Source organism: Pan paniscus, chromosome 10 (genome assembly GCF_029289425.2).
Source record: "Pan paniscus chromosome 10, NHGRI_mPanPan1-v2.0_pri, whole genome shotgun sequence".
NCBI classification, from domain to species: Eukaryota; Metazoa; Chordata; class Mammalia; order Primates; family Hominidae; genus Pan; species Pan paniscus.
In genome coordinates, this window is record NC_073259.2 from 75996793 (window position 1) to 76068881 (window position 72089).

General features: G+C 38.8%; 1 long non-coding RNA gene and 1 pseudogene across 1 annotated transcript; both read left to right on the plus strand.

The window, feature by feature from the left end:
- Positions 1-4625: 4625 nt before the first annotated feature.
- Positions 4626-36543, plus strand: LOC134731267 (uncharacterized). The gene is made up of 3 exons (XR_010113509.1): positions 4626-4758; positions 21323-21379; positions 35094-36543. It is a non-coding gene; the product is annotated as an uncharacterized LOC134731267 (long non-coding RNA).
- A 9142-nt stretch (positions 36544-45685) lies between these two features.
- Positions 45686-52686, plus strand: LOC117974308 (heterogeneous nuclear ribonucleoprotein A1-like; annotated as a pseudogene).
- Positions 52687-72089: the final 19403 nt, after the last annotated feature.

Here is a 72089-nt window from a genome sequence, read left to right on the forward strand (position 1 = left end):
CAGTCCCTTAATAAATTGACACCACTTTTTCCACGAATATCTCTTTCTGTTTCTTCATAATTTAAAAGTTGGAAAATATTTATTTTTTACCAATTAATTCTATAATTGCAAATCTTTTTGAATGACTTGCAAGGTAGACAGTCTTCCTTCAGCTTTAGAGTTTTCTTTTTCTTCATACTAAACAAATATTCTTGAAGGCTTGAAGACTATTATCTCACCACTCAAGCCTTGTTTCTTTCAATTGATTAATTTCTACTTGTCCTGTCTTCCAGCTTGCTTTCTTTCCTATGCATATCATGTCCATTCTTGGAATCATTCAAAGATCCCTCTTACAACAAAAATAAAACTTACACTTCCTATTTGAGGGTCTTCACAGTCTAAATCAATCCATGTTTTTAGTCCCATTTCCCAATACAACCATAAGCACTTGCAGACGTACGGAACCACTGTCCCAAGAGAAAAGCTCTCTACCTTCATGTATATGTCTTCCATTCCTGGAATGTCCTTCCCTATCTCTTGGCTGTAATGCAGCTCCAAATCACACCACTTTAATGTTTCCCTATTTACCTCTAGTTGAAATAAACTCTCTCATCCTTCTGTACCACTGGAGAACATACCCGAATAATCATTACTTTTTTCTGTTATTTCCCCTACTTTCCAAGACAACTATTCCACACCTCTTTTATGTTCAGATAAAATACCCATCCAGAAAAATAAGAAATGTGGGCACTTGGTTCCTCATCTCTCAGAAAGGTTAAATTGTATCAAGTAGGCCGGGCGCGGTGACTCATGCCTGTAATCCCAGCACTTTGGGAGGCCAAGGCGGGCAGATCACCTGAGGTTGGGAGATCGAGACCAGCCTGACCAACACGGAGAAACCCCATTTCTGCCAAAAATACAAAATTAGCTGGGTGTGGTGGCGCATGCCTGTAATCTCAGCTACTCTGGAAGCTCAGGCAGGAGAATCACTTGAACCCAGGAGGCTGAGGTTGTGGTGAGCTGAAATCGCGCCATTGCACTCCAGCCTGGGCAACAAGAGCGAAACTCCTTCTCAAAAAAAAAAAAAAAAAAAATGTATCAAGTAAGTACAAAGTACCTAGAAAACTTGAGTATCAATTTAGCCTTGAATAAATACCACACTTTTTACTTCATTGTGGCATTTTAAGCCTTATTTAGAAGCGTTTAATATATTTTGCTCTGAACATATTATTTCTGAGTTCCAAATTATTGACATAAATAAATTTTGAGGACACAATATGTTTATAGACAGAGCCACAGGCATCTGTATGCAGCATTGCAACTCTTCCCTGAACAGAACAGGTCAGTTCTTCACAGTTTGATTGGGCTGAAGTAGAGGGCAGAATCTTACCAGCCTCTGCTTATTTCTGTTAAGCTTTTCATATTTAAGGGGTTATAGAAAACCAGTGCAGGCCAAGTGACCCAGTTTCTAGCATGTACCTATGGAACTGAGGAGGATAAAAGGGAAAACAGCATTTCCTAACTTCTTAGATTGTTGAGAGGAGAGACTTTCTGCATCCCCACCTTACTTTCACAATAAAAATAATTGTCTTATCAGGGAAGCCACCTTCCTGAATGGGTGAAGGGGACCATTATTTATTGAGCTGTTAATTCTTTCCAAGAGCTGTGCCTAGAAGACTTTTTTCTCTTATTTGAATGGAGATAAAAAAGTTATCTAGAAAATCTGTTTCCCCTCACCCTAAAACAAACTTGAGTTGAATGGAGGAAAGTGAGGTGATTAAGTGACTTTGAAACATATTTTCCACCCCTCCACCCACCCACTCCTACTTATCCAGTTAAAGTGAAATCAAAGAAATAGGGAGCCTGGTATAGTAATTCAAAACAGTTTATACAAATAATTATCTTATAGTATATTTTAAGAGAGTAACTAGAAGTCCATCCTTTCAGACTTCATGTTTCATTTGTTTAGAAAGCAATAGAAATAGGACTCCAAACTTTATTTTTCACTTTATAAAGGTATGATTTACTCTTATTTTTGAGTATATAAATCTGAGGCTCTTCTATTTCTAGAAGGGATATTTACAAAGCTTTAAGGGCTCAGAACACAAGTGTGGAGAAGACACAGAGCATTAAATCTGTAATATTTATCATAAGTACCAAAAACATTTTCACTGAAATTTGTTAAAATTTCTTACATAAAAGAAATGTTTTAATTAGACAACCTCGACGGTTCTTACCTGGACTTTGAATGCTACAGCAACTGCAACAAGTCCATCCTTTTTCTGATGTTAAAGTCTCACTTTAAATGGTTAGTTGGCTTTTTATTTGTTTGTTTTTATGAGTCCAATGATGATTAACCATCTTATTAGGTCATTGTCCTAGGCAAACAGAAAAAACATACCTAGCTAATTCTAGGAGTTCACCCCAGAAGCCTATCTTTTAAACATTTTATTAATAATTTCTCAGAATGTACACATTATGTTAACATTAGAAAATAAATTATTTCTGGGAATGATTTATTTCTTATTCAATTAAGTTGGTTGCATAAGATTTTCTTCTTTAGAAATACAAATACAACACATTATCCAAAGTGTTTAAAACTATTCCAAATAGAAAATATGTCAAGGCGATTTTTTAAAATGTCCCTACATGTTACATTAGCATTCAAAAAATAAAACATACCTTCTTTGCTTGTTACATGTATATGGATCTAATATGATGTACATGGACACTGGATATCTCACATGGAATACTAAATTGCCAATTAATTACAAGACTAGTCTTCTAAATGACAAAAATCAAGACTAGTCTGTATGATATATTCCTTACATCAATGTGTAAAGGAATAATGATCTCCTTCTATTGACTTGCTTTTTAGAGAATGGAAGACCTTCCATTCTCTAAAATGTGGGAAGAGAAAGTTCCATCTAAGAAGTGGAAGAGGAGTCAAGGCCCCTGGTCTGCCCGTGCCTGCCAGTGCTCTTGATAACACAATATGGAAAGTGCCCTTTAACAATGATTGGCAGTCAGTTAATTACTTTAGAATTTCATTCTAACCTTAGAAAATCTTCCCTCTCCTTTTCCAATAACAGATATAAAATAGAGGAACCTCATTTGTGTTGAGGACAGGAACCCGACATTTCTATCTGTGTCAATAGTCTCTGGCTCAGTGACTACCATATATGGGTGCTCAGTAAATCCGTAGGAGCCCAATACAGGACATGTTCAATCTTTATGCTAGAGGTGTCTTGGGCACAGAGGGCCAGGGTGACCTTTCCAAGATCAAACCCATGCCTCTTGGCTCAAACCCTAATCCATCTCTAGAACCTGGGGATGTATATTATATAATGTTCTATAAACTTTATATAATTTGTCCTCATGATACTTGCTTGGGTAAGTATGAGAATTATTTCCATTCACATGAAAAAAAGGTGGTCTTGGAGAAATGCTAAATGACTTGCCCAAGTTCACATAGCTAGTAAGTGGCAGAGCTAAACTTTAGACCCAGGTTTCTTTCTCCCCAGCCCCTCTGCATTTTCTCCAGCATGGTCTACCAACAAGTCAACACTGTTTACTTGGAGATTTTCAAACTGGCTGCAACGTGACTTGTTGAGGCCACACACATATAAAAGAGGGAGGGAGCTGTATTCTTTACTCTGTGCCAGAGTTTGCTCAGATACGAAAATAAAGCTACTGAAAACTGTAGAACAGAAGCTGTTGACACTTTTACCTCAAAGACTGGTAATAGGTCTTCAATAATCCAGACACATGTTGCAGTCCAGTTTATCTACAGCCAAGAGTGTATTTACAGGATAGCAATTAGCTGTGGTCTCTCCAGTCAAGGAACAGGATTAACCTAATTAGCCACTAATGTCACCAAATGCATGACCTGAAAAGGCAGGCAGGGGCTGCCCAAGCTGGAATAGCCAGCCACCAACAGTAGTTTAGAGTACCTCATACAGAGGAGGAGACTTATTTCAGTAGCATTTCAATTAAACACATCACTAAATCATACAGACACATGCAAATATAAAAATGCAAATTTGAAATACAACACTTTCTTGTAGGTGATTTTGGGACTGAAACAGGGGACTGAAACTTCACACAACCACTGTTTTGTCCCCGGTGGATTCCTAGGGAGTATCTCAGTGCCTTGCACTCAATACTGTTTACTGAGTAAAGGAATCAGTGAGTACAAACATGATCTTATGAAAGCAAAATCACTTATAAAGCTACATACATCTCTAATTCTCATTTGGTTTTAACTTCCCCATTGCAATTAAAAGTCTACCTTCATTTCCACGCATATCAACCAATATCCCCCAAAAAGAAAGTTGCATGAAAAAAGTTGCATGAAAAAAACAGAAAAGTCGCATGAAAAAAACAGAATTTCCACCGTGTCCCAGATTTTCCAAATAATCCTGCCATTCGGAAGCCTGTTCATAGCCCCAAAGTACTGAAAGGCCTTGCAAAATGCTCATAGGTGGAACAGCAGGAAGCATCTAGAGCCATCTCAGAGGGAGCCTTCTGCTTCCAGAAATAAATTCACACATTCACAGGTGCTTCCTGTTTTTTCAAACACCTTGCCCACCTTCTGCACACCAAGCGTGGATTCTGCAAAATGTGAGCCCAACAGGAAGCTGCCTGCAATTTCAGGTAGCTTTTCTGACTCTTAAAGAGATCTCAAGTATACTTTCAGAGAAATGCCAGCAAAAACTGTAGTCATTTGGGAAGGAATAAGCCTGGAAGAAAAAGATACAACGAACTAGCACAACGAGGGTGAGAACATTTTTCATGAAAATGCTGTTTGTAAATTACATTTTTAAACACATAAATGTGTTTTCTTTAGGTTTTTAGCTCCTGTGGGTGGAATTAGGAGAACCAACTGTAAGTGGGTGGTGTTTGTCATATCTCTGCTGTGAGGGAGGAAGAAGAAGGAGGAAGGCTGGGGTGGAGAGGAGGAAGGAGACCCGCATGGCTGGAATGTCTCCACTGAGCTCAGGGGGATGAATTCCTCTGAGACTTCTTCTATTTCAGGAAGCTCACAAACCCTTCCTGAGATCTCAGAATAACCTTGAAATGAACATGTAGAACATCGATTAAGTTGTGAGAGTGTTCACAGTAAGCTTTGATTGAACTATTCTAGGGAATTTCTTCTTAACATGGTCACAGGTGGATGAGTTGGGAAGAAAATGCCATGGGCGCCGTACTCAGTTTTAAAATGAATTCAGAGAAGTTGTTCAAGGTGATGAGTGCCATGTCACATATCATAGGTCTTGGATAATTTAGGGTGATTTTTTAATTGTAATTAAAACTACTAATTGCATAATTACTGCTAACACTACTGCTTCAGTTCCAAGTATGTATTCTTACATTTGCTTTTGTTTTCTTCTGTATTTTCCCAGCCATATTGCCAAATTAAGTTAAATCATGTAAATAATTTTGCTGATTAAATTGACATCTTAATGTTCTTTTTTTCTGAAATGAAACTAAAAACAATATCTACAAAGTTAAGCTTTTCAACTTAACTGGTAAAAGGGCTGCATGGGAGAATGTTTCTCAGCTGAAATTCAAAGAAATGTCTTTAACCTACAATGGTCAGAACTGGTCCATATAAATCCTCTCTGAGCTCTCCTTTGGCAGTGAATTAAGGGAACAAAGTTAAGAGCGATTAACTTTGTTTTGCTTGTAGTAACAAAAATAGAAACATCTGAACATCTTATATGACCAATAGAAGCTTTCTAATCCTTTTTTAAAGGAAACTTTATACACCTAAGGGTTTGAAATACATTAATACTTTTTTTTTTTGAGATGGAGTCTTGCACTGTCGACCGGGCTGGAGTGCAGTGGCGTGATCTCAGCTCACTGCAACCTCCGCCTCCTGACTTCAAGTGATTCTCCTGCCTCAGCCTCCCAATGGCTGGGATTACAGGTGCCTGTCACCCTGCCCAGCTAGTTTTTTGTATTTTTAGTGGAGATGGGGTTTCCCTATGTTGGCCAAGCTGGTCTCAAACTCCTGACCTCGTGATCCGCCCGCCTCGGCCTCTCAAAGTGCTGGGATTACAGGCATGAGCCACTGCTACATAAATAATTTTTTTTTATCTTTAAACTCTGTTCTACACAAGAAATTATTTATCTTCCACCTGCCCTATGTCGTTTGGTGAAGCACCATGTCACCATGTGCATATGGCTATTAAAGATCCAATATGCACATGCTGTAGTTTCAAACAAGTTGCTGTCCAGAAAGAACCTGACATCCTCTCAGGACACACACATATCACAGTAAAATGATACCAGATAATGGCAAAGGAGGGATGGAGTCTAGACTTGGTTCTATTATTTACCAAGTATCTCTAGGTTTCCATTTTCTCATTAGCAAAAAGAGGAAATTGGATTATGTGTTCTGTAAAACTGCTCCTAGCTTTAAAGTGTATTGATTATTAGGTTTTAAGAAGATCTGAAATAAAAGACGGCACATGCTAAGTGGCAGATGAGCTGCTATAATGGTTCTGAAAAGGAAACGACTGCATAGGGTTGGAGCATCTGGGAAAGCCCCCGTGGGGTTGAGAGGTGTAGTTGGCTCTAGAAAATGGGCAGAACCTAAGAAGGTAGAGATGAGGGGGAGCAGTTCACAGGGCACACTCAGGAGACCAGGGGATGCTCGACTGTGGCTAGATCCAGACAGACCCCCGATGCACATGTGAGTGCTAGAGAAAATCTTGTTCCTTGCCACCTTAATGAATGTGGCTAGATCCAGACAGACCCCCGATGCACATGTGAGTGCTAGAGAAAATCTTGTTCCTTGCCACCTTAATGAATGAGGATAATAACATCACTTGTGGGAAAGTTTTAGTAGCTAAGACTGCTGATCCAATGGGCAAAGCATCTTCAAAGGAAAGCCAGCAAGATGGGCCATGTTAAACCCAGAACTTTTGCCAAGGCTCTTTGGCTTCTCCGCACCAGGGAGGTCTCAGTCAGTACTTCGTACTGCAAGTATGCCCTCACATGACTCCTCTCTTTTAAATAGCTGGAAGTCTCTTAAACAGGTTCAAAAAACAAGACTTCCTAATACAAAACCAAACAAATTCTGCCATCTCTTAGCTCTGTGACCTTGAAAAGTTTGTTTTAAATGAAATAGCTCAAGGATAGAGAAAATTATCTAGAATGAAATAATAAGTGTCCATATGCTTGTCATCCAGCTTTGTTACATGTTATTGCTCTTAGTTATTTTCTAATAGTTATTTCAGATTTTTCACAAGGAAAGAAAGGTTAAAGTTGACGCTAATTATGTACTACCTTTCAAGCCAATTCTCTTCCTCTCTCTCTCTTTCTCTTTCTCTCTGTCTCTGTATCCAGGAGTAAACACATTTTGAATTTGATGTTTATCTTCCCGTGATGTTTCTGTATTTATGCTCCATAGACACCTACAAATAATATTGAGTATTGTTTTGTGTCCCTAGATGTTATATGAATGGTATCATACTTTGCATTTCTTTTAATATCTTGCTTTGGTAATTCACCATTAAATTGTTGAGGTTTATCCATGTTGATACACATTATTTTCACTGCTACATAGTATTCCACTGAATCATTATTCCAAAATTTATCAATCTATTTTCTTGTTAGTGGAATCTTGGGTTGTTTAAAAGATCTTTCTATCTCGAATAATGTTGCAACATAGCCCTCTCACACGTTTCCTCCACATAGGTCAAAGTTTACCTAGGAGCCATTGGAGGACACATATACTGTTAGTTTTGGAAGGTATTATATAACTGCTCTGTCCTTTTCTAACAGTGACAGCTTCCAATTCTCTACATCCTTGCCCACGTGCAACATTTTAATCCTTTTCAATTTGATAGGTATACTATTTTAATGTACGTTTACATGCTATAAAAGCCTTTTATGCTCCATTGTACAGAATACTGAAGTAAAATCTTTATTTCTCTTGCTGCATAGCCCAGTCTAGTTCCTTTTAGGACTAATCTAATTCCTTTCAGTTTATGGTATTTTGGTTACCAAATTAGACACTGTTTTTCTTTGAGTAAATATATCTCAAAGCAAGTGTTGACTTTGCACAGTAACAAAGAAAGGTAAATTGTTTGCAAAAGTAGAGATAATATCACTGTGCCAACTTTAAGGTTCAGAAAACATCCCTTGATTTTGTATCCCATTTTCTTTCTCTTTGGTCCTCCCACCAGTTGATAACCACCATGAACAGCCAAAATACTGCATGCAAAATTATATTTGTGATATTTGCAGCTTGACTTAAGAAAATGAAGTAGCCGAAAATCTGAGAAATATGTCCTCTTGTCACTTTCCTGTCCTTGTGCAGTGCTGAGGGATTTCAGACACAAACAGGTCCCCATTAGGCTCGAATCACTTTGATAAATCTCTGATAAGCATCAAGGTTCTGGGGCTTTTTACAGAAAAGAATTTCTTTTTCTTTATTTTTTAATTTCTGAATTTCATTGGGCAGATGAAAGTTCCTCTGTTTCTTTAGAAAATCACCCTCTGTTTTTTAGGCAGTTCATGATGTACTTTCTTCTTTCACTCGGACAGGATTTAGAAGAGCAATCTGGCATTCATCTCAGTGAAAGCATCAAAATATCTAACTCTGTCAGATCATTAAATAGAACACTATATAGTTATAAAATATACATCCTAAACCATTTATAAAAGGTCATTGAGGAATCTTAAGTGATCTGAAAAATGTTCATGAGATAAAGCTCAGGCAGTGGAAATAAACTATATGTATATGTGCATATCAAAAACAGTTCCATCTCTATCTTTCAATCTATTTATCATCAATCTATCTAGATAAAAGAAATATACCAAAATACTAACAGTGAATATCTTCCAGTGAAGAGATCATGAATTATTAAACACTTAAAAATATATTTCTGATTTTCCAATAGTTCTACCATGAACATATATTATTTTTATGACCTAAAATGATTAGAACAAAAGGCACTTATTAATAAAAAAGATAATGTAACAAAGTTCTAAGAAGACATAGTCTTATAGTATGGAGGCTTGATCAAGAAATTTAATATATTCAGTTACTTTTCTTTTGACTTTCCTTTTATTTTTCTTTTTGCAAACTCTTTCTGAGTTGAACATAGGTTTGGGAAAATAACAGAATTGTAACTTTCCACATATATTTCTTAAACATATGTTTAGTAAATTTAGACATGTACAAGCATGTCTAAATGGTAGCCTGCTGTGGTTTATTTGCATAAAGGGCAGAGGGTCTCAGTAATAACAAGTTATTATTTTCTTAAGGTTGATGGTTAGTACCATCATGTTCCCCCAAAAACCCCACTCATTGTGGCATGGGGAATAATTTAACCTTCCAAGCATTGGGAGGCATGTCAGTAGAGGAAGGCAGTCATCATCACAAGAGAGTTGTTGTACACAGGTTGAATTGGGGTTGTCCTTTGGCTAAAGAACTCAGTTGCACCTTCATACAGTGACAACAAGCTTCCTGCCCCTCCTTCAGAGAAGAGCCATGGCCCTCAGTAGAGGGAGCTATAACAGAGGATGAGTTAAATGAATGCTTTATTAACCAGTGTTGGTTCAAATCAATAAGTCACAGAATTCCCAGTTTCATTCATATCCATCAACGCATCGTTATATCCACATGGAGGTACAGAAAGGAAGGACAGTAGGCGGATGATGTTGTGGGGATCTCCTACCCCTCCTGAGTTCCTATTACATCTATTATAATCACAATCCTACACTTATTTCTTGAGTAAACAAATACGGAGATTTTTTAAATATGCTGCTTTATCCTAACTTGGTAAAACCCCTATATACAATTACCTAAAACTAGGGGGAGAATTTAAATACAGCTTTCAAAGCAATTTAGCAATTGTGTATGAAATGGACACACAATATGTCTGCCGCTATTCTAAACATTGTAAGGCTGAAGAAATAAGACACTCCTCCAAAAAGAACATCTAGGGATCTTATCTGGATGATGAAATAGATGTACATGAAGCACACAAACAACATTACATGTTCTAGGAGGTGCAGTAAGATGAAGCATCATAAGTGATGAAAGTGATCCACTGCAGATTTAAAGTATGGACCCTGGAATTGGCTTCCCTGAATTCCAATCTCAGTTCATTTTATTATTGGCTGTGTTTAAAGAAACTTAGGCAAGTTACCTAACCTCTTTATGCCTCAGTTTCCTCATCCAGAAAGTGGTGAAACTAATATGTTTCATAAATTGTATATAATATGCTTACAAGAGTGTCTTAATACACAGATGAAGCTCAAGAAACAATTACTTTTATTACTATCAAATGTCAAGAAAACTAGTTTAGAGACTACATATTGATACTTAGAAAATCTTTATTGCCAGGGTTGGACCAGGCTTTTGAGAGAAAGTGCCTTTTAGAAATGGCAGGGTGGGCTGAGAGTGGTGGCTCACGTCTGTAATCCCAGCACTTTGGGAGGCCAAGGTGGGAGATCATGAGGTCAAGAGATCGAGACCATCCTGGCCAACATGGTGAAACCCTGTCTCTAAAAAAATACAAAAACTAGCTGGGCATGGTGGCGCGTGCCTATAGTCCCAGCTACTCAGGAGGCTGAGGCAGGAGAATCGCTTGAACCCAGGAAGCGGAGGCTGCAGTGAGCTGAGATTGTGCCACTGCACTCCAGCCTGGTGACAGAGTGAGACTCCATTTCAAAAAAAAAAAAAAAAAAAGGGCCGCGCACTGTGGCTCACGCCTGTAATCTTAGAACTTTGGGAGGCCGAGGCAGGCAGATTACGAGGTCAGGCAATCGAGACCATCCTGAATAACATGGTGAAACCCTGTCTCTCCTAAAAATTCAAAAAATTAGCCAGGCATGGTGTCACGTGCCTGTATTCCCAGCTATTCGGAAGGCTGAGTCAGGAGAATCACTTGAACCTGGGAGTCAGAGGTTGCAGTGAGCCAAGATTGCGCCACTGCACTCCAGCCTGGGTGACAGAGTGAGACTCGGTCTCCAAAAAAAAAAAGAAAAGAAAAGAAATGGCAGGGTGAGATATTCAAATAAAACTTTCAGTTTGCCTTTTACAAAAGACTGAGGATTATTTATCCCAACAAATGCAAAATGATTTCCATAAAGAGTAGAAAATATAAGTGGTAGGAAGAAATATATCAGCTGATTATTTTCTTTAAAACAAGAATCTCAGATCACTCATTTGACATTTCTCTTCAGAGTTTGAAAAGTTCATGACAGCTCACAGCTGATGATGGTGGCAATCTTAAGGATACAGAAAGCTCATTCCTCATGCAGGGAAGAAGAAAATATTCTAAAGAACAGATAAGCATATTCCATGAAATCAAAAAAGGTAGGAAAACAATATTTATTCATTAACTCCTTCACTCACTCAACGAACATATATTTAGTGCCTACTATGTGTTAGGCATGGTACCAGAATCTGGAATCCAAAATTTAAAAAGTCTCTGTCCTGAAGAGTTTACAAGACAGGGCAGTAAGTAAGTGATCAAAATACCATATGATAGCAATTAGTACAAGGCATGGAGCTGAGCCTGGATAGTAAAGCAGAGGCCATGTGAATGAGTTTTGTCTTTATTCTGATACAAATGTGAATCCATTGAAAGATTTAAACAAAGAGAATGCCATCTAACTAGTTTCATTCTTAAAAGATCATACTTGTTGTATAGTGAGAACAAATTGAATGGTGAATCAGAGCTGAGATTTTGTTATTTTTATAACTACAAAATCTTGTATAGTTTTCTATGTCTATAAAGTACAATGAGTTCACACCCTCTTAAATCTATGTAGCTGTGGGTCCCCTCCATGCTATTATTCATCTAGCAGTCTGCCTTCTGCTCCCACTCATTTCCCTACAATGAATAACAGAACTGCAAGTAGACAAAGAAGGATGGAGAATGAACTTGGTTTCTCTCTTTCAAATGGAAGCTAGCAGAAAAGCTCAGGAACTCACACCTTGAGGAGAGGGTAATATGCAGTGGTTAATAACATAGGATATTGATTTAAAAACCAGTGTTGTCCATTGCTCATTCTATGACCTTAGGCAAACTTGTCAATATTTCTGCTCTTAATATCTTTACTTTATGATGGTAATAAAGTTATTTCTATCTTTTATTTGTCAGACTCAGCTAACTACTATAAGAAATAAATCAAATCTCAGAGGCTTAACACAATAAACATGTATTTCTGGTTCAAGTTAAGAAAAGGCATTAACTAAAACAATAAGATAAGTTATTATAATATAAAATAGCAGGATAAAAACATTACATAGATAACTTACTATTTTATATACATAAACAATGATTATTTAGGAGTTGTAATAACAGAAAAACCCTCATTTATAATAACAACAAAGAACATGAAACACTTAAATAAACTTAAAAGGAAATGTGCAAAAACTGTATGAGGAAAGCATTTCTGAAAGACATAAAACACTGAAGAAGAGCCAAGAAAACACTTAAAAAGAAAAACTAGGAGGAAGAACTAGCCCTATCACACATTAAAACATACTATAAAGTCTTCATAATTAAGAGTGTGGGATGCAGGTGCATGACTAGGCAAACGAACTGACAGAATAAATTAGAAAGCCCAGAAATCGACTCAAGTACATATGGAAATTTAGTATATGATAAGTGACATCACAAAATTGCTGGGGCAAGCAAATTTTAATAGATGGTTCTGGGACAACTGGATAGCTATTGGGAATGAAATAAGTTTAGATCCATATCTCACACCATATACAAGCATAAAGACCCAATGAAAAAGAGATATAATATAAATGTAAAACAAAAAAATTTTTTTTTAAATAGCAGAAGAAAACATGGGTGAATTTCTATTTAACGTTGGTATAGGGAAAGATTTTCTAACCATGACTCAAAATCCAGAGGCAATTAAAAAAAAAAGATTGACGAGTGGCCACATAAAAATAAAAATTTTAGTGCATGGCAAAAACACCATAAACAAAGTCAAACGACAAACAAACTTTAAAAAAATGCTTGCAACATTAATCTTTCTATAATAAAGTATATATTCTGCTAATATATTAAAAACTCCTAAAATTGAAAGAGAAGGGATTTTTTAAAAATATTGAACTAGATAAAGAAACAAGAGTAGACAATTCACAAAAAGATATATAAAAAACCTTGTAAGATAGCAAAAAATGTTTAATATCATTCATAACTAGTGAAATACAAATTAAAACTTTATAGGAATATTATTTTTCACCTATCAGATTGGCAAAAAAATTAAAAATATGGCAGTCGTCTGTAGGGAAAGAGATACCCTCACACATTGCTGGTGACAATGTCAAGTGGTACAAGCTTTTTAGAGGGAAATTTGGTAATGCCTAAGAAACTACATATACACTTATTTTTTAATTCAGCAATTCCACTTCTAGGAATTTACCCAGAAGATACACCTCCGATAAGGCAAAAATATATTTGCACAGGGTTATTAATTGTGACATTGTTGTTATTGCAAAATATTGGAAACAATGTAAATATCTGAACACAGGAGAGTAGTTAGACAAATTGTGTACCTCTACAGGCTCTAAGTGAAAATAAAATAGAAAAGGATTCCTGTGAACCTATTTGGATTGTTTTTCAGAACACAATCCAAATAGGTTTTTCTGAAGTGAAAAAGAAAAAAGACAAAGTGCAAAAGAATATCTATTATGTGTCAACTTTAATGAAAGAGAGACCAAAAAAAAAGAAAAAGAAAAAGAAAGAAAACCACAAAAAGGTTAACCCAGGAACTAAGATTGCTTATATACAGGGATAACAGGAAGGAGTCGGGGTGCAGGGGATGATGGGGGTGGGAAAGGAACACTTCTCTGAGTATAACTCTTTCTAAAGTTCTGACTTTTAGAAACCATGGTAATGTTTCATATACCAAAAATATAAATAAATGACTAAAATCAAGCAGGGTGAAGGGAGAACCCAAAATTCAATGCAAACAATAACAAATGAGCCTAACTCAATTACAAACCACACTGAAGGGGATGAGGAAGAAAAGAATGAACTGAAGACAACTTTGAAACCCAATGTATTATTATATACATGTATTATTAATACAATGTACCTATTATATACTCTAAGACCAAAGACCAACAGGAATGTACACAAACATTGTACACTAGTTTGCAAGCTCCCCAGCCCCAAAGAGGCATCCGTTAGTAATTATAAACCCAGTTAATGTTTATTTTAGGATTGTGCAAATAAGTAAATAATATTTGGATAACAAGAGGGAGATTTCTTGCTTTTAGAGAATTGAGTTACTAGTAAGGAAAGGAGGAAGGCTAGAATTAACACTGTAATACTGGACTGAAATCAAATGTATTGGTATGAACTGATGGTGATAGATAGATGATAGATAATAGATAATAGATTAGATAGATAGATAGATAGATAGATAGATAGATATAAATAGGAATCAAATGTATGAACTCGTGGTGGTAGATAAATGATAGATAGATAATAGACAGATGATACAGAGATAGAGACTTAGATTATGTGTATGTACACATGTTTATTATAAACAGATTTTCATCTAGCTTTTTCTGATGAGAGGGCCTAAAAGTAATGACACCAGTAGCAATGAACACAAAGAGCACCTAGATCTTGCTTTCTAGATGACATTATTTAATAAAAGAAACCAAGGATCCTTGAGAAATGACTGAGCTCATGGCTGGGGCAGGGAAAGTACTGTGTAAGATTATCCTGGAACATCTTGTGCCAGAAAGAAAAGAAGCAGTAAGAACAAAATGGTGGACACATGTTGAAAGGACACAGAAGCCAACTTGAAGGGGCCCCCAGTGGTCAACTGTGAGCCAATTTGAAGAACAAAGTAAATTATGGTAATAATGGAGTATAGCATTTAGAATAAAATAAGTATTCATGACTGCATACTGATATACTTCAATAATGAAATAACTAGCAAATGGGAGAGAAGGGAAAGCTCTTCTTTACAGTAGAATTATAATTAATGAGTGTCAAATAAATTATTAAAGTAAAAAAAATCACTAGTTGGCGATGAGTGGGGCAATATATAAGAAACAGGATATTTACATAGTCCTAAAGTCTCTCTCTACGAAGTCCTTATTAAATACAAAAGTAAAAACAGTTCCTTTACAGTGGAGCAGTCTGGCAGACACTACCTTAACCAAGTGTTGAAGGCTAACATCACCAATAATAAGAAGTATTCAACAAAAAGGACCCATGATATATGTACTGAGAAGCCCACAATATCGCTTCTGTGGTAGTCTTACTAAATATGTATAAGCTGAATTTAATCATTATTACCTTAATCATAATCTGGATCTTGGCTATAAAATAGGCATTAGTGTGATAATTGGCAAATGTTGAATAAGGTCTGGGGTTAGTTAATAGCATAATATCAATGTTAGTTTCTTGATTTTGAAAATTATACTGTGGTAAAGTAAAATATTAACACTGGGAGAAGTTTGGTAAAAGGTATATGGGAGTTCTGTGTACTGGCAACTTTTTTTAGTCTGAAATTATTTCAAAATAAAAAGGTAATAAAAATATTAAAAAGAAAGAAAAGGTATTTAAAAACATTTCTACCTATGATTATAAAACTTCATTTTAAAAGAGGACTTAACACCCTCTCAAAATATATTTTCTTCTCAAAATAAAAATGTTGGCCACATGCAGTGACTCATGCCTGTAATCTCGCATTTTGGGAGGCTAAGGTCAGAGGATGGAGAATAGCTTGAGGTCAGGAGTTCAAGACCAGCCTGGACAACATAGTGAGACCCTGTCTCTATAGAAATAAAAATAAAAAACTAACCAGGCATTGTGGTGCACACCTGTAAGTCCCAGATTTGAGAAGGCTGAGATGGGTGGATTGCTTGAGCCCAGGAGTTTCAGACTGCAGTGAGCTGTGATTGCACTAACGCGCTCCAGACTAGGCCACGGAACAAGGCCTTGTCTCTTAAAAAAAAAAGTTAAATACATTCTTAAAAAATACACATGGAAAAACATATTTATTCCATAAATTCTCCCCCAGATCAATATGTTCCTTTCCTCTGACCCATTGTTTTATTTTTTTCTGCTATTGTTCATATTTTCAGAGGATATGACCTGGGTAATGAAGTAATTTTTTTATAAATTAATCCTAGTTATAATTTTACCTCAGTGAATTTGAGCATCTTAGAGTCGAATTTTATGTACAGATATATGTTTTTCTAGGCAACAGATTTAGTGAACTTCATTTCTATTCAAAAAGCCTAGGTATAAAGGCCTGGCATCCTTACTCTATAAAGGATAGGCCTATTTTATAGACCACAAGACTCATCACTACTCAGTAGTTACCTCACACTCCTAGTGTCAAACCAGAGCACACACATACACACACATATATACTTGCACATACATACACACACACATATAATGTATATATATGTATGTGTATATATACATTTTCAATAACTTGCTAATCATGATGAATGCTGTCTTAACTTTTTTTTCAAACAAAAGTCCTCACATACTTGTTACTGAACCAACCTAGTGCAGGGCACAGAAACAAAGATAAAACATTTTTTCATTAAAACATGTCCCACAGTACAGACAGTGGCAACGTTTCCAAGTTGATATGGTAAGATGCCAGTGACCCCAGTACAGCATGAATCTGAGTGCCATCTCATGTGCAAGTCCTTACAGATCCAGCTGAGTCTTCTCCAATGTCTCCTCTTGGAGTCGTAGGTGCTCTTATTATCAGTTTTCATCTGATTCCACTAGGGAATGGGATGATTTTGCTTTTGTTTCTTGGCCAGAAATCGCTTGATACTGAAAACCTTGCGAGCAGACATAGTGAGGAATGGAGTCAACCGCATACACCACAATGGCAGAGAAAGGGAGAGACCCATCTTGTTTTATTTTAATGAAATATTTTGCTTTGGAGAATTCAAAGAAAAATATAGGAGGTCGCCTGATTTTACCACCAGAGGGCATAAGACATTAAGAAGTAGGGCAAACAATGTCCACTTGCTCGTGAGATTCTCTGATTTCATGGTTTGAAATCTCTAGGTGGCTATTTCAAAAAATGAACTCAAACCCTAACCTGAACCAGAACACAGACCTAAAAACAAAGGTTTAATATTCTGCTACTGAAACATACCAGGAGGGAAAGCAGTTCACAGCATGCACTGAGGGCCACAGACAAATAAGCTACCTGCAAATGAAGATAGGAAAAGGTTAGGAGGGAAAAGCTATCTTTTTAAAATCCTCAAGCATGTTCTCAAAAATGTAATTTATTTACATGTGTTAATTACGTTATTGATTTAGGTTAAACATTGAAATAAGTTGGCAGTGTTAAATTTGATGTTTCCTCTCCTGGTAATGTTTGAGAAAAATATTACCTGGTTAATGCAATCTTTATCTAGCAAAACAGGGGTGAGCTGGTCTAGAATCAATGAGACCAAGGTCTTGAGTTCAAATTGTGCGTGAGTCAGTGAACCTCTCTCTAAAACAGGGCCAAGCCCTCCTCCTAAACCAGCAAATGCACATGGTGGGTCATGGGGGGAGTGGTGAGAGAGCACACATGTGCATAGCACACACCCAGCACTGCCCTGGAGAACTCAAAATCAAACTGCACATTCTGTTGATGTTGTGTCAACGGACTCTCCCCATAAATAGTATTTGGCTCTCAGAGTCAGATAATTTAAATTTCTCCTATTCCTCTCACCACCCTCCCCTCAACTCCCACCTTTTACATTTCTATGTTCTTCCCCACGTAAGCCCCTTACCCTTTTAACAATCTTTGATAGGGTGCATACATGGAAAAGGGGGTGGATTACTTATTTTAATGATTTAAAAATTATTTTAATTCTGCCAATAGTTTTCCAAAGTAGAAGCAACTTGGATGGGCAGGAGATTTTAATCTTAGACATAGACCCAACTGGTCTATCTCTATTCTCTGCATGAGATGGCACCTTACCCATTACAAGGATATCATTTCCTGCCTGCTCCCTTGCTTAAAAATCTCTGGAGCTCATTCATAGATGAAGACTTTTGAGGAAAACTGCATCTTATTTGGAATTAACATGATATTACTATATCCAAAGGAGCCTTCCTGGGTTTGAGGATAATCATGACTGATGCTGCATTTGTGCAGCAGAAAGTAGCAGTGAGCCACATGCTGTCATGTGCTGCATTCAAGTCTCTCTAAGTAGGTAAAAGTAAACTGGAGAACTGAGATAATCATCTTGACAATTTAGTCAAAATACTCTATATTTATTCTAGATATAAGGACTAAGGGTGTGTGTTATTTAGTATGTTGCTTTACACTTCTAAAATACTTGAGATAATTGCAATGTTTCTTTTACTTTTTAATAATAGTACTAGATATAATTGCGTTACATAAATGTTCTGTTATCTTAAAATTGCTAGAGTCCATTTCTGACTAAAATATCTCATTATTTCATTTCTACTTCCTCACCTCTAGCTTTTTAATCAGTCTTTTATTGTAAGATTTCATTTTCCTCTTTAGAAATGGGTGAGGTGGAGCCCCAGTTGTGTTTAACGGGTATATGAAAACCATCTTTTGAATCTTCCTATCCAGGCTGTTCTTATTGTTGTGATACCTTTGGGAACACAAATGGAGTTGAGTGAGTCCCAGAGGAAAAGCCTACCTAGAACTTACTCAACCTGAGTTCATAGTTCATAGAAGCTAATCATATTCCCTTTTTTTTTTTTTTGCATTGAGCACCTGATTAACCTCCATGAGTCCACACTAGAAGTGACACTGAGAAAGGGCACATCTTCTCATCTCCCATGTGTCCCTCAAGGGTCCCTCATCACCTTCCCTTCCTGAACTCAGGTCAGATGGATTTCCTCCTTTCCCAAGCTTGAATGCCTCCCTTGCGCTAAAGCTTACAGAATCCGTATTAGGCCGGGCATGGTGGCTCACACCTGTAATCCCAGCACTTTGGGAGGCCGAGGCGGGCGGATCACGAGGTCAGGAGATCGAGACCATCCTGGCTAACACGGCAAAACCCCGTCTCTACTAAAAAAATTAGCCAGGCATGGTAGCGGGTGTCTGTAGTCCTAGCTACTCGGGAGGCTGAGGCAGGAGAATGCCGTGAACCTGGGAGGCGGAGCTTGCAGTGAACCGAGATCGCCCCACTGCACTCCAGCCTGGGCGAGAGTGAGACTCTGTCTCCAAAAAAAAGGAATCTGTATTAATTTGGCCACTATCCGAGGCTATGTTGGTTTGTATGTGGCAACAGTTTGTAAGCTTTGCTGACATTCAAAAACAGGACGCTTGGGTATACTGGAAAAAGCCCTGCCCTAGGGATCTGGATTGCAGTTGAAGCCATGCCCCCTCACACCTGAGTGGGCTTGGGTATGCACCTGGGGTAGTAGGGATAAAAACTTCAAATACTACTTCAAATATTTGAAGAAAATGCAGCTTCTCTGTTTTCTGTCATAGATCTACTCTTCCTCATAAACATCTACCTCACTGGGTACCAATGCATGGACAGCACTCTTTTATACTTGTCAATATTCAGTACTAAAGTCTCTTGTCTTTTAAATGGGCTCCCCCATGATGCATTTACTTTTGCATCTTCCCAGCTTCCTCTCTCTCCCCAGAGGATCTTCCAAGCTTCCTCTGGATCTTCCCAGATTCCTCTCTTGCCAATGCTGGATCTTCCCAGCTTGCTCTCTCTCCCCAGAGGCTGGGGCTGATATAATCGTGTGGTAGCAAGGGAAAGGCATGTCAGAGCCCTCTGGATCCTCCGTGCATGGCCTGGTCCCCTCCCAGCTGATGTGTCACTCAGTCCACATGGGTCTTTGGAACATTTTTCTGGCACACCCTCTGGTTCTGACCATTTGCCCCTGGTTGTGCCTTCCTTCTCTACAGCCTCTGTGCATCTTCAGGCCTCTGCCAATTCCCTGGGCTTCGTAACACCAATACGTCTGCTTGTCAAGGCTCAAAGAACTTTTCAGAACCCATAGGATCAAGACTGTCACTACCATCTCACCTCACACATTAACAAAGAGTCTTCCAATACGGTCTTTTTTCCCCAAGTGCTCCAAACAGTGATGGGGAAAAATTGGACTCTTCTCTGGACTTTTCTTAGCAGGATGCATATACTAAAAACTTGCCTCTCCAATTCTCTTTTCTGTCTCCTTTTTTGCAGTCCACTGGCACGGAAGGATAAACATCCCACTTCTTTCTAACACCTGTAAGGGACTTCTTTTTTATATCCTCTACATATCCTCTTTTCATATCCTTTCTGAGGTGACATTTATAGTCTCCTAAAGCAATCATGGTGGACAAGGTGCAAAGACAGAAATCTAGTTCACCCACAAAGCAAGATGTATCGAAATTCCAAAAATATTATCCCTCTTGCAACTAATTTTTCTAATTCTCAGTTTCCTCAGAAAAATTAAAGGGGGAGCGGGAAATAATGCCTGCACCTACTCTCCAGAGGGAAGATCTCTGTGTCCCTCTTGAAACCAATTTGAGTTAAAACTGCAGGACGTAGAATTTCTCCAGATGCATTTATTCCTTAGAGGGTTTGCACCCTCAGAAGGCCTATACTGACAGACAATCCTGTCTGCTGACTTAGCCACGATACAACATGTAGAAACGCGCACACACATGCATGCACACATGCATACACACCCACACACACAGAGCCATTCTCCCCTTACACCCTCCTCTTTGGAAATGTCCTCCAATCTGTGTTAGGCTCAAACAGCAAAAAAACCCAAAAACGAAACCAAACCAAAACAATGATCCTTAAAATCTCAATATAATTACAAATCCAATATGTTAACTTTTCTTAAATGATTCAAAAATCCTAAGAACAGACCACAGTTATTCATGTATTTATTCAATAACTTGTCCTGGATGCTTGAATACCTCAGTAATCAAAATAGATCATGACCCTTGCCCTTATACTTGACAGGATGGGAAAGAGTGGGAAGAAGGGAGGCAGATACTAAGCAATATGCTAAATAAATAAGTAAATAATAAATGTACATTAGAAGCAGAGGATGGAATAACAGGAATAGTAGAATACACAGGTTGAAAGCATTTATTATTATACCTTTGTTTCTCATATTTAAAGTAATTCATTTATTCATGTTTCTCTAGTTATTATACCTTCCCAGGGTTAAAATAACCTTTAACCTCCAAGAAATGGAATATTATCTCAAACCAGCTAAGACTGCAGATTACGGGTTACTGATCAATGAATTCTTAGGGCCTGGGGCCTGCTTGAAACTTTTGGAGGGATTCAAACTTAATCCAGTAACCATCTCTCTGCCTTTTTCCTTTCCTTCCCTTCTTCCTTTCCACTTTTTAGCATAAAACGCTGGAGGAGAAGTCAGTAGCAAGCAGCTAAGACAACATGGTACATTTGGTGAGTACATAAGAGATTTGGTTTGTCACACACTAAGGAATTTGATTTTTACCCAACAAGTGATCAAAGGACAAAAGTGACAAGGTGGTTTTAAGAAATGTCTCAGGAAACTAATCAGCAGAGTAAATTTACAAGATAATTTTCAAAAAAATTCTGAATTTATTTATGCTATCAACCTTGTATAAAGAATTCTAGAAAAAAGTTAAAGAAGGAAATTTTTATGTATAAAACATTGAAAAACAAATTCCAGATATTTTTTATAAGCTGAGATTAATGAGTCAAATTCTAATGAAACCATCAGTATTTAGCCATCTCCCTCACTCATGGAGGAAGGGATCAGACATACCCATTGCGCTATTGTCTGGGAAGAATTCTAAGACAGCCCCATGATCTCTGCCCGGGTGTTTCATCCATAATTAGGTTACATTATAGGTGAAAGTGAAGGGATTTGGCAAATATAATTAAGGCCTCAAATCAGTTGAAAAGTTCATCAAAAAGGAAGATTATACTTGCTGGATCTGACTTAATTAGCTGGAAGCCTTTTTAAAGAGGGTTTGGACTTCACTGAGTCAGAAAGAGATTCTCCTGCTGGCACTGAAAGAACAGGCTGCCATTGGTTCTGCAGCTGCAAGGAAATGAATTTTGCCATTAAGCACGTGTGCTTGGAAGAAGACTTTGAAACTCACATGAGACCCTAGTCCCAGATGATCCCTTGATGGCAGCTTTGTGAGACCATGACCTGAGGACCCAGTTAGGCCGAGCCTAGACTCCTGATCCATGGGAACTGTGAAATAATAAAAGCATGCTGTTTCAAGATTCTAAAATAGTGATAACTTGTTACAAAGCAATAGAAAAGGAATATACCCTTAGAATGATTTTTTAAAATCACATGGAAGCGTGCTTATCTATAAAAACAGTCAGTGTGTGTAGTAAAGGCACAGAGCCTAAAGCCAGACTACATGGGTTCATGTCCCAACACCACCCCTCCTTGTTGTGTGACCTTGGGCATGTTCCCCTGTGCTTCCGTGCCTCCATTTCCACATTATGAAATGAAGATAAACACAGGACTCCATTCATAGGATTATTTTGAGAATTAAAAGACTTAAGTTATGCAAAGTCCCTAGAAGGGCAACTGGCACACAGTAAGCACTCTATGAATCATTAACTATCCTTATATGCTGCAGCTCTACTAATTGTCAGTGGAGCTAGATATATCAAAGACTTTCTTCATATACCCCCTTGACAATTAAGAATGTCATCCTAATATAAACACTCAAGGCATTTGAAGAGATCAAATTTATCACTGTGTTGAGTTTCAATAATCTATTTTAGTCAGAAAAAATAAATAATGGATGAAATGATGCAAGAAATACAATCTCAATTTTAAACTGAAAAAATAGCTGGTGGAGACCTAATCATTCCTGAGAGTTTCTTAATGCCCTCTCTCCCCTAAGATTCAAATATCAGTCACAGTTTCAAAGTAATCACTATAATACATGAACAGCTGATGAAATCTCATGTCGTAATTGCCACATGTTATTTTCAAGGAATTGCACAATGCAAAACCTCTATATTTATACAATAAAATAGAAGGAAAATACTTTGGGGAAGGCTGCTTAGCCATGACAGATAGATAGAAAGACAGAAGAATAGGAGGCAGAGATAGAGAAAGACAGAGGAAGGGAGAGATGGAAGAAAGAAGGAAATAGATGACTTGGTGCCCTCGTGATGAGATGATACATCTTGAATCCCCTGGGTCAAATAGATTGAATCTTAAATAAATAAGTGAAGCTTCTTCTGAAGCAATATAAATTGTTGAGCTATAGCTTCTTTAAAAAATTAGGCAAACTAAAAATGGAAAACCATTGTCTTAAGATATCCAACTAGAATTTAGCTAGCAAAAGGAAAAAGTCAATTGTGATATGAAGTGCAATACTGCTAAAGACTAGCTACCTCAGAATTGCACGGGAGATCTTTTAAAAATTAGAGATACAGCCAGGCGCAGTGGCTCATGCCTGTAATCCCAGCACTTTGAGAGGCCGAGGCAGGCGGATCACGAGGTCAGGAGATCGAGACCATCCTGGCTAACACGGTGAAACCCCGTCTCTACTAAAAATACAAAAAATTAACCAGGCATGGTGGTGGGCGCCTGTAGTCCCAGCTACTTGGGAGGCTGAGGCAGGAGAATGGCGTGAACCCAGGAGGCAGAGGTTGCAGTGAGCCAAGACCACGCCACTGCACTCCAGTCTGGGTGACAGCACGAGACACCATCTCAAAAAAAAAAAAAAAAAAAATGTAGAGATACATAGTCTTTATCCCAGAGATTCTAATCTAGGAGTTCTGGAGTTCACAGCAGGAAACTGAATTTTTAAAAAGCTCTTTATTAGTTAAGGTAAGTTTTAGAAAGAATCAAATTCCAAGGTGTCAGTAGATTAGCACAATAGAAATTAACTTCTTGTTCATAGGATGGCTCATGGTGAGGTTGGTAGGAGGCTTGTCCACATGCAGTCATTCAGTGACCCAGACTATTTCCATCAGTGGCTCTCCCATATGCTAGGGTTTCATAGTCATCCGCATCCACCAAGTAGAAGGGGAAACAGCATGGAGGAGCACTATGGGAACTTGTAATGGACCAGACTGAAAGTAGCATGAATTTTCTTTTTTCCTCTCATTCTGTTAAGGAGATCTCAGTCACAGGGTGACAGCTACCTACAAGGGAGGAAGGGAAATACCATCCAGCTGGTGTTCCAATAAGAAGAGGCAGTAGATTTCAGTGAACAGGATGAGTCTCTGCTACAAGCACTCCATGTGATTTTATGTACAACTGGTGCATGATTGAAAGTTCACAGTTGAAAATACAACTTTTGAGTCCAAATAATCTAAATTCCAAACTTGGCCATTTGACAGCTATGTGATCTTAGGCAAAATATCTCCCCTCCTTGTGCCTTGGTTTCTTCAGTTATTCATCTTTTAAGTAAAGATTAAAAACATCCTACATTGTAAGGTTCTTGTGAGACTGAAATAAGACAATATGTTTAAAATAATTAGAACCATAACTGGCACTTAATAGTAACACATATTTTACTTAAACTGTATTGTCTAGGAATCAAGGTGTTCTGCTATTTGAGATAAGAACTCAGATGCATCAGTATCAGAATATATATTTTGTCCCAGCTGAATTATTACATTGGAACAGTTTTTTGTTTTTGTTTTGTTTTGTTTTTTGAGACAGAGTCTCGCTCTGTTGCCCAGGCTGGAGTGCAGTGACACAATCTTGGCTCACTGCAACTTCTGCATCCCAGTTCAAGCAATTCTCCTGCCTCAGCCTCCTGAGCAGCTGGGACTACAGGCGCCCGCCACCACGCCCAGCTAATTTTTTGTATTTTTAGTAGAGACGGGATTTCACTGTGTTAGCCAGGGTGGTCTCGATCTCTTGGCCTCGTGATCCACCCACCTCAGTCTCCCAAAGTGCTGGCATTATAGGCGTGAGTCATTGTGCCTGGCCTGGAACAATTTTTAAAGGTAGAATTTTAACACACCAGAAGTTGGTTTCTTGCTCTCATAAAAGTTCCTGGGCAAGTGGGCAGCTCTCCTCCATGCAGTCATTCCGAGATCTTGTCTTTTTCCATCTGGTGGCTCCCCAATCCCTAGGCTTTATCATCATCTCATCCAGTGTGTAGAGATACACCAGGGAAGCAGTACTCACTGTGGTCAGAGCTAAGAATTTGGTGCTGCAGTATTAAAATATTTGAAGCCCACTGAAAGAATAATTGATGAGTTTTAAAAATAAAATAAAAGCAACTTCCAAAATTAAGAAATTGAAAGTGTTGATAGTTGATATCTCAAGCTGATATTTACAATAATCTGATGATTTTAATTCAGAGTGTTTCAGATATTTTTGGATTTAACTTTTGCCACATATGAATGTTTACCACTACACCCAAGGGACTCCATGAACACTTCTGGAATAGGACCTAAGCTTTATGGTGCTAATCATTTGAAGCAAGTGAAACCATCATTGATAAGCTTGATGCTGTATCATTGAAAGGATTAATTTACAGAGTGGTTCTGAAGTCTGGACCACTATTAAGGCACTGTCCAATCAGTGAAGTTATCTATTTGAAGTAGAGATGACCTTTGTTCAGCATTTTTCAAAGCTGAGTAATGTATAGGCCTCTTTAAAGAAAAATAATTCTCACTAAGCCACATGAATATATCCATGGTTTTCTGGTCTTCAGACGCCAGTTTGCGGAGTACATCCCTAGTCAAAATAATTCAGAGCAAAATACGTCTCTGCATGCCTCATCTTCTTGCTTTCTCCATCATTTTCCCAGTTTCAAACCTTACTTCCCCTACCCCTTGCCACAATCACACACTTTTTGTGCTGTCCTCCCCGGTAAGCATCTCGTAACATGCTGCCTTCCATCTGACTTTCCTGATTCCATCCAAGTTTACCTTTTAGGTCTTGTTCTTGTTTAATGAACTCTTGCTGACCATAAAGCTGATCAGAGCCTGGCTCCCCATGTGCTCAATTTACAATGTGGTAGTCAATGTTCTGAACACAAGAATACAACCTCCTTCTGTGTTCTTGCCTTGGGCCGAACCACATATTAGGGAAGTGAGAGAAAAAAAATGTTTGGGATACCCTTCATGTGCCAGGCCTCATACAATCATTTCATTTTTTTACCCTCGTGCCCTTGGGAAATCACTCCAGCATTTCAGCTTCCTTTTACTCCTATGCAAAAGGAGGATGGTGACAATTTCCTAGGTTCAAATAATAGTTACTCTTTCTTTAGTTCCTTACTGCGTTCTTAGTTCTCTGTCAGGGGTTAGATGTATTATCTCGTTGAATCTTCAGACACTACTATGAGGTAGGTTTTTAGATGAGAAAACAGGCCAGAAAAGGTTTTGTAAATGGATCAGTCCATTTGGGCACAGTCCTCAGAGCTTTGGAGTTTTTCAGGTGATATTGGCTCAGCTGATAATATTTGCTTCCTAAGGCACAGTAACAACAGGAAACTGTATGACCAGAGGCATATATAAAATAAATAACCATCTCATCGTGCTCTCTGTTTAGCAGCACTTGTTTGGTGGTTCTTTGCCACATCAACCCACTTTACAAGTAGTCGAGTAAGATAAACTTAAATTTGACCTAGTTTAATCAAACTGTGGGTTGTGGTTCAATCATTCAACAATTTATTACTAAGAATTTAAACAGCTTTAACAACCACTATAAGTGCAGTCTTTCTTTTGTGGTCTCTCTCAGAAGCTAATGTTGCTATTTCTGACCACCCTGTATATACTGTAACTCCTCCAAAATAACCTGAAAATGCAAAAAGAGTTACATTTTCACAGACACCATACTTCAAAGAGCATGAATAGAAAGAAGGACCATGGAACTGATCTTGAGATGATGTTCCAGCAAATTCGAGCTCCCAATATCATCCTTGATTTTGCTCAATAATAACCTATATTGTTTACTTCCCACTTAATGAGAAAACTCAAATGCAGACTGAACTTGGGAGTGCTGGTGTCAAGAGAACCATCAGACCGCAGCATGCTGAGACCAATTGGTCTCCACTACTAGTACCAGGCAGCCAAAGCGAGAGGATCAGCAAGGGCCAAAATCAATGGTGTTGGGGCCTCACCGAGGCAGCCCAAGCTTACGAGAGCCAAAAGTCACCCCTGCTCAGCCTACAAGGCAAGAGGCACTTCTAATAGGGAAAGATTAGAGAGAATAGAGAAGCTTCTCCAGCAGATTCCAATGCTGTTGCCTTTCAGTTTCCTGTTTGGGTTTTGCAAGCCTCCTTCAGTTACCCTGGAATGTCAGAACAACCAATCTGCTTTGAGTTGGGGAAGGTTTGATGTTTTTTTCATGTGGGGGTGTTAATTTCATCAGAAAGAAAAATGGAAAAAGCCCGCCTCCTGAGCTCAGTAGTGTGGCATGGAAATGTAGCACATCCTACTCTGATGTTTCTTTCCTGCCTCCCTTAGCCCTAGTTACTAGATTGCGGTTTACAGGTTGTTTTGTTTTTTCTTTCCTTTTAATTGGTTTTACTCTTCATGCCAAGTTGCTTTAAGGATCTAAATTTTTTTAAGTACTAGGGAAAGCTTTTATCTGCCACCGGCCAGGACTGGAGAGATGAGTTTGCAAATGTTCCACCTTCATGCTTTGCCCCATATGAGGCTCTCTTCTATCCCATTTGCATTCAGGGGAGTTACTCTGAGTTTGGTCCATGACAGCCACTGGCCAGGAAAGGAAACAAGGACATGCAGCTTTGTTAGCCTCAACAAAGAAGGCAGGAATACACTATGCTCAACCAGGGGAATGCTGCCTTCACTTCTCCCTAAAATGAGGAGAGGAAAGGAGAGTAAAGGAATGAGAGGAGCACGTGCAACCAGCTTCCTTCTCCCAAACACTTTTCACAAGAATTCATGTCAAAGCCACAGACACAATCTGGGCCAGTGGTTTGAGGGGGTGAAGAATCTGGATTCCCTCAGTTGGTTTGACTTGTATGAACTCAATTCAATTCAACAAGCTTAAGTTTATATATCACTAATTATATCTATTACCATCACTTTATATCTATTATCATCACCTCACAGGCATACCATAGTTCCAGCCTGTGGGCATTTTAATTAAGGAAAGACGACTAGCGATGCATAGAGTTCAGGATGAGGAGGCCTTTGCTATCAAGTGCAGAAAGAGAACAGCATGCATTCTATAAAAACAACAACAGCTTTGCTCTTTCTGTGGTATACCTCCTTTTGCTTTTGTTTAGAGCTCCCTTGGGGATAGAGAGGAAGCATGAAGTGGCAAAAGAGGGAGGTTAAATAGCATGAAGCTGATAAATGAAGACAAAAGGGGAAAGAACTATCAAGAGAGCAAAGTGATAGAGCTGGAAAGACCAAGCCTTGTCCAGGGCATCTTAGCTCACTGCAATACAGAAGCTTTAACCATTTTGCCTGGGATTTATTCAAAAACCCGTGAACCACTGAATATATCATTATCCAATTTTATTGAATTAGTTTGCAGCACATATTTTTAGCACTTAGGCAAACATTTCTGTGCAATTTAGATCTGAAAGTCAGGGTTTAGGATTTGGGATTTATAGGGAAACAACCCTAGCCCCACTTCCTCTCAATGCATTGGTGGAGGTTGGGGCTGCAAGGTGAAGGACCACGTAATACAAGCTGCCCTGCCTTCCTCTGGCAGCAGTTACACAAAGCCAAGCAGTTGTCTTGACCTCAGAAATTCTCAAAGTCTTTAACAGATGAATGTGCAATATGGCACTCCAAGAGGGAGGTACAGTAGGTTACATGTCACAAATATATTTAATCTTTGAATTCCTCCCCTTTAATTTCACCTACTGATCTATTAATACCTTCTACAGGGTCCAATTTGAAAAACACTAAGTGGGATGGTTAATTGTATGTGTTCCCTTGGCTGGACCATGATGACAGATATTTGGTCAAACATTATTCTGGATGTTTCTGTAAAGGAGTTTTTGGGTAAGATTTGCAATTAAATTGGTGGACTTTGAGTAAAGTAGATAGCCCTCCATTTCATAGTTAGGCCTCATTCAATCGGTTGATGCCTTGATCAGAACCAAAGGTTGACTGTCTCCAAGTAAGAAGGAATTCTGCCAGCACATGGCTTTCTTTTTCCCATAGGATATTGGGGTACAGGTGGTGTTTGGTTACATGAGTAAGTTATTTAGTGGTGATTTGTGAGATTTTGGTGCACCCATCACCCGAGCAGTGTACACTGCACCCTATTTGTAGTCTTTTACCCCTCGCTCCCCTCCCACTCTTCCTCTCAAGTCCCCAAAGTCCATTGTATCATTCTTATGCCTTTGCACCCTCATAGCTTAGCTCCCACATATCAGGGAGAACATATGATGTTTAGTATTCCATTCCTCAGTTACCTCACTTAGAATAATAGTCTCCAATCTCATCCAGGTCTCTGAGAATGTCATTAATTCATTCCTTTTTATGGCTAAGTAGTTTTCCATCATAATGTATACCACAGTTTCTTTATCCATTTGTTAATGGATGGGCATTTGGGTTGGTTCCATGATTTTTGCAATTGCAAGTTGTGCTGCTATAAACGTGTGTGCAAGTATGTTTTTGTATAATGACATCTTGTCCTCTGGGTAGATACCCACTAGTGGGATTGCTGGATCAAATGGTAGTTCTACTTTTAGTTCTTCAAGGAACCTCTGTTTTCCACAGTGGCTGTACAAGTTTACATTCCCACCAGCAGTGTAGAAGTGTTCCCTGATCACTGCATCCACACCAACATCTACTGGTTTTGTTTTGTTTTTTATTATTATGGCTATTCTTGCAGGGGTAAGATGGTATCATATTGTGGATTTGATATTGCATTTCCCTGATCATTAGTGATGTTGAGCATTTTTTCATATGTTTGTTGGCCATTTGTATATCTTCTTTTGAGAATTGAGCAGACAGCTTTTGAACTTCATTTACAACATTAGCTCTTCCTGGTTTGCCAGCAGACTGCTTTTGGACTTGAACTGCAACTCTTTCCTGAGTCTTCAGTCTGCCAACCTTCTCCATCAGATTTTGAACTGGCCAAGCCTCCACAATCACATACACCAGTTCCTTAAAAGAAATGTCTTACACACACATGCACACACACACACAGACACCCTATTGGTTCTGTTTCTTTGGAGAACCCTAATACATTAAGTTAATGTAAATTTGGAAAATAGAGAGGCGTCTATTTTCAGATGGTCAGATTAATTGTAATTCTTGGTGAAAAGAGCAATGCACATTTCTAATGTACTATACAAACAGATTTTGAGATAAAGGGCAACTAAAAAACCCAGGCACCAAGATCAAATATAAAACATGTCAGAACAAACACAATTTTTGAGAAAAGCATTTTCCTAGCCCAGGGCATGGCCCAGGGCAGAGAAAAAGCACCCGGAGAAGAAGGAAGAGCTCAAAACACCAATCAAAAACACCGTAAGACCTCGTACTGAGGTCTTATCTAAAGCAAGCCAGATGGACACAAAGCTTTTAGCTGACAATGCAGGCAGGGGCTTCAACTCGGGGCTGGATTATGTGTTCACATTCTAAAAGTAAGGCCACAGAAGGAGGGATGTGGGGTCACATGCTTCTCCATAATAAAGACATAGCCAGAGGAAAGCTGCAAACAAGCCACCCCTAAAGGGTAGAGTCCACGTAAGGTTTGGAAGGGAAGGGCCGAGACAAGATCCCAGGACACTTGCTGATCTTTTCCCCTGAGGTGAGGTAAGGTGTCAGGAGCAAGCAATCCCACCCCTCTGGCAGAGGCTTCACCTTCTCATCTCCTCATATGTGCTACTTTGAAGCCTCTAAAGTTCTTGAAGCTTCTACTGGAGATTTCCCATTTCCAAGCATCCCAACCAGTGCAATTTTTCCTTAACTGTTCTTATGATCTACCCACTACCTCACATATTGACTACATTTATTTGATTTTAGTACTATATAGTCTCCTAAAAGACTTGATGTTTATAGTAAAAATAAAAGGACACATAGTAAAGAGGAGTCAAAGACCAAAGTCAACAAATAAAGGGGAAAGGAAAGGTCATAAGAACAAAGCAATAGAAAGATCAGCCAAGTTTGAAATTCAATTCAACAAGTATTGACTACAGATATCTTTCCAAATGTAACTTACCCACCAGTATAGCATGGAGGTTAAGAGGGTTGCCACTTACTAGCTGTGACCTGAGGCCAAGTTACTTCACGGTTTAGTGCCTCCATTTTCCTATCTGAAAACTAGAGACAGGGGGAAAAAAAAAAAAAACCTTTCCCAGAAATTGACACAACTTCAAATTATTGTCTATCTCTCTCATTCCTAATCTAGTAAAAGTTCTTGAAAGAGAAGTCTAGGAGAGGGGAAAGAAAGCAACATTTATTATGTACCTACTGTAGATTAACTCTATAAATTATGCATTTAGTCATCATAAACTTGTGAGAAAACATTTTTATCAATTATATAGACAAAATGGAGTCATGGAGGCTCCAAGGCTTAGATCAGAAGTTACAGGTGACCTCAGATCTCCTCTCTTGTGATGCATACCGTGGAGTCATGCTCCACATAGTGGAACTCCTAGGCTCCCTGCCTCAGAATCACTCAAAACCAATCACTTGTTAAAACCAATGATTCCCAGGCCCTCACCCAGACCTATTTAATTACAATTGCTTGATGGTAGTGGTTTTAATAAGTCACCCACCACCAAGATTCCCCTGTACACTCAAGAGCCATTGACTCAGTGGTTAGGAGAATGGACTCTGAAGTTGGGCCTGGTCCTGGTGTCGCTATGTTCGAGGTGTGTGACATTGGGCACATTACTCAACTTCTCTGAGACTCTTTACTTCATTCCAAACATGGAGATTACAGAACATCCTTCATATGGTTGCTGCAGTGATGAAATAATGAATGTCAGGTGCCAGGTTCAGAGTCTGGCACTTAGTAAGTATGATCATTTCCTTCACATGAGAATAACTTAATTTCCTCTTTGCTTTCTCATTCAACTTCACAATTCACTGTATTTGCTTTTAAGTGGAATCACTTAAATGATTCCACCATTTAAGTGAAATCAGCTGAGCAAATATGACCTCCTTGCTAAATCCAATCGCTTCTTTTCTGTTCTCATGCAGTTTTGTATCCACTCTGTCTATCACTTATTCATCAGAAATGTATTGTGGCTCTGCCCTGGGCCATGCCCTGGGCTAGGCATAAGGAATGCCATGGTGAATGCAGCAGGCATAATCCCTATCCTCATGGAACTTTCAAGCTTGTGTTGGGGACATGGATCTCTATAAGTAACCACATATAAGTGTAACAAGTTTTGATATGAAAGAAAAGAACAGAGTGCCCTACAAGCGAATGACAGAAGGGACATTTTGTCATAGAGGATCAGGGAAGGTCTGAGACCTGAGAAAGAGCCAAGTATGGAAACAGTCTTTCACACATAAGGAACAGCAGCAGGTAGGAAGACCCCTGAGGTGGAAAAGAGCTTGTCACACTGGAGGAAGCAAAAGAACATCCATATGGCAGGACAAGAGGAATGGTGGTATGAAATAAACCTGTAAATAAGCATGGGCTTAACCGTGCAGAGCCTCGTAAACCATGGTGAAGGTTTGGGTTGAATTCCAAGGGCAACTGGAGGCCATGGGAAGACTTTGAGCTGGAGTATGATCCCATCACTGTAGCAGTGATTTGGAGAAAAATTAGAAGGGGATTAGAAGGGAAGCTGAAAGATCATTTGGTTTGCAGAGGCTTGGATTTGAGTACTGGAAGCTGAGATGGGAACAAGTGAAGGGATTGGGGATGAATTTTTGGTGGAGAATTGAGAAAATTTGTAGATAAACTGGATGTGGAAGATAAAGAAGGAAGAGGTGTCAGGAATTACTCTCAGGGCTGTTTTGAACAATGAGCCATTTACCATTTTTGGTGGAGCCATTTACCAAGGGGAGGCACTAAATCCCTCTCTGGGGAATATAATATAATCTTTACATTTCTAAAATCTTCCAAATGACTCTGATGGCTGACCCTATTTAAGAAGGCTCAATCTAGAGAGGTGGCATAGAGAATAATGGTTACATTTAATGGCTAGTCATTATATCTTTCTTTGGAGGTAGCTTGTCTTGTTCAAACCTAGTCATGAACTGGCCATATCACTGGGAAAGTTAGTTTAATCATCTATAAAATGGAAATAACTGGTTCATATGGGTATTGTAAGATATTAATCTTATAAAACATTTGAAGTACTTCCCAGCTACTATTTTTAGATTATTCACTTGAATAAGCCAGGTGTTTTCACATCTGTAAGCTTTAGCTCATTCCCTGCCTTTTGCTTGATGTGTTCATCTCCCCTTGTGAAAATTTTCTATTTGTTATTCAGAGATAGCTTTCCTCTGACTGGTACCTCAAACCACCACCCATCCAAGCCAGTCATCTGGGCCATTTCTCCTGCTTGCATGGGCTCACTGTTCTCTATGGATTCTTCCACCATAGAATTTACCACATGGGTTAGAGTTATTTATTTATTTATTTTTGGTCTTCTGAACAAGACTTAGAACTTTTGGAGGTTGCTGATCTTGTCTTATACAAATTTATATCCACAGAACCTAGTCTGTTGTTGTAGCTTGAGGCACAGAATGAATTTGATGGATTTAATTGAATTTAACTAAATTAAAAGCATAATACTCTCAGGGAACTCACCTCACAATCTAAGCCTCTTGCTTAATTAAAGTAGCCTCTGAATGCAGTCATAGCAAGCTACAGCCAATGTATAGAAAACATTCACCCTACATGGCTATTTAGGCCCAAACTTAAGCCTAAACCAGTCATGCCAGGCATAACACCTTTCTTATCTGTCTCTCACCTCTGCTTTGCTCTTCCTGAGCAATGTGGGGCCCATGCCTTTCTGAGGAACAGAGGAAGGAGGAAGGTGGGGTGGGGAGGAAGAAATACTCCTACAACTTTACAAAACCTTCCTTCACCCCTCAATGCAGGAAGGAAGGTAGAGAGAGTGGCTGTATGTGCTGTATGAACAGGCATGCTCAGGCTGGTTTGAGTCCTTACTTTTTTTTTATTTTGTTTTGTTTTGTTTTTATATATATATATTTTTTATTATACTTTAAGTTCTAAGTCCTTTCTAACCACCTGACTTTGTGCGGAAGGTCCAAACACCATTAGGCAAACCCCAGTAATGTTACAATCACAGTGACCTATCCCAGAGCAACTTTTTTAAGAGGATCCGTGGTTTTTACCACGCCTTTGAGTGGAAGCAGAATTTGAACTCTCTCATACTAATTCTTGTGGAGCCTTCAACCTCCATAAAGTGTGCAGGAGGTACTCATCATACATTTGAAACTAAAATAATTTGATTAAGCGTTTGGGTCTCTGAGGGAAAAGTTGAAGAGGACTCTTCACTCTATTCTTTAATTTCGAGGCAAATGGACACAACAGGAGGTAGTCTGACATGTAAAAATAGAAACCTTTACAGCCAAGCAGATCTGGGTCTAAATCCTGACTCATTTACTCTTTAGTTCCGTGCTCATTAAAGTTAATAATGATGACAATGATGATAATCACTAACACTTACATGTGCTTACTACATGCCAGGCTCTGTTCTAAGTGCCTCGCATGTATCAACTTATTGAAGATACCACCACCATATTTTATAGTGAAGGAATCTGAGGCACAGAAAGGTTTTGTAATGGATACAAGTTACTAAAGAGCCGAGCCAGAATTCAAACCCAGGCAGCTGGGCTGCAGATATCCATGCTAATATCCACTGTGCTTCCCTGACTCCCACGTACCTCTGGAGCACAGCGTCTGGCTTTCAGAATCTGAGTTTCCTTCCCTGTAAAGTGCATATGATGAGGCCAACGTTGGTGAGGCCTGAAGGAGATAGTGTACATTGAACCCTAGACACCAGAGGGGCACCCACACTAGAGTAGGTGCCTCTAATGTCAACTTGTACACTCACAATGTCCTATCAGATTTCTAAGTAAACTCTAATAAAATTCTGAGATGTCTAGAGTGCCCAAGAACAGCAAATGTGTGGGTGGACTGAACAAATTGGGGTTTTAAAATTTACTGTTTAGAACCTTCCACTGATCCAGAAGGCAGTCATAGTCTGTGATGCCCACTATCTCAATATTTCTAAATTAACTATGTCTTTTGTTACAGGCTAGAAGCCCACCAACTGCTAACAACCAGCTGGAGGGTAAGTCAAAAGCTATGAGAGCCCAGAAGGAGAACAATTATTTAGACCTGGAGGGGCCAGTTGGGAAAGTCTTTGAAGGGTCTTCAGAAAATGGACCAAAAGAAAAGAGGAAAAGTCATTCTACTGAGAGGTGTTTGTGTAATCAAAGTAACCGAGGCCTAAGAACTCACAAAAGATTAGAAAAGGGTAAAGGATGCCTGGAAAGCCAGACTAGGAAAAGGCTGTGAAGGGCCCTGAAGGTCACATGTCACATGTTGCCTGCAGCATGCAGAATCAAAACATGATAAATCGTGTCTTGAATCATGACATATGAAGCATGACACATGAATCATGACATGTGACATGTTGAATGTCACATGTCACATGCCGTAGGCAGCCATCAAGAGTATTTGAAAGGAAAGTGTATAATCAGGCCTGTGCTTTAGTAAGACAATTTGTATAGTGTTCAGTGTGGATTAAAATGGAGAACACAGGTATCAGTTTGACATCGACAGTACAGGAAACCATTTGGGTTTCTTGTACACCAAAATATTAAAACATACACACAAACACACCAACACATTAAAATCTTGACAGAGAGGGCCAAAAGTTCTTTGTCGCTGGACTAAAAGTGGAAATAAATGTTTACAACCTCTAAGGTGGATTAAGCTAAGAATTTGGAGTTGTTGGCAAAACTGCCACATAAAATTTCAGACATGCAAAGAAATGCAATTGTAGACTTATGCACATACTTCCACCAGAGAAGGGAATCTGGGCAGAGTGTTCAAAGCTTAAGAAATTCCTTTGCTCTTCACCAAGAAGAGCCAACAGCGTTTTCTTTGAATCAACTCTTATATTCCCTTAAAAAGAAGTTGATAGTGTTGTGGAAAACTCACCCATTGAAGTGACAACAAAAACAGCAACCCAGTATGAGTTAACTGGTATTATGTTAAAGGGACAAGTAACCGCACTTTTGACACACATCCTCTAAAAGGTAGGGTGGGAGTGTTTCAAAGAATCAAGTCTGAGTAATAGAAAAGCATATACCACTTCCCCATATACACGTTCGAGCATGGGGGAGCAGGAGGCTGGGTAATTGAATGCAGTTGTGCACACTGGCAATTTTCCCGCCACATACCATTTCTTCGGTGTCTCTCCCAAAATTCTCCTCCTAAGTGGCACATCCCTTTATTGATCATCTTTCCCCATACTGATCATCCTCAGCAATCATGTGAGTTATTAGTCTAAGTATTTGTTTTTCTCAAATATGGTCTTTTAACTACTCCCTAAATATTTTATATATACATAGTTTGTTTTCCCAATTTAACTACAAGCATTTAAAAAAATGGGAATATTTGTCTATATTTCTGTAATTTTTCATCATGCCTTATATGGTATATAAAGATCAACAGCAATAAAACAACAGTAATAATAGCTAAGACCTTTTGAATACTAACTGTATGTTCAGCATTATTTCAACAGCTTTACAGGTATTAACTGACTTAATTATTACAACAACGGCATGAAGTAGATACTATTGTTGTCATCAGTTTATACTTGAGGAAACTGAGTTATGGGATGGTTAATTATCTTTTCCATGGTCACAGAGCCATTAAGTGTATGATCTCAGACAGTCTGACACCTGAGCTGTGCTTCAATGTACCTGTTAAGTTATTCTTTTTCTTGAATTCAAATTCTGAAAGGAAAACAGAGTTGAAAAATCAGAGGCCCTAGCTAATCAAGTAAAGTTTTGCTTTAAAAACAGCAAGAAACAATCTCCCTAAGGTCTCTGCAACATGTTGTGGCCCATCACAGAACAGGGTCATCTTTGACTTCTACACCAAGGAAAATGTGGCTTTTGGATTCTTGGACAGAATCTACTGCATGGCCTCTATCTTCATATGCCCTTGCTGGGATCCGAAGATAATATGAATAAAGTAGATATAGTGGCAGTGAGTAGAAGAAACATCCTGAACAAAAAACACTTGTTCCACTTGGCCAGCTACCTATATTCTCATCAAGGGAGAGTTGGCCACAGGTAATACCACATCAAAGTGCAAACTCTGGATCAACTTGCACTTTTACTTATTCCTACCTTTGACACACACATAGCATAACATGTATAATTCTTATTCTGGGCATAGTTGGTGGTAGGAAGGTTTTTATACATTTGAGATTCTATTTGGTGAGCATATGGTAACAACACAAGAAATGTGCCATCAGACTACTGTTCATCAGCTTACAAAGATGGCTACAACAATTCTTATGATTCTTGTGCACATGTTTCTTTGCCATGCAACTTTGTCACCCCTTCCCATCAAGACATAGAGTCCATTTCTTTTTCCCTTTAATTTGGCCCTGTGACTTGCCTAAAACCAACAGAAGGCTGCAGAAGGGACATCATATGACTTCAGGGTCTCAGCACCAAAAGGCCTTTCAGCTTCTGCTTTCAGGCTGTCATTGCTGTGAGATAGGAAGCCTGGGCCAGCCTCCATGAGAATGAGAGACCACACCTGGTCAACAAGGAGAGCCAACCTTCAGCCATGTGAGTGAGACCATCCAGCCCCAGTTAAGCTGCCAGATGACTGAAGCCAGATAAGTGGCCCCAGGCAAGACCAGCAAAACAGCCAACTGGCTGAGCCCAGCCCAAATTGCTAAGGCATAGCAATTTAGGACAAGATAAATTCTTGTGTTTTAAATCAGGATTTGTTATGGAGAAATGGATAACTGATAAAGCTCCAAATCCTAACTGAGACAAGAAATTCAACACCTTTTATATTACCATGATACAAACATTATTTTCTTAATAGTCATCATTAAAGCTTTGTATGTTTAACTGCCCTTCCACTACTACAACAGCTACTGTGCTGGTGCATTCACATTCATGCATACACATAAAGACACATTCTCCAGTTTCCCAACTAGTTACTCATATACTCTTTTGGGCTTTCATTTCTCAATATTGCTATATTTCCAGCTCAGTGCATTTAACTAGCTTCATTCCCATATATCCAGCTCTTCCTGTCTATGAAGAGTAGCTTACCATTACTTACTATGTGCTAGGAACTGTTTCTCACTATCACTTTATCAGGCAGATAGTTCTCTATCAATAACTACTGAACAGATGACTTCATCTAGTCAACCATGACATTAGAATCAATCGCAAGATAGAGATAGGAATCAAAGAGAAGAGATAAATATGTTACCCTTATAACTTATTTTTAAAATATTTATATTGGAAAATACGATCGCGACACCTACTAACCCACACAAACACAAGAACATTTGGGCAACCACAGGCCTCCTCCAATGCAGATTGGTGTGTGAAAAACTTACAGCATGGAGGATTAAAAAATGTATATTCTCTGAAGGCAGATATGCCCTTCCAGATACAAGAAAATGAATGAACCATTAATGCTGAGTTCTTTCTCCCAAGCTGACCAATCAGTTGTGACGATTCCTCTCCCCTAGGAATAGTCACTCTTGAGAAGTCACAATTGTAACATCGATGGAGGTTTCCTATAGAAACATAAAGACTGGGGATTATGTGTTTCCCCTATAACAAATTTTGTCCTTATCTTGTGACTTTCCATTATGTTTCCAGCCTCAACATCTTCCCTAAGCCTCAGAATTACATGTACACCTGTCTATTCAGTCTCTGCTTGGAAGCCTAATGGGTATTTTGAACTCAACATGTCGAAGAGGATACTCCTCATTTTTTTTTTTTTAACTATCTCTTCACTCCTCTTTAGTTTGCTAGGGTTGCCATAACAAAATAAGGCTGGGAAACTTAAACAGCAGAATTTTATCCTCTCACAGTTCTAGAGGCTGGAAGTCCAAGATCAAGGAGCCAGCAGTGGTTTCTCCTGGTATCTCTCTCCTTGGATACCTTCTCACTATGTCCTCACATGGCCTTTTCTTTGCACACACATATCTCTGGTGTCTCTTCCTTCTTATAAGGAATCAACCATATTGAATTAGAGACCCATTCTTATGATCTCATTTAACCTTAATTACCTCCTTAAAGGCCCTATCTCCAAATATAGTCACATTAGAGGTTAGGGCTTCAGTACAGGAATTTTAGGGGTAGGGCACAATTCAGTTCCTAACAACCCCTCTCACAATCTTTCCTATTTTAGGAAAGGCACCACCACTGATTAATTGCTTAGGCTAAATTTTAGGAATCATCTAAGATTCCTCTTCCCCTCATACCCCACACCCAATCCATTAGGAAGTTATGTGTGTTTTACCAATTTCATATCCCACCACCTCCACTATGGACTCCAGGTTTTGCCATCTTGTTCTGCCTGCTCTACTGTAATAGTCTCCTAAATGGTTATACTGGTTCCTTTCCTGCCCTGCTACAGTCCATTTCTCACACATCCACCAGAGTCAATCAGATACCATTGAAAGTAAATCAGATACCATTGCTTCCCTAATTTGCAATCTCTAGTGACTTCTCATTATGCTTAGAATAAAACTCAACTCCATTTTACAACCCACATTCATCTACCCTTGCCCACCTCACCATCCTTACTACATATCACTCTTCCCCATCATTCACTCAACTCCAGTCACTTTGGCTGCCTTGACTTTCTTCAAGCATCCAAAGCTCACTTTGGTGTCACAACCATTGCATGTGTTCATCCTTGTCCATCCACCTGGAACTCTCTGGATGCGTCTCCCCCCTTTTCATTTCACTGATATCTCTGCTCAAATGTAACTTTCTTAATAGAGCTTTCCTAACTCTATTTTAAACACACCTCATGACTTTCAACTCCTTTACCTTCCTTTATTTACTTTCAAAACGTTTACAACTGCTTGAAATTACATTGTATTTTTATTTGTTTATTGTCTAGTCTTCTCCACTAGGTTGTAAACTTCCTGAGGCTTTTTGTTTCTTGCTGTACCTGTAGCACTGAGAAGGGTCCTTGAAACAAAATAGACCCTCAACTCATATGCATTGAATGAAAATAATTTATGCAATCTAAATCATTCTGATTTGGAAATTTGATCATGCCACTTCCCATCTTAAGCTCTCCAATGGCTTCTCATTCCTCTGTGGATAGACTTGAAGCATCCAATATGGTGTATGAGACCTTCCTAATTTTCAGTTTTACCTCTAGCAACTCCCACCATGCAGCTTGAGCTCCAGTCCTCCCTAACCTTTATGAAGACTAGAACTGTGCTGCTTCATCTTGTAATCCCTGGAGTCTAGCACAATACCTGACACAAAATGGTTACAAAGCAGCTGGCATTAAGTGGCAGGAATTATGCTATAAAACAGAGAGTGTACAGAGTCTTGATTTTACATTTCACTAGCTAGTTACTTTATTGACAAAATGGTGATAATAAAATCAGCCCTAGCTATTTCTCACAGGTGATTTAAAAATCAAATTTATATGAAAATATTTAGAGAGCACCTACTATGTGCTGGGCACTGTCCTATGTGTTGAGGGTACATTAGTGAGTGAAATGGACAATGATTTCTGCCTTCATGGAATTTAAGTTCTAGTAGGTAAAAGACTACACACACACACACAGACACACACACACACACACACACACAGGTAATAAGTGCAATAGAACTAATTCAGGGAAGGAGAATGAGGAGGGCCTGGTGCAGTGCATATGCACATTTTGTACTTGGTGGTCAGGAAAGGCCTCATAGAGATGATGACATTTGAATAGAGACCCAAAGGGTTTGAGGAAATAAACCATGTAGACATAGACATTTGGGGAAAGAATATTCCAGTCAGAGGAAACAATAAATGCAAAAACCCTGAGGCAAGAACATGTCTATAGTGTTCAAGACCATATATTCTGGGCCATAAAATAAATCTCAATAAATTTAAAAGAATTCACACAATATAAAGTGTGCCCTCAGATCACAACAGAATTAAATGAAGCTCAATTTAATAAATAAAAACAAATAACAGAAAGCATCTCTGGATAATCCTCAAATATTTGGAAACTAAATAACACACCTCTGAATACCTCATGAATCACAGAATAAATCAAAAGAGAATGAATGGAATGAAATTGAAAACAGAAATTATTGAAATTTGTAAGATACATCTAAATTTATGAAACTCAAACACCCATATCAGAAAAGAAGAAAGGTTTGAAATTAACAACCTCAGCTTCTGCTTTAAGAAATTAGAAAAAGAAGAGAAAATAAAACCCGACCTAAGGAGTAGAAAGAAAATGATAAAGATCAGAGTGGGAAACAATGAAATAGAAAATAGAAAATGATAGAGAAAATCAATAAAATTAAAAACTTGTCCTTGAGAAAATCAAAACTGACAAACCTTTCATAAAACAGATCAGAAAAAGAGAAAGAGAAAACACAAGCTACCCATATTAGGAATGTGAGAAGTGACAGTCCAGATTTGACCAATAATAAAAGGAAAATAAAGAACTATTATGAACAACTTTATGCCAATAAACTTGACAACTTTGATGAAAATGTACACATATCTTTAGTAGTATAAGCTATCAATACGGTTTTGACCCACGTTCCCATCCAAATCTCAAGTTCAACTGTAATCTCCAATGTTGGAGGGAGGGCCTGGTGGGAGGTGACTGGATCATGGAGGTGGGTCCTTCATGAGTGGTTTAGCACCATCCTTTTAGTGCTGTTCTTGTGACAGTGAGTGAGTTTTCATGAGATCTCGTTGTTTAAAAGTGTGTAGCACCTCCCATTTCATCCTTTCTTGCTGCTCTGGCCATGTGATCTGCCTGCTCCCTCTTCGCCTTCCACCGTGATTCTGTTTCCTCAGGCCTCCCCGGAAGCTGAGCAGATGCCAGCACCATAATTCCAGTACAGCCTATCAAACTGTGAGCCAATTAAAACTTTTATTTATTTTATTTATTTAAAAAAATGTTTAATTTATTTATAAATTACCCAGTCTCAGGTATTTCTTTATAGCAATGGGAGAACTGACTAATACAGCTATCATAATGCATTCAAGAAGAAACAGAAGACACTAAATAGCCCTGCATCTATTAAGGAAATTAGGTTTATTTTTTAAAATTCAATTTATAAAGAAGTATATGAATGAAAATACTTTCCACGAAGTAAATCCTAGGCCTGAATTATTTCATCTGTGAATGCTAACAAACACTTAAGCATGATATAATACTCATTCTATGTGAACTCTTCTAAGAAGTTGAAGAGGAGTGAATACTTCCCAACTCATTCCACAAGGCTAGCATTACTCTGATACCAAAATCAAAGACATACGTAATGAAAACCATGGGCCAATTTCCCTTGTGAGCACAGATGAAAAATTCTTAGCAAAATTTTAGCAAGTTGAATGTGACAATACCTAAAAGAAGACCAAGTAGAGTTTATCCCAAGAGTGCAGTGTTAGAGGAAAAATGGGGACACTGTGGCTAGGCTGGAATGAGCCAGGGAAGTGAAATGAGATTTGAGAACTAAAGAGAACTAGATCATGTGGGCCAGAGGATTTGTTCCTGATCATCATGACGGTGAACTCAAACAATTAATACTAGCAGTGTGAATTTTAGGACTCTCTACTGGAGAACAGAGAAAATTGAGGGGTGGTGGAGACTGGTAAATACCACAGAGAGAATTGTCAGCCTCATTGCAAGGCCTTGATTTTTAATCTGAGTGAGATATAGGAAAACCATTGAAGAGTTTTGAGCAGAGGAGTGATATCATCATTTTACTGCATTTTAGTGATCTATTTTATTGAGAACATATTTTAGTGGAGTGAGACTGGAATCAGGAAGACCAAATAATAATATGTAAGTCAAAGTATTCAGTAAATTATAAACAACTCACATACCAATAATTACTCAAATATTGCAATAACTTCATCATTCTCTGTCATAGTTTAGTGCACCATTTCTGACAAGCAGCTTTATATATACTTACTTTTTCATTGATAACAGTCTTTTGATAAAATACATTTTGCTAGAGAGGACTCTCAGAAGAATGTGGGGAACTTTGCTTGGTTATAGGTTGATCATTGAAGCCCAGTGGAATTTTGCCCAACTCTTTTATTACACATCCCTCAGTTTTATTGTCAGAAATAAAATGTTATGCTGAATGGTAAGAGCCTAAAATAATACAACATTCCTTTATGCGATGTACTTGGTCCCAACTTGATTGTGATGCCAGAAATAAACAATATTTAATCTTTTTCCAAGGAGCTGGTCTCCCTTGAACCAGCCCCTTGCAGTCATTGTTCTCCTGACTGATGTTATCAGAGATCCTATGCAGGATCTAATTCCTACTCATGCCAGAGCAAGCCAGGAGAAGCTCTACCAACTCCTGGGAGCTACAAAGCGATAGGTTCCCAGAGTCTAAAACTATTGGAAATGATGTTTGTCTAAAATGGCCAGAGACAACTTTTATAAGCTTCCAGGAAGTGGAGAACCAGAAAAACTGAGAAAAAAAAAAAAAAGCCAAAACACACAAGGTCAAGGGAGCTGAGAATCAAAGACTGTGATGACAGGCAAGGCTGTGGATATGGAGTGCACCCGAGAGTTCTCTTTCATAAGGGATTGATGATGTGCTTGGGGCGGGGTGGCCATTTGCACTAAGTGGTTCAAAAAACGTACAAAGTCCAACCCATGCCTAAGTGAGTGTTGTAGCTCATAGCGATTTAATTTGTTTTGCCACACTTGAAAGTGCAATACGATAGTGAGAGTATTAAGTCCCTTTGAAGGCGGGCAGGGAAGATTTTTTTGAAGGAAGTAAACACCATGTAAAGAATTGTCAGCCTCATCCACATTTCAAGTCAATTCTGCTGACATGAAAATGTTTTTCACAGGTCGAGTGTGCGGTTTCCATTTAGCACACAGGCCTTCCACCCGGGAAAGTCCAGCTTGGCAGTGGCATTTCCATCCATCTCACCAAGTTACCTATCCACTGCTGTGTGCTTTCAGCGTGATGTTCCTACAGCTGAGCATTATTTAGAAAATTATGTATGTTCATCTGTACTGAAGCAATAGTGATAGATTAACTACCTGACACACGTCATCTTGAAATCTCAGGAGGAAATTACTGCCTACAACACACACACGCATGACCAGCTTTTAGAGTTTTGAGGTTTCAAAAAGTTCTATTAAATGGCTTCGGAATGTTTGAAATGTACAAAACATTTCCTAGGAACTTTTATATCAATGTTTTTCCTACAGAAATGTCTGTGAACTAGAATCGTTTTCTTCTATTCTCTATATATTCATTTGGTAAACATGTATTCAAGTCTATACTTGATACTCAGCATTCAGATATTTATAACAATGAAAAACTCAAGTCCCTGTGCTCAAGGACTTCGATTTAGCGAGGGATAGAAGTATATGCAAGTAGTTACAATTCAAAAAGGCAAGCTGATCAGAGAAATACAAATAAAGCACTAGGAGTTAAAGAGAAGGAGGTCACTAACTGCCAGGGTCATTAGAGACCAACAGAGAAAATTATATATGATCTGGATCTTGATGGACTAAAAGGAATTTATGATGGGGAGAAGCAGAAAGAGTAACATTTTAGGCAGAAAGAATAAAGCCTGGAAGTATATAATCATGCTAAGACTTATATGCTGTATTAGTCCGTTTTCATGCTGCTGATAAAGACATACCAGAGACTGGGAAGAAAAGGAGGTTTAATTGGACTTACAGTTCCACATGGCTGGGAAGACTTCAGAATCATGGCAGGAAGTGAAAGGCACTTCTTACATGGTGGCAGCAAGAGAAAATGAGGAGGCAGCAAAAGCGGAAACCCCTGATAAACTCATCAGATCTCATGAGACTTATTCACTATCACGAGAATAGCACAAGAAAGACCAGCTCCCATGATTCAGTTACCTCCCCCTAGGTCCACAACACATGAGAATTCTGGGAGATACGATTCAAGTTGAGATTTGGGTGGGGACACAGCCAAATCATATCACAGGCCATATTGAGGAAGTCTGCTTTTGATAGTCTCAATATCAAGCACCCAGCTAGTGATTAATTTTGGCCTGTTCTTTGTGGGTAAAAATGATGGGATCAGTTTATGTTCATGAAATTGATGGTGATAATAATGATTAAAAATAGGATCTTTCTATGGAACTTGGCCAATATGTCCATGTGGCTGTGCTAACCAATTATTTACTATTTTATCAACCTGCGTCCATTTTCCTATTTCTAAACCCTTTCAGTATACTTTGAGAAAGTACTATCATACATCATGACTGTTAGTAGAGCCTAGAAGATCAAAGATTTTCTCCTTTGACTATTCTAAATATAACAGTTCTTCTGAAATCAATTCATATATTCAACTTAATTCCTGCCAAAATTTCAGTGATACACACACACACACACACACACACACAGACACACACACGGCAAAATTGTTCTAAAGTAAATTCAGAAAATAATAGAGATGAGAAAATTACAAAAACTAGTGCAAATACTAAAATTTGCAGATATACTAACAGATCTAACATATTACAACATGTTATATAGCCTCTGAAATAAAAACAATTTGTTACTAGGCTAAAAATAAAATCTGCAGCCCAGAAGTAGAACATATTACATATAGCACTATAGTTTCATAAAGGAGATGGCATTGGTCAATCAGAAACCTGAAGGTTTAGTCAGTAAGTGCTCTATGAGGGATCAGTTAGCAATTTACAAAGAAAAATTAATTTAGAGCCTCATCTCATTTCATAGGCCAAAATATATTTTAGATAAAGAAGTAAACATTAAAAATTAAACAACAGAAACTAGTAAAAAAAAGTGAAATAAATATTTGTCAAATGTCTAGATTCAAAAGCACTTAGCTTAGAAATGATAAAAGGCTTAAGAGATAAAAATAAGATTGAGCCATATACAAATTTAAAACTTTAATATCTAAACTCTAAAAATCATAAGACAAGTATCAAATTGTGAAAATGGCTACAGAAAATACTAAAAGCATTAATAACTTTATTGTATTATGAGCTTGTATTAATGGACAAAAAATAAGAAAAAGGGGAAATACAAATAAATACAAAATTAACTACAAAGGGAAATTAAAAATAATTATGGTGTTTGATTATATAACTAATCAACAAACATACAAAACCTATATTCATTCTCATTTGTAATGGAAATCCAAAACAAAACAACATTAAGACACAATTTTTTTACTGGTATAAATAATATTTTTCTAATTGATAATATTCAATGTAAATGCAAAGATGGTACAGTGTAGAGTTTCTGTTTGGATAATTGGGTGGTCATTACTTTTATCTTCTTGATTTTATTTTTTTAAATGTCTTTAATGGTGATTTTTTTTACTTTTATAATTGAAAAAAATTAAAAGTGACAACATATATGTATAGTAATTAAGAAAAATATCTTCTCGAATTGGGGCGAATTTGTAATCCTATACACTGGGCCAACTGGCATCAGAACTTCCATGGACTGTTGTTAAAGAATCTGCTCAAAAACAGTGAGATTTTTCAGTGAAGAAGGGTTATTTCCATCTATCAGGATCTGCTGAGGCAGCAGAACAGAGAACTATCTGTTGTCAATCAGCTCAAAATACTTAATAACAAAATAGGTGTTATACAGCTATCATGAGTCAAAGGCAGAATTTTTTATAGAAAAGAACACACTATAATGATTGAAACATGCATATTCAGCAGAGATTTACTCCACAGAATTCTAGGCAGCAGGATTAAAAAAAAAAAAACAGCATTGCTAAATTACTAAAAGCCTAGAGGTGAGTCATGTGTGTGATAAGTGCTTCAGAAAATGTTATCATCTATTTTTCTTGTCTTTACAAAGAAACTCTCTGACTTATGATGGTTTGACTTATGATTTTTCAACTTTGCCATGAGTTTAACGGGACATAACCCCGTTGCAGATTGAGGAGCATCTGTACTTATAAAACACCTCCACCTCTACACAATTTGTTGTTGGTGGTAGTAGGGGTGGGGGCATGTTATGGGGGTGATTCTTGACAGCTCACTAATATCTATATGAAGGGGTGGATAGAATGATAAATGGTAGGTATGATGTGCTGATGGGACAAAGGGCCAAAAAGTTCAGTAGAGGAGTTGGGAAGAGAAGTGTCATGAAAGGTGACAGAAAGATCCACATGCTTATTCCTTGGGCTAAAAACCATTAATGACTTTCCCTCTGTCCTCTCAGCTTACGTAAAACACATAAGATAAAATCAAGGTCCCTCTTTTAAAATTATTTCGCTGAACTGTTGAGTCAGCAACACTGCGCGAATTTGCATCTCTACTTTTGCAAGAGCTATTTATTTACAGAGCACTGTCTTGTGAAGATGTTTTGTGGGATGTATGACCATCAAATCACTGTAATCCTGATAATAACTAGAGTCAGGAGTATGAAAGTGGGAAGGTTGGCCCCTGGGTGTATTCTGACTGCTCAAATCAGTCCTGTAAAATTGAAATAAACCTACCTGAGCCAGCTCCTATCCACCTGATAGGATACAAAGAAGACTCACTGGCCTGTGGATTCTTACGTACAAGCTGCTGTTTTTCCCCTCTACCGATCATGGGAGTTTCCAGTTCAGGAGTTTTGTTGGCATGCTGTCCTGGACAGAGTGAGAGCAGGAGGACCTGGCCACACACGTGCTTATATATCGCTTTCCTTTCTCCAGTTAGAGGTTGGAAAGGTGCTTACGGAATCACAAAAATAAAGAATAAGAATGAAACTAATTTGAACTTGGTTGTAAGAGGGTTTGTCATTTACTATATCCTTCCTGTGTCTAACTCAGAGTTAAAAGAAACCACAACATTTCCCCCCAAAACTGATGAAGACTAAATAAAACACTAAACAAGAAAAATAATCAGAAAAAATAAGAGTTGATTAAGTGGCTTGATACAAAATAAATAAAAATTGATAGTTTTCCTCTATACTAGCAATAACCAGTCAGAAAACAAATACAGAAATATTTGTTTCTATTCACCCACTCCTATTCACCCCAAAATAGGAGTAGGAGTATTGAAAACCTGTAAGAAGATTATACTGAAAGTAAGTAGAAAGACATTTTTATAAAATGATCACTCCTCCCCCAAATTAATCAATATTTAATTCAACTCAAGTCTGATACGAATGTTTTTGGTTTTTTCAAACAGACTGAAGTTGTAACATTAATGTAAAAATTGGTATGGGAGATTGCCTGGAAACTTTTACAAAAAATAAAATTGAGAAAGGTAGAATTGGGTACTTGCTATGCAGCTCTTAAAACTGTCTGTAAAGGTACTGTGTTCAGTTAATTATGATGTCACTAAAAGAAGAGTCAAATCAATAGCATTCAGAAAAAGATTCATTTAACTATGGAAACTGGATATATAGCAAAATTAACATGTTCAATTTCGTGGAGTGAATTCAGACTATTTCATAAATGATGTTAAGATTGTTGATCCATCTAGAAGAAAGCAAAATTTAATTTCTACCTCACAACTAAATAAAAAGTTTCAACTGGGCTTGTGTGTGTGTGTGTGTGTGTGTGTGTGTGTTAAAATTTGTTTTTTTCTTGTATCTTGGCTTTTTAAGTAAGTCTATATATATATCTAACTCCTTGTTTAATGGAATTTGTATATAACAATAAATTTTGAATGCAACAATTTAACTATTTTTTTGATGGACATCTGGCCTGATTCCAGTTTTTTAAGGATGCTTTCATAAAAGTACAATTACTGAAATAAAAAAAACTGAGCATTTAAAATATTACTAGTTGTTGCTATATTCCTGGCACAAAATTCTGGAAGAAATTTCTCATTTATTTATTAAGGGGTTATTCTCAGTTGATTCATGGATGTCTTAACTTGCTCACTACTGCGCTTGATCAGGATAACAAGCATTAACTGGGCACTTTCTTTGCTCCTGACAGTAAGCAAAGATCAGGAACAGGAGGCATAGGAATGGTGGAGGGGTACAGTAGAAACTACTTACCCTTATGCTATTTCAAAAAAAAGTAGGGAAAAGTGCAGATTTATAAGTACCAAGTTGGGTGATAGTACCTATTACATGTGCTTTAAAAGAACCAGAGATAAAAAAAGATAAAAGATTTTTACAAGATAAAATTTGGCTATTTTCTACAACTGTATTCCCCCAAAATGATTATGACTCCAAATCCACTTTGAATATAATATTTAGGGTGATTATTATGAATATTAATGTCCCTAATAATTAACTGGATAAAATAAATTCTTCTGCACCATAAGAAAATTCAAAATACATGAATGGTCCCAGGACAAAGCTAATGGAAGGGAAGGAAGAAATGTAACCAACACTTATTTATTATGTACTTGTACTATGTCCTAGGTGCTTTGATTACATTCTCTTCTATTTTGTCCACCTCTGGCATGACATGGAAGGACAATGTATTGCCAGGAATTCTCCAAAATGAAGGACAGTTTTAGGGGCAGGAGATTTTTTTTTTTAAAAGAGCCAGCATCTATAGAGTTCCTGCTATATGCCAAATACTGTGCCAGAACCTTGAATCACACTGCTTCTGTTTCATACATGCTCAATCCTCTAAAGTGAGTTCAAAGATGCCTTCTAACCACATGCCAAAGTAGGGAGTTCCAAGAAGAGGATGAAGTCCTCAGGCACACAGTCTTAAGGGTTGAAAGTTTTTAAGTGAGGAGTAGAAGTTAAAAGAATGTGAAAATGAACCTTGGCTGACAGAAGCCACCTCACCCAGATATGCCAAGGAGATTACCCTCCCACCGGCACAACCACCACCTGCCCCGCCACTTCCCAACAGCCAATGGCTGACTCATGAACACGGAAGTCCAGTCTGCTTCAAATCATGATAAGTCTGCTGTACTACTTATGCTCCAGAGTCCCCTATTGATCAGGCCAAGGCTAGACTTCATTAGAGGATATCCTCGTTTGGTAATTTGCACTTTCCTATGTCACTTCCCTTTTTCTGATATAGGTTTGGCCTGAAGAACACTTCCTCAATAAGTCCCTTGTCCTCAGTTTCTGACTTAGGCTCTGCTTCTGGATAACCCAACATAAAATGAAGAAAATTTGAGTTCCTGGCCATACTTCTGGTTATCACACCTAATGATTTCTGATCTTCACAATGACTCTTCGAGGTAGGGATTACTAATCCCATTTTATGAATTATTACCTTAATAATAATTCAGGTACACTGAGCCAGATTCAGCGAAAAAGGTAGGGTGCAGAAAGATAGTTCAGATAGATACTGAACTGCTTCAGTAGTTCCTAAGGAGGAACTGATCAAGGCTGCCTTTAGCAGGAAGGTATTTGGCGACCCAACTCCAGGGCCCTAGGCTCTAACTTCCCACAAACCAGTTCCTTCAGAGGGAAGGCAGAGGTGAGAGGACAGAAGCTGTAGCTTTTCTCAATCCATGTTACATGGTCACTCTTCTAAACCTTTGAAAATTAATCTTAGTCATTTCCGATGTCTGGCAGGTGGAATATGTTAAATATGTTTTCAAATTAACATATACCTAAGGAGTCCAGGGTCTAGATCGCAGTGCAATTTCTCTCGGTTTGGAGTCTTCATTATTTGTCTGTTTCCCTGGAGCTAGGATTCATCCCTGTAGTGAGCCTTCTGACTGCAGCTGATAGCATTTCTCTACCACACCTTCCGATGGGGTGGTTCAGGACCAAGAGTAGATTCATAAATACACAAGCCTGGACATCTGAATGAGTTGGGACTTTCTGGATCAATCATCCAGCCTTGAGGTAAGCTTTCAAGTGACTAACAAACATGGCAAGCATGTGCTGCATAGGAACCTACTGACCCGATGGAAGAAAACTTAATTGAATACAGAGTCCATTTTCAAAGTTTAGAATATGGTGTGTTGAGATACGTTTGTTAGTTTTCTCCTTTCTGCTAGGGGACGCTGTTGAGGAAGCATTGTTAAAGTCTCTCTTCCCACTGCTGTCGTGTCTAAGTTGGAGTCTCCTAAAGAGCCTAAATGGTTGTGGAAGCTCCTCATTGGAGGGTTGAGCTTTGAAACAACCGCTGAGAGCCTGAGGAGCCATTTTGAGTAATGGGGAAATGCTCACAAACTGTGTAGCAATGAGATCCAAACACCAAGTGCTCCAGAGCTTTTGGGATTGTCACAAATGCCACTGTGGAGGAGGCAGATGCCTCCACGCATGCATGGCCACACAAGGGGATGGAAGAGTTGTACAACCAAAGAGCTATCTCAGGAGAAGATTCTCAGAGACCAAGTGCCCACTTAGCTGTGAAAAAGATATTTGTTGGCGGCATTAAAGAAGACACTGAAGAACATCACCGAAGAGATATTTTGAACAGCATGGAAAAATTGAAGTGATTGAAACCATGACTGACCAAGGCAGTGGCAAGAAAAAGCGCTTTGCTTTTGTCACTTTTGATGGCCATGACTTCGTGGATAAGACTGTCATTCAGAAATAACACACTGGGAATGGCCACAACTGTGAAGTTAGGAAAGCCCTGTCAAAGCAAGAGGTGGCTAGTGCTTCATCCAGGCAAAGAGGCCAAAATTGTTCTGGAAACTTTGGTGGTGGTCATGGAGGCAGTTTTGGTGGGATAGACAACTTTGGTCATGGAGAAAACTTCAGTGGTCATGGTGGCTTTGGCGGCAGCTGTGATAGTAGTGGATATGGTGGCAGTGAGGATGACTATAATGGATTTGGTAATGACACTGGTTATGGAGGAGGTGGCCCTGGTTACTCTGAAGAAAGCCGAGGCTATGGAAGTGGTGGAGAGGGTTGTAGAAACAAGGGCGGTGGCTTCTGTGACAGCTATAACGACGGAAGCAGAGGGGGCTTTGGCAGTGGTAGTGGAAGCAATTGCAGAAGTGGTAGAAGATACAATGATTTTGGCAAGTACAACAATCAGTCTTCAGATTTTGAACCCATGAAGGCAGGAAACTTTGAAGGCAGAAGCTCTGACCCCTATGGTGGTGGAGGCCAATACTTTGCCAAACCACGAAACCAAGGTGGCTATGGTGGTTCCAGTAGCAACAGTAGCTACAGCAGTAGCTACTGTTTTTTGTTTTTTTTTTTTTTTTGTCATTGTTGTTTGGAGACGGAGTCTCACACTGTTGCCCCCGGGCTGGAGTGCAATGGCGTGATCTCGGCTCACTGCAACCTCTGCCTCCTGGGTTCACACAATTCTCCTGCCTCAGCCTCCCTAGTAGCTGGTGCCCACCACCACACCCAGCTAATTTTTTGTATTTTTAGTAGGGATGGGGTTTCACTATGTTGGCCAGACTGATCTCAAACTCCTGACTTCGTGATCCACCCGCCTTGGCCTCCCAAAGTGCTAGGATTATAGGCATAAGCCACTGTGCCCAGCCAGATTTTAATTACTGTCACGAGACAAAGCTTAGCAGGAGAGGACAGCTGGAAACATGACAAGGAAACTACAGGTTACAACAGATTTTTTAACTCAGCCAAGCACAGTCGTGGTAGGACCTAGCTGCTACAAAGAAGACATGTTTTTGACAATATTCATGTGTATGGGCAAAAATCTCAAGGACTGTAGTTGTGACCAACTGTACAACAGTTTATTTTAGTTTCTGTTCTGTAGAAAGTGTAAACCATGCCTATAAAGGGTTTTAATGTCAATTTTTCTTTGCACCCATGCTGTTGACTGCTCAATGTAATAGTCTGATCATGATGCTAATTAGATGTGTCCTTTAAAAAACAATATGATGTGTTGTAGTACGTTGGTTGGCTGACATTAATGAAAAGACCTACCTATTAACATTGATAACTAAATCTGGACTTCTCTCTATAAAGCTACCCAATTGGGTCCCACTGGCTGAACTTTATATGCTTCAGTGGTCTCTTAACAAAAGACTGCCTCTAAATTAGACTAAGTGTCTTAGAACCCTGTGGTCTAGAGAAATGAAGTGAAATGTAATAGCTGGGAGAAACAGGGCATTATACATCTTGAAAGAACTATCTTTCAAGATAAACTAGCACCCCACCCTAGCCCAGCTTCATGGCTGACTCTCAGAGCATCATATTTTCCACTGATGGGCTGAAGATTCATAAATGTAGTAAACCACTGAAAACAATTGCTTCATAAGACTTCTTTAGAAAATTCCTTATGGTACTACATCTACAATGTAGACGGCTTGTCTTCAGCTCCCTCAACATCTCAAATTTTTTGACACATTCAGTACATGCCTGTTATGCCTTTAATCCCGGAACACATGTATTTTCCCCTTCCAGATGATTTCTTTGCAGATTTCACAATGGAGAAGAGCTGTCAGAGGTGGAAGTAATCATGCTGTCACAAAGATATTACTTTTTTCTTCCAGTGCTGGAAGGCAGTCAGGAACAAGCCATGCATTAGTTTAAGAGCCATGAGATGTATAACTCCAGTTTTTTAAAGCTCATAGTAGAAAATGAAGAGGGGGCAATGGCAAAGCAGGTGAATGCATTTGGGGTGTGTTACAGACCAAGCAAGAATCAATCACTTATGTCTGTCAGACCAGATGGATCTGGAAACAGTTCAATCCTCAGGGCCAATGTGATATGTTGTGATATGTGATATGTCACAATAAAATGTTTTCCCCACAGGTTTCAAGCCTGTTAAAAAAATGTTTTTAAACTTGAAAGGAAGACAAGTGACCAATATTATAAGGTTAATGCAGAAAATAGTGGTCATAGTATTTAATAAACTTCAATTTATCAAATAAACCTGTATGTCAGTCTTTCTGGCTTTAGGCCTGTTTGCATCAGAATTATCCTGGAGGCTTCTTAAAACAACAAAAATGAGCACACAAACATCTATTTAATCATAAGGGAATTTTCACCTAAAATAATCTCCCCCTGTGATGTAGATTCACACTGGAGTTGAGTATAATAATTTTGCTCTCATCAAAAATAATCGGAAAGAGAGGAGCTTTGGGATATGTCATTTTGATCTAAGAAAACATATTGGCTTTCTTGCTGCTTCTTTGGATTCTTTTTTGCATATCATCTGGCAAGTGAGCAGGTGCACAGCTCTGATAAGCAGGAAGGAACCCCTGACCCCACCACCACTGCCTCAGAGCAAATACTCAATAAATGGTCACCTCATTTCCACCCCCCTCCCTACTCCCACCCACCAGGCAAGAAAGCTTAAACCTAGTAAAATCTCTGAGTGCTCAACATGGAATGGAAAACCCGGAAGAGCAAGGTTGGAAATTGTAGCTGGGAAGTCTCAAGTTCTCTGGTTCCTCCTGGAAGAGGGCATGAAGGTGGCTTTGTGTAAATATGGGCATATTAATTTTTATTTGATGAGCCATAGAAAACTAGATAGTCCAGAAATAAATAAAGGAACTGGGAATGTTGGAATCCACAAATATTGACCATCAGTTTGGGATTGGCAGCTTCTCTCCTTCCCATCTTTATTACGAGTTATAGCGCCGTTACCTTAGATGCACACATGCTTTACAATAATGTTTTTGAAGCCAAGCCCTAGAGATTTCTCAAATATGCTTCCTATGTCTTTCTAGAGGCCCAAGCACACACCTCCCTCATTTATTGCCTCCTATTCAACTTGCGCAGCTTTTATGTGGTTTACATATAAAGCTTCTGTTTAAGATTGTGTTGTCTGGGCGCGGTGGCTCCTGCCTGTAATCCCAGCACTTTGGAAGGCCGAGGCGGGCAGATCACGAGGTCAGGAGATCGAGACCATCCTGGCTAACACAGTGAAACCCCGTATCAACTAAAAACATAAAAAATTAGCCGGGCGCGGTGGCGGGCGCCTGTAGTCCCAGCTACTCCGGAGGCTAAGGCAGGAGAACGGCGTGAACCCGGGAGGCGGAGCTTGCAGTGAGCCGAGATAGCACCACTGCACTCCGGCCTGGGCGAAAGAGCGAGACTCCGTCTCAAAAAAAAAAAAAAAAAGATTGTGTTTACAGGGTTCCACTGCACATCTCATCCAGGTTTTGAAAAATATTTAGATTTTAGGAGTTGCATTCTACTCTAAGTAACAACTCCAAACCTGCACCATATTTATTGGGTGACTTTAGGCCACAGTACCATTTTGTACAGTAAGGTATCTTCTTATGAAACAGAGAAGATATGCTTACTTCCTTACAGGATAAATAATGTGATGCTGAATAAGATAAACCTAAAGTTACTAAGAGACAAACACTGTATATTAAGTGTTATAACCACACATCAGAAGACCATTTTAGATTGTGGTTTCAGGGTGCTAGAATATTTGAACCCTGTTTGCTTAGCTGACTAATCTAACTTTTTGGTAAGACTGGTTATATTTTTTTCTGTATAGAGAAGAGGTGATGAGAGAAAGTATTCTTTAGTTTTTTCATTCACAATTTTTTGAAAAGGTCACTCTGGTTACCGCATGGAGAGCAGAACTGGTGGGGAATCTGTTCATGCCTGGGGAGGCCATTTAGGCACCTGCTGCCATCATCAAGGCAAAAGATAAATACCTAAGTTTAAAAGCAAATTTATTTCTACAAGGTATAGATGTAAACAAGTCTCATATGCATGCCCAATAGATCTACTTTGTCCTACCAAAGGAGAAGGAGGATAATGCAGATATAAACTCTAGAACAAGACGGCCTTGGTTCAAATTCCAGCTTTGTCATTGTAGGACCTTGCTTAGACAAATTACTTAATTTTTTAATCTCTGTTGTCTCATCTTTAAAAGGAGGCTAATAGTAGTATCTGCCTTATAGGATTGTCAAGAATAAAGGAGTAAGTATATATGAAGTGTTTAGAATAGTTCCTTCCAGTCAATCAATGGTAACTTTTTTTTTTCCCCCAAGCATAAAGGATCTAAATGGGGCAATGTGGCTAATGGCCCCTAGAGGGCAGCAGAGGAATAAGAACAGAGTGGACGACAGGTTCAGAGAAAGATGTCCTGTCTGATGGAAAAACGGGGAGAAGGGCACTGTGAATCATACAAAATGGAGACTGAGCTCAGGGCCATTTATAGCCTGCTTTGGGGACGTTTTCTAATAGTTCAAATCACTTTGTAGACAAAAATCAAGGACTGGAATAAGTGTAGTAATGAGAAGGATCCAGTCATGCATCTGAGAGCATACGTCCAATAAACCTCACTCAAAAGCTAGCAAGAAAATCTTGACTGTTGGCAGGAAGCATAGCTGCTACCGAGGGCTGGGGCCTGGGTTCCTTTCCACTTGGCCCTTTCCATGCGACCTGGGCTTCCTCACAGCATGGTAGCTGGGTTACAGCATGAGTGTCCCAGTGAAATCAGGCTGAAGTGGGATCACGTTTTAATGACTCAGAAAAGACATGTATCACTTCTGCCATATTTTAATAGTTAAAAGTCTAACAAAAGCCCTCTTAGTTCCAAGGGGATAGGACACAGACTCCAACTCTTGATGAGGGAGTAGCAAGTTTCTGGGAAACTATATTAACAGGAAATACTGGAGTCATTTCCATAAAATACAATCGGTCACAAAGTGCTTTCCTAGAAGTTCATACTGGATTCTTTCTGCCTCATTTTCACATACAAAGCATCAGCAAATCCTAACAGACTGGGCTGCAAAATACATCCCAAACCTGATCTGATCTCACCATCTCCACTGCTCCCACCCTCGTCCAACCCAACGTGTTTCTCTACCTGGATCACAGCAAAGTCTACTGAGAGGTTCCTCATCTCCAATTTAAAACCCCATAATTTACTATTTATAGGGCAGCCAGTGAGAACTTTGAAAAAATGTAAGTCTAATCCTATCACCACTGCTCATCTTAGAACTATCCAATGGCTTTCAATTATGCTTAGAATAAAAGCCAAACTCCTAATGGTGGCCCACAAGAACCTCCATATTTTGGCCCTATTTATCTGTCTCATTTCATCTTCAGGCTTCTTTCCACCACACTCTGACCTTCTTCCTCTCACTTTAGCTCCTGGGTATGTTTTCAACTCAGGCACCTCTGATCCCAAATCTCTTCATATTACACTGTTCCATGATTCAAATCTGCTCGAACCTTCCCAGACCACTCAATATAAATGAGCATCGGTCCCATCACCATCTATTCCTTAACCCTCCTTTATTTTCCTTAATGTACTTATCACTGTCTGAGCTTACACTGTGTATGCATTTGAGTCCTTGTTCATAGTCTGCGTCTCCCTCTAGAATATTAACACTTTATGGGCAGGGCTTTGTTTACTGCTTTTTTAACAGTGCTTAGATCCACTCAAGAGTTAAGTTGAATATTGAATAAAGAATAAAAGAAGAAACAAAACAAACAGTATAGCCTTTCAAATCAGTGGTGGTGTAAACGAAGATCTATTATCACTGTCATGAAAACATGTTTGTGTTCTTTACTAGATCTGGGCTATCCTTTCTTAGTGTCCTGTGGTTTCATGGACTAGTTTAGGAATGGTTGGTTGTTTCTAATGTGTAGCACTTAAGAAACTTTCAGCTTGAGCCTAAGTGTTTCCAGTGCTGAGGTTCAGTCATGTCTGGGCATGTTTGGTGAGTTGGTGGTGACAGGCCTCAAATAATTCAATTCTAATGAAATATTTGGCTTTAAGTGGATGAGGAGGAAAGGTACTGTGGCTTTGGCGTGGGTGTAGTTGGGGGTAGGTATAGAGGAGAGGAAGAGAACCCGAGGACAGCGATGTTCAAGTGAACATGTTATCACTCGTCTGGGCTTCTCAACACAATTGAACACACTTCCTATATTTGGAGAATTCCCCACCTCCTCTGCAGCCAGTACACTGGTCTGTGACACAGACCCAGACAATCACGTGCACCTCAGCAAGTTTTCTAATCACAAGCATGTGTTGCAAAGAAACAAGTGCCACCTAGAGCCCACTCTGGTGAGAATGGCAGCTGGTGAATTCAGTTACTAGAGGGAGGGATGGCTAAGGTCACACCACGAGCTAGTACCAGCAGGAGTCTGTGCCTGGTGGAGTCAGCAGTTATTCCCACCTGGTCTGTTCTTTACTGTGACTCTGACAATTGGTGCTGGCTGGGAAGCCTCCCAGCCTGCTTTCCGGCCTCCTGGGAAATCTTATATTCTTTAATAAATTCCTTTTCTGCTACTACTAGATTTTAATTGGTGACAACTGAGAACTCTGACAGAAAAAGATGGGGTGTTTAATTCCAGTCTACTTCACTGATTAGGCCTGACACCTAGGGAGAAAAGATGTAGAAGCCAAAATGTCAGGAATTATTTTAATAAGCAATTTTGTAAGACTTGGAGTTTGAACAGCGGTACTTTGCTCCCCAGTCAACAAAGTTCTGCATCAAGCTGGAAAATGAACACTTGCCCACTTTTCCCTGAAATACAGCAGGGTCCTGGCTCCATGGAAGCTCTGGTGAAATCGTCTTCAAACATCTTTTAGAAGGCTGAATACTTTTCCATTGAGATACACAGGACCCTTTATAAAACAGATGAAAGTGGACTGCTTTGGTCAACGTGACACTTGGAGCCCCTAAACCCAGGATGGCCTCATAAACCCCTCAGTGGTGAGGCTCAGTGGCAATGCCTGGCTGCAGGCTCCCCAAGTCTGTGACACCCAGCAGGAGAGGGACAATCTCCTGAGATGACACCTGAGAGATGCATGCCAGGAAGGTAGTAGGTGCCATATGAGCAGATTTATCTCTGAGCATATGCCCTGATGGCTCCAAAAAGGCTGGTGGGGAGGCAACTTTGCAAGGACTTTGGGCTTTGTTTCAGGAATGAAGACAATTAACCACAGGATTTGAATATTCTGTAATTAATGTCTTTTCTAACATAATCTAGTGAAGCCTGGGGAATTTTTAGTTGTATACCTCTTTACTCAACTATGTCTTAGCAGTGGTACATTATGCATATTCAAGTCATTGAAGTTGCCTAAACTTTAGTAAACTTGCTTATTCATTCTGTTGCTCATTAATTTCTCCCAGCCTTGTGGGAGAGCAACTAAAGTTAATCATCACTACCTCTCCACCTGGCTCTCCAAGGGTTGTCAGTGCCTATCCCCCACCCTTCATTCATCTCTCAACACCTCCCAGAGAGCTCCGGACATCTCTGGCATAATGTTCTGATCCAATATTTGCCTATTGGACTTCATGTCCTCACATCATTTTAGCTGCCTTTGTTAACCAAATTCCCGTAGGTATTTTATATATAAAAGGCATGAGCTTCAGGAGATGAGTGAGAATCTAATGCTTGATGATCTGTCATTGTCTCCCATCACCCCCAGATGGGACCATCTAGTTGCAGGAAAACAAGCTCAGGAGGCTGGGCGCAGTGGCTCACGCCTGTAATCCCAGCACTTTGGGAGGCCGAGGCTGGCGGATCACTTGAGGTCAGGAGCTCGAGACCAGCCTGGCCAACATGGTGAAACCCCGTCTCTACCAAAAATACAAAAATTAGCCAAGTGTGGTGGCAGGCATCTGTAATCCCAGCTACTTGGGAGGCTGAGGCAGGAGAATTGCTTGAATCTGGGAGGCAGAGGTTGCAGTGAGCCGAGATCGTGCCACTGCACTCTGGCCTGAGTGACGGAGCGAGATTCCATCAAAAACAGAAAACAAAACAAAAAAAAAAAAACAAGCTCAGGGCTCCCACTGATTCTACATTATAAGTTGCATAATTATTTCATTATATATTACAATGTAGTACTAGAATAAAGTACACAATTAATGTAATGCACTTGAATCATCCTAAAACCATCCCTACTGCACAGTCCATGGAAAAATTGTCTTCCAGAAAACCAGTCCCTGGCGCCAAAAAGGTTGGGGACCACTGAGTTAAAGAAGGCTGTAACCTAGACAAAGGCTGGAAACTAGACAAAGATGTGAGATCAGGCCAGGGCATACTATACTCTAAATGCAGACATTAAAAATGAAGCAGTTTGTACCTCGGCCAGGAAGACTTTTATATGATTCCTTCAGTAGTTGAAAGTGGTAAGCTGATGAGCCACATTTCAAAAGCAAATGGTCCGGGAGACACTTAAAGAAGTGAGTGTGAGGACAGCACTAGAACTCTTATGGCTCCCCACTGCCTTATCACCAAGTCCAAACTCTATATCAAGGCATGATCCAGCTCCTGCCTACTGCTTCAACATTCCTTTAAAAATAAAATATCCCAATTATCCTGATTTGATCATTATGCATGATATGAATCTATCAAAATAGCAAATGTACCCTTCCAAATATGTACATCTATTATGTATCAATAATAAAATGTTTCTTACACATAACCAGGCACTAGCCACAAAATAATAATAATAATAATAATGCGTTTTCTCGACTGCAGCAGGCTCATGACTCATCCTCGTGTTTCCATAATTTGTATTCTTAATTCGTAAAGACCTTTTCTACTATTTCTTCTCCTGGATAACTCCTGCTTTTCAAAATTGGGATGCTCAGACATCCCAATGTCTCTCCTCCCTAAGGTCTCCGTCAGACTGGATTAGGTGCTGCTGGTCTGCACCTCTAAGCACCCTTCCTGTGATTTCCCCATCATCATGTTGGTGAGACAGCACTGTAGCTATCAGTAGCTTGATTGTTTCTCCTTTAATTGTAAGATTCTTTTATTATTATTATTATTATTATTATACTTTAAGTTCCAGGGTACATGTGCACAAAGTGCAGGTTTGTTACATAGGTATACATGTGCCATGTTGGTTTGCTGCACCCATCAACTCATCATTTATATTAGGTGTTTCTCCTAATGCTATCCCTTCCCCAGCCCCCCACCCACCAACAGGCCCCGGTGTGTAATGTTCCCTGCCCTGTGTCCAAGTGATCTCATTGTTCAATTTCCACCTATGAGTGAGAACATGTGGCATTTGGTTTTCTGTCCTTGTGATAGTTTGCTTAGAATGATGGTTTCCAGCTTCATCCATGTCCCTGCAAAGGACACGAACTCATCCTTTTTTATGGTTGCATAGTATTCCATGGTATATTTGTGCCACATTTTCTTAATCCAGTCTATCATTGATGGACATTTGGGTTGGTTCCAAGTCTTTGCTATTGTGAATAGTGCCACAATAAACACGTGTGCATGTGTCTTTATAGCAGCATGATTTATAATCCTTAGGGTATATACCCAATAATGGGATGGCTGGGTCAAATGGTATTTCTAGTGCTATATCCCTGAGGAATCACCACACTGTCTTCCACAATGGTTGAGCTAGTTTACAGTCCCACCAAAAGTGTAAAAGTGTTCCTATTTCTCCACATCCTCTCCAGCATCTGTTGTTTCCTGACTTTTTAATGATCGCCATTCTAACTGGTGTGAGATGGCATCTCACTGGGGTTTTGATTTGCATTTCTCTGATGACCAGTGATGATGAGCATTTTTTCATGTGTCTGTTGGCTGCATAAACGTCTTCTTTGAGAAGTGTCTTTTCATATCCTTTGCCCACTTTTTGTTGGGGTTGTTTGTTTTTTTCTTGTAAATTTGTTTAAATTCTTTGTAGATTCTGGATATTAGCCCTTTGTCAGATGGGTAGATTGCAAAGATTTTCTCCCATTCTGTTGCCTGTTCACTCTGATGATAGTTTTTTTGTTTGTTTGTTTGTTTGTTTGTTTTTTCTGTGCAGAAGCTCTTTAGTTTAATTACATCCCATTTGTCTATTTTGGCTTTTGTTGCCATTGCTTTTGGTGTTTTAGTCATGAAGGCTTTGCCCATGCCTATATCCTGAATGGCATTGCCTAATTTTTCTTCTAGAATTTTTATGGTGTCAGGTCTAACATTTAAGTCTTTAATCCATCTTGAATTAATTTTTTTATAAGATGTAAGGAATATGGCTAGCCAGTTTTCCCAGCACCATTTATTAAATAGGGAATTGTTTCCCCATTGCTTCTTTTTGTCAGGTTTGTCAAAGATCAGATGGTTGTAGATGTGTGGTATTATTTCTGAGGGCTCTGTTCTGTTCCATTGGTCTATATCTCTGTTTTGGTACCAGTACCATGCTATTTTGGTTACTGTAGCCTTGTAGTAGAGTTTGAAGTCAGGTAGCATGATGCCTCCAGCTTTGTTCTTTTTGCTTAGGATTGTCTTGGCTATGCAGGCTGTTTTTTGTTTCCACATGTACTTTAAAGTAGTTTTTTCCAATTCCGTGAAGAAAGTCAATGATAGCTTGATGGGGATAGCATTGAATCTATAAATTACCTTGGGCAGTACGGCCATTTTCATGATATTGATTATTCCTATTCATGAGAATGGAATGTTCTTCCATTTGTTTGTGTCCTCTTTTATTTTGTTGAGCAGTGGTTTGTAGTTCTCCTTGAAGAGGTCCTTCACATCCCTTGTAAGTTGGACTCCTAGGTATTTTATTCTCTTTGTAGTAATTGTGAGTGGGAGTTCACTCATGATTTGGCTCTCTGTTTGTCTATTATTGTTGTATAGGAATGCTTGTGATTTTTGTACATAGATTTTGTATCCTGAGACTTTGCTGAAATTGCTTATCAGGTTAAGGAGATTTTGGGCTGAGACGATGGAGTTTTCTAAATATACAATCATGTCATCTGCAAACAGAGACAATTTGACTTCCTCTTTTCCTAGTTGGATACCCTTTATTTCTTTCTCTTGCCTGATTGCCCTGGCCAGAACTTCCAACACTATGTCGAATAGGAGTGGTGAGAGAAGGCATCCTTGTCTTGTGCTGGTTTTCAAAGGGAATGCTTCCAGTAGTTGCTCATTCAGCATGATATTGGCTGTGGGTTTGTCATAAATAGCTCTTATTATTTTGAGATACATTTCATCAATACCTAGTTTATTGAGAGTTTTTAGCATGAAGAGCTGTTGAATTTTGTCAAAGGCCTTTTCTGCATCTATTGAGATAATCAGGTGGTTTTTGTCATTGGTTCTGTTTGTGTGTTGGATTACTTCCGTTGATTTGCATATATTGAACCAGCCTTGCATCCCATGGATAAAGCTGACTTGATCATGGTGGATACGTTTTTTTGATGTGTTGCTGGATTTGGTTTGCCAGTATTTTATTGAGGATTTTTGCATAAATATTCATCAGGGATATTGGCCTAAAATTCTCTTTTTTTGTTGTGTCTCTGATAAAATGAGTTAGGGAGGATTCCCTCTTTTTCTATTGATTGAAATAGTTTCAGAAGGAATGGTAGTACCAGCTCCTCTTTGTACCTCTGGTAGAATTCAACTGTGAATCCGTCTGGTCCTGGACATTTTTGGTTGGTAGGCTATTAATTATTGCCTCAATTTCAGAACCTGTTATTGGTCTGTTCAGAGATTCAACTTCTTCCTGGTTTAGTCTTGGGAGGGTGTATGTCTCTTGAAGAAACTTCAGGTCACTCTGTGTTTCATCTTTATACTCTCATTGTTTAACATATGCTATGCTTGACATGTAGTCAGTTCTCAATATATTTTTATTATTTGAATACATGATTTTGGCTCAGGCTAAAGATTCTGGAGTGATTTCTAACTTTCCAGCCCACTTAATAACCAAATACAATGACCAAAATAATTGATCAACCAAGCTCACTCCTTATTCTCCAAATTCGGATTTTAATTCAAATCTGAACTACTCTAACAGACTCCTTAATGGCTTTCACAATGTAACTCTCTACTCCTTCAAATCTATCATGCATATAAATATCATATTTCTATTCCCCAAATGCCATTTTTTTCTCAGCCATTTCTCTGTTCACAACCCTTAAAGAAGACTCAAAGTCTTAAAAACTGTAGTGGGATAATAAAATTGTAACATTCACTTTGGAAAACTATCTTGTATTATTTCATAAAGGTGAATAGCCACATACCCTATGACCTAGCAATCCCACTCCTAGATGTATAACTTAGAGAAACCCTTACATAGGGCATGAAGAGGGAAACACAAGAAGGCATATAGGAACATTTTTGCAATGTGAAGAATCTCAACAAATTTGAATGTGCTTCAATAGAGCAGAAAATAAAAAGTGGTATAGTCACAAAAGGATATATCATACAATGGTGAAAATATACTTCAGTGACACAGACATAAATATATCTTATAAAAGTAATACAAAACAAGCAAGTTCCAAAAGCCTACAAACAGTATGACATCATTTTAGTAAAGCTCAAGACAAACAAAATTTTATGGTTATATATGCATGTGTGCTAAAGTTATCAAGTAAAAGATGGAGGGGAATAATAACCCCAACTTCCAGAATAATAGTTGCCTCTTAGAGAGAGGCAGAATTAGAAAAACACATGATACAAGCAATGCATAGCTAATATGTCATTTCCCATCATTCATCATTCATTGATCATGGTGCTTTTTTCCAAGGATTGTCTCATGATCCTTCTCAAAGCACTCCACACAGCCATTGTCCATTGGGTTGGCACAGGAACTAAAAGCTATTGTTTGTAATTCTGGACTAACAGGATTACAGTCCTGTCATAAAGGCCTTCTAAAATCTGACCAAAAATTACCCTAACTCTCTCAGCTCCATTTGGAGTAGTCTCCTCACTGCTCATGAAATTTTCCATACTATTCCCACATGCTCATCTCTCTGAGCTCATTAAAGCAGCCTCTACCCATGCACACACACTCACCTACACATACCAACCTGAAATGTCCTTTATTTGTTTCTCTCTCCTGCTTGGATCCAACCATTTTCATAAAGCTTCCCTGACTCTCCCTGCCAGAACTGCTACCTCCCTCTTCTGAAGGCCTGATATTGACATGTCCTTTGGCATTCACAGTCTTGCATGAGTAGATCTATTTTTAAGTATTTCTGTGTTATAATCTATGTGTTTTTTAAGCTTCTTGAGGACAGGGCTACACTTCTTTGGAGTCTCTACAAAATTAGCATGGTTTGTCACACTGTAGATGTCCACTGATTTTTCCTGTACTTAACACTCAGCCTAAAACATAAAAAAACTCTTTAATTATAAGAAAGTCCCATGTAGTTGTCTGCTATAAAAAGAACAGACAGGAGTAAGTGAATAAAGTAGAACAGTTCAGAGTATATATGTTCTAATCACATTTTTAATTGAATTATTCATTAGTAAATTAGTGTTGGTTTTGGGAGAGAGCATGGTGGGTACCAAGTTTATTAAAGCGAGCAAGAGGATTAATGGGTGAAGTCCCAGAAAATTTTTGCATAATTTCCCCATTGTCTCTCCTACCTATATTTTGAGTGAAAACATCAGGATAAATCATATAAGAGGAATTAATGCTTATTATTTTGTATTTACAAAGATTTATTATCTTTATAGTGCTCATTATAGAAAATTTTTAAAAACAGAAAAAAATAAAGGGAAAATAAACAGGAGTCCTTGAAAATCTTATTACACAAACATAACCACCGTTTGGCATATATCCTTCCATTCTTTTCTAAATGCATGTATGTATCCACAATACATGCTACTGATATTTTATATAACAGGGTCATGTTTATTTACAACTTGCTTTTCTTCCCAGGAAATCTATCATAGGGATTTTTCTATGTCGATGAATATTACTATGCAACATCCTCTCTGATACCTAGATTGTACTCTGTTGTATGTGCATTTGGTTTCAAGGGATAGAACCCCAATATGAATGGACTTTAACAAAAAAGGAGGCAAGTCAGATTGTGAAATCCAAAAAAAAGTTTGAATAATTGAGGAAAAGATAAGAATGCAGTGGAATTTCAGGAAAAACTAGAACCAGGGACTCAGACAACATTAAGACTCTGTTCTCCTCATCTATGTTTTTCCTTGGATCCATCTCAAGTTCTTTCACTATGGTGTGGCTCTCTCCACACAGCAGGAAAAGTTTCTCTGACTGCAATGACTGTAATTTTGGGGATACAATGTTCATAATTTCAGGACACAGGCTCATTAGTTAATTCCCACACTGTGCCAATTAGCTGTTAAAGTATGGCAACTATTGTAGTACAAGAGAACATAGCTACTGGGCAGATAAAACTGTAGATGTTCACCATGATTTGCTTAATTAATATCCTATTAATAGACATAAAGGAGGTTTAAAATTTTTATTACTGAGGAGGTTTTTTTCTACTATTAATGCTTAATAAATATTTTAAGGATGCTATGAACTTTTTATACATCTAATTGTTAGCACGTATCTGACAATATTCTTATTATATATTCCTAAAAGTTGGATTCATTTAATTAATGTATTCATTTAATCAGTTTTTTAAGTATCTACTATATACCAGGCTCTAATCTAGGCCCTAGGAATACAGCCACGAATAAAATAGAGAAACCTCTACCTTTTCAGAGTTTACATGCTAGTATGTGAAAACAGACAATAAACTAAAATACATTGGGGAGGGGCAAGGATTGCTGCTTTAAATAGATTCTAAGGGAGGGCAGCATTAAAAAGAGGCATCTAACCTGTGCACTGAGGGATGTAAGGGTGAGCCATGTGACTTTCTGAGGATAATGCATCCCAAGCAGAGGAAACTGCAAGTTCAAAGCTGTGGGGTGAGGAGATACTTGGCCTGTTCAGGGAAGGGGAGAAGCCAGAGAAGACCTCAACAAGGTGAGGGGAGACCAGGCCATGGAGAGCATTTCTGGCCCCTGCAAGGCCTTTGACTGCTACCGTGCAGGGTGGAAAAGCCACTGGGAAGTTTGAGAATGGAACTGACAAGATCAGATCCAAACTAGCACTACCCAAAATATGATATGTAAGTCTACGCCAGTCCATGAGCAGTTTGTTACAGGTTCCAGACAAAACAAGTAGAGAAACTATGAACAAGCATTTAGAACATAAGAAACTTAGGTTTCTTTTCATCATTTAAACGTAATTTTCTACCTGTTGAACCTGATAATAAAATGTCTTGTATTTTGCATGTCTTTCAAACTTTAATTTTTCTAGTAATTTGTTTTGTACCATATCTTTAAAAAGATTCAATCCATGAAGGAATGGAAATTATTAAAATTGGTCTTTATCACAGATAAGTTTGAGAAGTACTGCCTTAACTTGCATTTTAAAATCATTCTGGCTTGCCCTATTGAGAACAAGCAGGGATGGAAGAAAGAAGAATAAGAAGTTGTTGTAAGTTTGGGTGGATGGTGAGGGAAGATGTTGTGTAAAAAAAAAAGAAGAAGAAGAAGTTGGCAGATGCTGTGTATATTTTGAAGGTAGAGCTTTCAGGATTTGTTAAGAAGTTGGACATTGTGTATGAGAACGAGAAGAGAGTCAGAGTAACTCAAGGGTATTTGGCTTGAGTAACGGGGAAGACCAGGAGAGGAGCAAGTTAGAGAACTTCTGTTTTGGAGATGTTAAATTTGAGATAAAGGTTAGACTGTCAAGTGGATCTTGAATTCAGGGGAGGATTCAAATACATGGAGGCTTGGAGATCAGAGCAACACAGACGATCCAGCCACAGAGCCTGAGATGGCCACAGAGGTAAGGAGAAAACCAGGTGAGTGATGCCTTCCAGGAAAGTTAAAAAAAATCAAGAAGCAAAGATAGATCAATTATGTTCAATGCTGATGATAAACAGACTGAGTATGGAGAGATGACTGTTGGATTTAGAGAAACTGGCAGTTCTTGGTGAACTTGGGAAGAGCAACTTCTGTGGCATTGGGTGGGAGGAAAACCCCATTAGAATAGGTTCAAGAAGGAATGGAAAGAAAAGAATTGGGACAACGAGCATAAACAATTCCACTAGGTTTTGCTTTCAAGGTGAACAAAGAATTGGGGCCAGTGGTAAAGGGAGAAAGGTGGTTAAGAATTTTTTTAAGATGGTAAAAATGAAATGCTTGTATGCTAGTGAGAATAATCCATTATTAAGAAAAATTGATAATGAAGGAGGATGAAACAATTGCTGGAGCATATCCTCGAGCAGGCAAGAGGGGAAGGGTTCAGAGCACAAGGTGGGTATATAGGCACAGAGGTAGATGAGTCGGGGGATAGGTGTGGGAGCAAGCAGAAGTTCACTTCTGATTCTTCAGCTTCCGCAGTGAAGTAGTAAGCAAGTTTGTGGTTGAGCGTGGTGTTTGAGGACAAGGTGTTGGAGACAGGTGAATGTGTACACTGGTCATCTAAGACAGTAGGAGAATTAATGGATTAGACAAGCGTAGTATGACTGCCAGACAGTACTAAGATCCTTTTGAGATTCGTGATCATGGACTTCAAGTGAGCCCAGCCAGCCGAGTTGTTTTTCTCCAGCAATGTTCAGCTGTGCTGGTGAAGAAGTGAAGTACAAGAGAGTAGGATTTTACCAGGGCTTTGGTTTTCTCAGGCGACAATGGTGACAGGAGAGAGAGACAAGAGAGCTGAGTGTGGATACTAGAAAGAGATTCTAGTAATGGCTCATGAACTGCTATCTCAAAGACCATGCATTTTTTTAATCTGTTTTGCAACTTATAAATATTTTGAAGTTATTGATGTATAATTTACACCAAACAAAATGCACCAATCTAGGGTTTCAGTTCGATGAATTTTGACACTGGTATACACCTATGTAAGCACCACCTCAAACAAGATGCAGAACATCTCCATCATTACTAGACATCCCCTCAGGCCTCTTTCTAGTCAAGCCCTGACTTCTGTTCCAGGGGCACCACTGTCTGACTCTATAGCCAGAGAATAGCTTTGCATGTTCTTAGATTTCAAATAAAAAGAATCACACAGAATGTATTTTCTTTGTGTCTAGCATCTGTAGCTCAACCCTATTTTTGAGATTCATCCATGTTATTGAGTGCACTAATAGTTCATTCCCCTTATTGCTGAGTAGTATTCCATTGTACAGCCATACAGCAATTTTTTGCCCATTTTTCCTGTTGATTTATATCAACATTCATGTTGTTTCCAGGCTTTGGCAAATCTGAATAAGGTTATTGTGAACATTCTTGTATAAATCCTTTTGCGGACATGCACTTTCACTTTTCTTGGATAAATACCTAGAAGTAGAATTGATTGGTTGCTGATGGGGTAAATGTAAGTTTAACTTCCCAGAAATCTTTTCAACAGTTCTCCAAAGTAGTGTTACTATTTTATAGTTCCACCAGCATAACATGAGAGTTCTGGCTATTCAATGTCCCCCTAATATTTGGTTTTGTCAGTGTTATATTTTAACCATTCTCATGAGTGTGAAATAGTGTCTATTAAAGGAATTGAAATTGTGAAAACTTCAAAACTATGAGTTCAGATGATTTCACTGATTCTATCAGAGATGTAAAGAACTCTTAAATGTTAGAAAAATGGAGGGTGAGTGAACACATCTGAGTGCATGCTGAGATCTAAGAATCAGTTACTCAACAGATTTCAAGCATTCTGCCCTCACACTGAGTCAAGAGATTCCTAGTGCCACTAATTCCCAAGACTTTGGCCAATTATGAGTTATTCATTAGTTGCAATTAGGTTCTCCACTGCTGGCTTAGTATTCAGCGTTCTTGGGTCAGCTACTTAATCCCTACTCATCCATCAGTTTTCCAACTTCCTAAATTTTGTCACTGCAATCTCATCTCTCATTTTCTCCTCTTTCTGAATTTGTATTTTTTTATTTTTTTATTATTATTATACTTTAAGTTTTAGGGTACATGTGAACAATGTGCAGGTTAGTTACATATATATACATGTGCCATGCTGGTGTGCTGCACCCATTAACTCGTCGTTTAGCATTAGGTATATCTCCTAATGCTATCCCTCCCCCCTCCCCCCACCCCATAACAGTCCCCAGAGTGTGATGTTCCCCTTCCTGTGTCCATGTGTTCTCATTGTTCAATTCCCACCTATGAGTGAGAACATGTGGTGTTTGGTTTTTTGTCCTTGCGATAGTTTACTGAGAATGATGATTTCCAATTTCATCCATGTCCCTACAAGGGACATGAACTCTTCATTTTTTATGGCTGCATAGTATTCCATGGTGTATATGTGCCACATTTTCTAAATCCAGTCTATCATTGTTGGACATTTGGGTTGGTTCCAAGTCTTTGCTATTGTGAATAGTGCCGCAATAAACATACGTGTGCGTGTGTCTTGGCCATCAGAGAAATGCAAATCAAAACCACAATGAGATATCATCTCACACCAGTTAGAATGGCAATCATTAAAAAGTCAGGAAACAACAGGTGCTGGAGAGGATGTGGAGAAATAGGAACACTTTTACATTGTTGGTGGGACTGTAAACTAGTTCAACCATTGTGGAAGTCAGTGTGGCGATTCCTCAGGGATCTCGAACTAGAAATACCATTTGACCCAGCCATCCCATTACTGGGTGTATACCCAAAAGACTGCGCATTTTTAAAGACTTTTAAAAGCTGAAATTTATCAGTTTCCCATCACTGCTGTAACAAATCATGACAAACTGAGTGGCTTAAAATGCATTAATTTATTACCTTAGAGTTTTGTAGGTTAGAAGCTGGAAACAGGTCTCACTGGGATAAAAATACTGTGTCAGCAATGCTGTGTCCTTCTCAAGAAGCTCTAGGGGAGAATCTCTTTCCATATCCTTTCCAGTTTTTGGAAACCACCTGCACTCCTTGACCCATGATCTCCTTCCCCCATCTTCAAAGCCAGCGACAACAGATCAAGTCTTTCTCATATGTAATCACTCTGGCCTCTCCTTCTGCCTCACTCTTCGACTTTTGAAAACTGCTGTGATTACATGGGCCCACCTGAGTATTCCAAAATAATTCCCCTATCTTTTAATTTTTTAATTAATTAATTGAAAAAAATTTGGATTCAGGGAGTTTGTTACATGGATATATTGCATGATGCTGAGGTTTGGGTTTATTTTATTTTATTTTTTGTTAATTGAGACAGAGTCTTGTTCTGTCACCCAGGGAGGAGTGCAGTAGCACAATCTCGGCTCACTGCAACCTCCGCCACCTGGGTTCAAGCAATTCTCATGCCTCAGCCTCCGGAGTAGCTGGGACTACAGGCATGCGCCACTACCCTGGCTAATTTTTTTGTATTTTTGGTAGAGACAGGGTTTCGCCATGTTGGCCAGGCTGGTCTTGAACTCCTGACCTTAGGTGATCCACCTGCCTCTGCCTCCCAAAGTGCTGGGATTACAGACATGAGCCACCATGCCCGGCCCAGGTTTGGGTTTCTAATGATCCCATCACCCCAGTAGTGAACATAGTATGCAACAGGTAGTTTTTCAACCCTTGCCTATTCCCTTCCCCTCTTTTGTATTCCTTAGTGTTTATTGCCTCCATCTTCATGCCCATGTGTACTCAATGACTAATAATTAGCTCCCACTTATAAGTGAGAATATGCAGTATTTGGTTTTCTGTTTCTGTGTTAATTTGCTTAGAATAATGGTCTCCAGCTGCATACATGTTGCTGCAAAGGACATGATTTCGTTCTTCTTTATGGCTAGTATATACACAATAGATAGTATTTCATGGTGTATATATACCACATTTTCTTTATCCATCCACCACTGATGGGCACCTGTGTTGATTCCATGTCTTTACAATTGTGAATAGTGCTGCAATAAACATACGAGTGCAGGTGTCTGTTTTGTAGAAAGATTTGTTTTCCTTTGGGTAGATACTCAGTAATAAGATTGCTGGATCAAATGATAAATCTATTTCTAGTTCTTTGAGAAACCTCCTAACTGCTTATCACAGGGGCTGAGCTAATTTGCATTTCCACCAACAGTGTATAGGCATTCCCTTTTCTCTGCAACCTTACCAACATCTGTTCTTTTTTGACTTTTTAATAATAGCCATTCTGACTGGTGTGAAATAGTATCCCATTGTGGTTTTGATTTGCATCTCTCTGATGATGCGTGATGTTGAGCATTTTTTCATATGTTTGTTGGCTGTCTGTATGTCTTCTTTTGAGAAGTGTCTGTTCATGCCCTTTGCCCACTTTTTAATGAGATTGTCTTTTTTCTGGTTGATTTGTTTAAGTTCCTTATAGATTCTATATATTAGTCCTTTGCCAGATGCATAGTTTGCAAATATTGTCTCCCATTCTGAAGGCTGTCTGTTTACTCTACTGATAGTTTCTTTCATTGTGCAGAAGCTCTTTTGTTTAATTAGGTCCCAATTGTCAATTTTTGTTTTTGTTGCATTTGCTTTTAAGGACTTAGTCATAAATTCTTTGTCTAGATCAATGTATAGAAGAGTATTTCCTAGGTTTTCTTTTTGGGGTTTTATACTTT